At 37.7% G+C, this 72089-nt stretch overlaps 1 protein-coding gene, 1 long non-coding RNA gene and 1 pseudogene across 2 annotated transcripts; 1 reads left to right on the top strand and 2 right to left on the bottom strand.

Moving 5' to 3' along the window:
• Positions 1-7728: 7728 nt before the first annotated feature.
• On the bottom strand, positions 7729-8292 carry LOC143630512 (putative mitochondrial protein AtMg00860 pseudogene; annotated as a pseudogene).
• A 212-nt stretch (positions 8293-8504) lies between these two features.
• LOC143630510 (uncharacterized) lies at positions 8505-9035 on the bottom strand. Its single transcript, XM_077099505.1, has one exon. The coding sequence runs from the start codon at positions 9033-9035 to the stop codon at positions 8505-8507; it is 531 nt and encodes a 176-aa protein (XP_076955620.1).
• A 26863-nt stretch (positions 9036-35898) lies between these two features.
• Positions 35899-36952, top strand: LOC143630526 (uncharacterized). The gene is made up of 3 exons (XR_013153179.1): positions 35899-36005; positions 36292-36353; positions 36567-36952. It is a non-coding gene; the product is annotated as an uncharacterized LOC143630526 (long non-coding RNA).
• Positions 36953-72089: the final 35137 nt, after the last annotated feature.

The following is a 72089-nucleotide window of genomic DNA, read 5'->3' as shown; positions in this document are numbered from 1 at the left end:
GTGTTGACCAAACGGTAGTCGATCCCCATAGCGCGACATCAGTAAGTACTTGGCAGTTTCAGTTTTTATATTTTATAACCTAATAAGTCTAACAATTCCAATTTCTATTATATTACCAATGAAGCCTGTAGAGAACAATGTTGACCAAGCATCAACACAACTACACCACACTCCGGATAGTAATGGCTCGACAAAACCATTAGTAAGTATTTGGCAATTTCAGTTTTTCCTTTAATTGTTGATTGATTTATTGAATGGTTTTTAAGTAAAACGGAGAAGCCGTAAAAGAAAAGTTGATGTATCTACGGATGAAGCTTCCCCACCTGCTGAAATAAAGGTATGTACTGCGCGAAACATTGTTAATTTCCCACCAACATGGGTATGTACTTATATATTGACTTCAACTAAGCCATCTTAATTTCACATGCTGGTTTATAGGTGTATGAGTGTCGTTTGTGTGTGCATGACAAGCGTAACAAGGTGGAAAATGGTAAAGTTTATTGGTCATCGGTTCCACAACAGTTGCATGGAAAAGCAATCCCAGAGGGTTGCTATAAAGTTAGTATTGACGGAGCCATAAAGGAACAAGCAATTATTCCATGTGAGGCAGGTGAAATTACGACTGTTGGCAACGCAATTGGTACTTTTGTTGCTTGGCCAGAACACCTAATCTTGTGTGACCATGAGGTTTGTTCCCTTTTAACCTAACCAAACAAATCTATGTTCTTTTTCATTTAGTTTAAAAAACGAACACTTGTGTTCGTTTATGTTCGTTTGTTTATAATCTAAACTAACGTAATTGAACAAAGATAAACGAACTTCCCACCGAAAGGTTCATGAACAGTTAAACGAACGTTCGGTATGTATGTATGCATACTATTTTGTTCTATTCAGTTACAAAGTACGACATTAATTATACATATTTGTTTTTCATATTCTGTTGTTCCAGCTACCACCACTCCCATCCTCAAAAGAACCAGACAGAGCTGGCAAGAAGGCGAAGGCAAAGGCAAATTACACAACGATTGACCGGGTGACCAGACAGAAGACAAGGAGCAGTGCCAAGAAAACCAAACCGACACCTTAGCTAGTATATAGGTAGTCGTTATTTTAGTATTTTGTAAGATATTTTGCATATACATTTTCTTAAGTGAATATTATTGTTAATATAATTTGTTTCTAATTTTGTTTTGTCATGCTGTTTTATATTACTCCACAAAAAATAAAAATAATTATATATTGCCTAATTACACACAATTTGGCCACATAGAACACATTAAATAGGTGTTGCCAAAAGTAAGACAATAGACACACATGAAATTACAAAAATTAGAGTCTATAAATGACCATTAGCCACAACATAAAAATTTTGTGTGACAAACGGTAAAGACAATGGCCACACCACAAACTACAAAAGAGTGTTTGAGTGGCAACTTCACATTTTTAGCCACATTGACAACAACCTCCAGTGTCTATATGATATTATTAGCCACACAGGTGCTCACTATGTGTGACGAAAAGTTTGACAATATCCACACTTTAAATTACGAAAAGCATTTTGTGTGACAAACGGTAAGACAATGGCCACACCACAAACTACAAAAGAGTTTTTGACTAGCAAGTTCACATTTTTAGCCACATTGACAACAACCTCCAGTGTCCTGTCAGATATGATTAGCCACACAGTACCTCACTATGTGTGACGAAAAGTTAGATAATAGCCACACTTTAAATTAGGAAAAGCATTATGTGTGACAAACGGTAAGACAATGGCCACACTACAAACTACAAAAGAGTGTTTGACTAGTAAGTTCACATTTTTAGCCACATTGACAACAACTTCCAGTGTCTATATGATATTTTTATCCACACAGTACCTCACTATATGTGACGAAAAGTTTGACAATAGCCACACTTTAAATTAGGAAAAGCATTATGTGTGACAAACAGTAAGACAATGGCCACACCGCAAACTATAAAAGAGTTTTTGACTAGCAAGTTTACATTTTTAGCCTCATTTACAATAACCTCCGGTGTCTATAAGATATGATTAGCCACACAGTACCTCACTATGTGTGACGAAAAGTTTTACAATAGTCACACTTTATATTAGGAAAAACATTTTGTGTGACAAACGGTAAGACAATGGCCACACTAGAATCTACTAAGGAGTTTTTGAGTGGCAAGTAAACATATTTAGCCACTTTTAATGTAATATCTAGTGTCTATATCATATAATTAGCAACCCTATTATTAAATTTAAGTGGCCATTTCTTTGCTATATCCACACGGCATAGGTCACAATGCAAGCTTAACACAACCCTATTAGCCACATTAATATAAAATTCATGTGGCTGAAACATGGATTCATGTGGCTATATAGATGCAATGGTCACTCATAGTAAATTGTCATGTGGCCATTTTCTACCGTTTAGCCACACTCATTGGAGAGGCTTTTTGATGGCCAGCAACTAATGCATGTACCCTTTAGCCACACTTATAACCACATAAGGCCACTAAAAACTCTGTGTGGCCATATTATACCCACGGTGTCGCGACCTTTGGCCAAATATGACCTGAACCAAATGTGTGTGGCTAAAGGCCTACGACCACACTTTTTTCGTGTGGCAAAAGGTCAATATTCACGTAGTGTGTATTACATATATGCTTGCATCTATACTATGTGTATAAAAATTGATAATATTTATATCACAAAATGTTTAGGGGCTTCTTGACTTTGCCATAATAACAATATAAAAAATAACATGTTAACCCATTCAATTTTGTGAATATTTCACTTCACTTGAACATAATTTTGTATGACATGCTTCCTATACAACGTTCTAATCACCATTAAAGGAAGCTTAAGGGTGGCATATCATTAGTTTTCACCATCTTTTCTTAAATTTTAATAGTCGAGGGAAAATTTGTTAATTGTCAGATCCGATCCCGAACCTTTTGATTATTTCCAAAAATGTCATTGAAATAAATTTGACACCAAATCATATTTAAAATTCTAACTTTCATTCGTTTGACATTTTCAAGTCAAAACTTTGTACCCGTAACAAATTTGATGATAAATCTATTTGCATTCTCAAACTTTTAAAATACCCAAATTTTCCATTTTTGACCCATAATAAACTTTGACCCAAATGTAGTTAACTTGCACTATTTACCAACTTTTGACCGTAAAAATCAAATTTAAGTTCAACGAAACCCGAAACAATCCTTGATAAAAAAAACCATAAAATTAAATATGATAAACTTTGTTATATATGAAAGTGATTGGTATAAATATACTAAATTAACCAAAAATATAAATTGATAGATTTAAAGCATATATTTATAATTTATTATAAATTTATATGATAATTTACAATAATAATAATAAATATAATAATAGATAAATGGAAACATAAGCATAGATTTATAATTTAATGATTAAATTTTTTTTTTTGTAAAATGAAATTATATACAAGTTTATTTTTCTTTATAGTCTTCAACAATATACATAGTGCAATACGTTAATAATAACATTTGTAATTATATTCTTTTCAATTCTTAACAAACATTGTCTGTTGTTGATTTTTGGATTTTATAAAATATTTTGGAATATATAGTTAAATAATATGTTAATATTTATTTTTTTTAAATAAAATATAAACATAGTGCAAAAGGAAAGTAAATATTACATATATTAGGATCAATTAAATCTTAATTTTGGAGGGAAAAGAATTGTAAGGTTTAACCATAAACTGACATGTGTCACATTTATTTTCTTTTATTAGAATAGGTAGATTACCAAACATAAAAGGAGATACCGGTAATCTAGAACATATGCAGCAGCGCCGTTCCTCAACTCCTCAAGTCCTCCACGTTCCATCAACCAAATCCGTCCTTCCACACATGCGGCCGCGGCCGCGTTTATCATCATCTCAGGCTCGACACTACAGGTCTTACGTCTCTTTTACTTTGGCTCTTTCTATTCCCTCGATTCTTTCACATTTTCATTTGTTAGTTTGCTAAATACATATTGTTTGATTGTTTAATTACAGAGTTGTTTTGAAGATTTGTTAGATTCTTGATCAACTATCCAGAGCTGTCACAGTTTTAACGTAGAAATTGTTATTATTATTTTCTTTTTCAATATTTTCGATATCCGTTTCACTTCGAACGGATATCCGAAACTGATACGGATTCGGGTAGTGAAATAGACTATCCGACTGATATATGATACTTCGGATATCCGACTTTGAACAAACCTAGCTAGAACAAATGAGGTTAGTTTTATGAGCTTGACCTATATGCAGTCGATGGCCATACAAGGATGAAATCAAACTCAGATTGATCGGCTACTTTGGTGAATTTTGCAAAAGTAGATGTGTGGTCATTGCATCTTGATAAGGGAACCCTAGTGAACGATTTCCATTAGCGATGCCAAGTGAATGAGTATCATGGAAATGCATAAGCTGAGAAGAGACATTAGGGTAGCTTACGCCTACTTATTACCAGGAATTTGATCAAAGGTAAGTTACACCAGAATTAGGTCATTTTTAGTGTTATGTTGAGAGCATTGATAACAATCGAGTGGACGAATATGCGTAGAGTTTTCATTTCAAGGGGTGCGACTCTATTTATAAAAGGAATGAGAAAATTTCCATCGTATCACACCATATAGTGTCGATCGTGCGTCTAGTGAGATATTCTGAAACTTGTAGGATTACAAAGTCCATATAAATATTTGATGTAGTGATAACGTGGAATCACAAAACGTCTTGTGTCCAGCCAGGGAAGACAAGACATTTAAGAGTAGTGACAAGGTAGTTACAAAATAAATTTGTTTATTGTTGACCCCTTGAACGATGCAATATGTGATGAGCATCAGGATATTATTTTGATCCAGAGGCCCGAAATCTAAGGCAAATTAACCTGTCACTTGACTTTTGTTGTTATTAAGGTTATCGGATTTTGATTGGTTAAGATTACGGTGGTGAAAGTGTCACAACTTTTCCAATTTCATATGATTCATCAAATTTTCTTTCTTTTCAAACAATTCCTTTCTATTCATGACAAAGAGTATCAATCACAATGGCACTTTCAAATAAAGGTTTGATCGGATATAAATTCATATGAAACAAGTTAAAGTTTTGTTATTATCTTTTCACTCTCTTAAAAATAAGCCAGCCTACACCTTTTTAAAATTAAAACAATTAAGTTTAATAAATTGTAAATATTTAATGTTCCAATGATTTCTTCGTCCAATGCATTATATTACTTGACCTTTAAGGGTTAATGCATAAATCCGCACGTGTTGTTTTTTTGTTTGCAGTATTTCTTAAGAGATGTCTGAGTTACGAAATAGAAGCTAAAAAAGGTAAGAATCGCCAAATCAAACTCACAACAATTTATACTATTGACTAGATTTTGCTTTTATTATTGGATATGATGTCTAGATTGGCTCTCATCTCATAGGGTGCAACCCTGCTTTAATACAAATTTGGGCTCGCTTTTCCGTAATTATTTTATTATTTATCGGGTCTCTCATTAAAGGTCCTTGTTAATTAATGGCCTATACAGTTTTGACAGATATGGGTTTCGTTTTTTCTGTATTGTAGGATACAAATATGATACGTGAGATTGGTAGAAAGAGATATTAGAGAGAAAGAGAACAGAATTAGGTCACAAATCAATCGATATTGTTATTGATCGTTAATACCGTTTAAGTACTGACCTAACAACCAACTGACTAACTAACTCATATCACTATCACACAATGACACCTACAGTCCCTCTACTCTTTCAAGAATACAAACAAGACCCTCAAGACTACTTTGACTTATTGACTTATAACCAACCAACCATAACAATGCCTTCTCCTTCAAAATCAAGCACCAAAATCAAACTCTGGAAAGCGCGCTCGAAGTTCCTCAAGGTTCTCCCATGTCGCATCTGAGACTGGTAAATCTTTCCACTTGATCAATACTTCAATAGCAACTTTATTCCCTCTTTTACGTTTGTCAATCACTGTAACTGGCAAAAATGAAAACCTGGGTTGAGTTGCTGGTAAAGGTACAGAAATTGAGTGGTCACCACTTGCAAGCTTGAGTAAAGATACATGAAAAGTTGGATGAATCTGAGCATCAGCTGGCAAATCCAGTATGTAGGCTAAGCACTAATTCAAGTTGGTTAAAATGGATCTCACTTGCAGAATGGTGGTACAACACCAATTTCCATTCTGCTATTCAACATACTCCTTTTGAAGCATTGTATGGTTACAAGCCACCCATCTTTATACCCTATATTCCTAATGGTCCATAGTATTTTGGGCTTAGTTTGTGAGCTTTAGGTAATTTTAGGGAAACTTGAGAATATGGATGTAACTTTAAGAACACCCAATTTCCAACTTCAAATTTCCTCTCAGTCCTTTTCTTATCAGCAAATTGCTTCATATGGTTCTGTGCCAGTAATAAAGAATGCCTAAGTTTCTTGATATGCTCTTCCCGTTCAAAACATAACTGATCTACCGCCTCAACCTTGCAATCGTTAGGAATATAGGGTATAAAGATGGGTGGCTTGTAACCATACAAATGCTTCAAAAGGAGTATGTTGAATAGCAGAATGGAAATTGGTGTTGTACCACCATTCTGCAAGTGAGATCCATTTTAACCAACTTGAATTAGTGCTTAAAGTCATGCATCTGAGGTAAGACTCAACGCATCTATTTACCACTTCAGTCTGACCATCAGATTGGTGATGGTAGGCTGTAGACATAGCAAGTTGTACACCATGTAATTTAGTGAATTCCCTCCAAAAGTTACTTAGAAACAATGGATCTGTATCTGAAACTATAGTAGATGGCCAGCCATGAAACTTAAAGACATTGTCTAAAAACAATTGAGCCACAGTAGCAGCTGTGTAGGGATGTCCCAAGGGAATAAAATGCCCATATTTGGTAAGCCGATCAATGACTACCAAGATTGTATCTTTACCATTAACCCTAGGAAACCCTCCCACAAAATCCATGGAAATATCAGAGAACACATGCTTAGGAATAGGCAAAGGTTGGAGTACAGTCTCATGTTTAGTCCTTTGACAGATTCCACAGTTCCTTATAAACTGTCTCACCTGTTTAGATAGGCTTCTCCATGTAAACAATTGTTTAATTCTTTGAGAAGTAGCATGCACACCTGAGTGACCCCCCATGGGTGAATCATGACATAGTGCAATAATATCATTTTGAAGAGAATCATTATTTCCAACTACTATCCTTTTATCTTTCAACAACAAAGTGCCATCCCACTGATATTTGTGCACAGACTCACCAGAGTTTAATTTCTGTAATCTGTCCTGTAATTTCTTATCAGTCTGCCAAGTAGCTTTGACTTTGGTTAGCAAACTCTCATCTAAGGTGGATAAGGACATAGTGAAAATAGTTGGACCACTAACTCTTGATAAAGCATCAGCCACTTTGTTTTCAGTACCCTGTTTGTAAATGATCTCATAATCATACCCCATCATCTTAGAGAGCCATACATGTTGCAAGGGAGTAGTTAGCCTTTGATCCAATAAAAACTTCAAACTTTTTTGATCACTCTTAATAACAAAATGCCCCATAGACAAGTAATGATTCCAATACTTAACAGCAAAACTCCTTTTCATAAACTGAAAGTGCTTGTTGTCTTGGGTACAAGGCTTTACTAATAAATGCTAAAGGGTGGTTGTCCTGCATCAGGACAGCACCAATACCTTTTGCTGAAGCATCAGTTTCCAGTACAAAGGTTTTAGTAAGTCAGGAAGAGCTAATACAGGAGGAGCACAAACAATTTGTTTAAGGGTTTCAAAAGCTAAGGTAGCTTCATCATCCCAGGCAAAACCGTCTTTCTTCAGTAGGCTAGTGAGTGGTTTTTCTAAAATCCCGTAGGACTTAACAAACCTTCTGTAGTAACCAGATAAACCTAAAAATCCTCTCAACTGTTTCATATTGGTTGGCACAGGCCAATTCTTGATGGCCTCAATCTTCTTGGGGTCTGTAGCCACACCATTTGCTGATATAATATGCCCTAAGTATTCCACATTAGATCCTCCAAATGAACACTTAGATAATCTAGCATACAACTGATTAGCCCTCAATAACTGCAAAATTTCTCTTCGGTGATGAACATGAGCCTGAGTTTTACTAAAAACCAATATGTCATCAAAAAAGACTAATACTGATTTTCTGAGTAAAGGTTTGAAAGTGTGGTTCATAAGTGATTGAAAGGTGGCTGGTGCATTTGTTAGCCCAAACGGCATGACTAAGAACTCAAAATGGCCTTCGTGAGTTCTAAAAGCTGTTTTGTGCACATCATCAGGAAATATACGAATCTAGTGATAGCGTGACCTTAAGTCCAGTTTAGAGAAGATAGTAGCACCTCCCAACTCATCTAGAAGTTCCTCAATTAGAGGAATAGGATAACTATTTTTTATTGTAACATGATTAAGTTTCCTATAGTCTATGCACATCCTCAAGACCCATCTTTTTTCTTAACCAATACCACAGGGGCTGCAAAAGGACTAGAACTGCCTTGAATTACTCCTGTATCAAGTAATTCTCTAGTCATTTTTTCAATCACATCTTTTTGAGCAGCTTGATATCTATAAGGTTTTTGATTGATCACCATACTTTCATCTTTGAGTAATATTTGGTGGTCAAAAGCTCTAACAGGAGGTAAATGAGAAGGGGTTTGAAAAACATCTTCAAACTCTTTAATCAAGGCCTGAATATCCTCCTGAGCAACCATGTCATAAACTATAGTTTTGTGTTGGAACTGATCTCCCTTGCTGTCAGTTTGCAAACTCAACAACTGAGAACTTACCACTTGGCTTGTAGAATTAAGCAAATGATCCATCACTTCTAATGAACATAAGGATAAGTGATTAGACTTGACACCCTTTAGTTGATAGACTTTCTCTCCAACTTTGAACTGCATGGTTAAATTCTGGAAATTCCAAACAATATTTCCCAAAGGTAACAACCATTGGATTCCTAATACCATGTCATAAGTGGCTAATGGTAAAACCAAAACGTCGGCTTTAAATCATAGACCCTGCATTTGCCACTGGAAATCAGGGCAAATCTTGGCACACTGAAGTTGTGAGCCATTTGCCACTCCCACCTTCATTCCTTCAATAGACTTAGTTTGACACCTTAATTTGATTGCTAATTGTTCATCCACAAAATTGTGGGTTGAACCATAATCAATCAATATTTGCAGTGGCTTAGTACCCAAATTGCCCACCACTTGCATGGTAGAATAAGATGGTACACCGATGAGTGCATGAATTGAAATAAGTGGATCTTCTATAAGCGTGTCTTGTACAGGGGTATCAACAATAGGAATTATCTCCTCATCATCACCAAACAATTCTATCACAAATAATTGTTTGCTAGGACACTTGTGAGCAGGGGTGAATTTATCATTACACCAAAAACATTCACCTTTAGACCTTTTAATTTCCATTTCCTTATTGCTCAACCTTCTAGTAGTGGTAGTTTTGTTAGCAATAGGAGGTGCAGGTAACAAGGGAAGATGGGATGTGTTAACAGGTGGTTTGACAGAAGTGACAGGAATGGGATTCAAAATACTAGAATTAGATGAATAAGATCTGTTATAATGAGGTTTAGGCATAATAGAGAGAGCTACATTTTGTTTCTTTGCCAACATATAAGCATTTTTCATTGTTTTAAGGTCTAATACTCTCACAATGGCACTAATCTCCGGTTTTAACCCTTTTAAGAATATGCTAATTGCATATTCTTCAGCAATGGTTACTCGTAATAGATTTTCATCAAACCTATCACAATATTCTTCTAAAGAACCGGTTTGAACAGTTGAGGTTAGAATACCCATACCATCTTGAAACAGGGTAGTGGAGAACCTTTCTGCAATAGTGCTTGCAATTTCAGACCAAGACACTCCAGAAATAGGACGGGTCCTTATGAAGTTGTTGTGCCACTTCATTGCTTTCCCCTCTAAGTGGATTACAGCACAACGAACCTTGTAATGATTCGGAGTCTCATCCACCTCAAAAAAATGTTCACACCGTAATAACCAATCTTCAACATCACCAGACCCATCAAACTTAGGGAACTCAATCTTTCCTAATCTGTACAATCTTTCAGTACGAGAACTGTTATTCAAATCCAAAGAACCATCCAAATTTGCTGATGTACTACCACCCGAACTGATATTGTGCCCCAATTTATCCAAAATTTGGCGTATCTCAGTAATTGTTTGCTCAGTTTTGGCTTGTGACTGCTCAGACCTCTCCAGAATCATACTAATCTGAGCTAAAGTTGTTGTGTGTTCCTTCACGGTCTTCTCAAGATCAATGGTGCTACGTGTGTTTGTCATCTCTATTCAAATCGAATTGAGTCACGGATTTGGATTTATAAAACGAATTTGATACACACCGGTGATTATATCACACCGACGACTGAATGATTTAGTTCAAAATTGGGGAAAATTGAACGAATTCAATTTTAGGTCAAAATTGAACCAAAATCGGAAGAAATTGATCAACAATTGATCAATTTCGGCTAGAAATGAATTGAATCGAACCAGAATCAATCGAAAGAATGATCGATTCAACAACCAAAAAGAAGCGAACGAATAAGCGATCAAATTGGGAACGAGAACACCGAGGATCGGTGAGCTTTGATACCAATTGATACGTGAGATTGGTAGAAAGAGATATTAGAGAGAAAGAGAACAGAATTAGGTCACAAATCAATCGATATTGTTATTGATCGTTAATACCGTTTAAGTACTGACCTAACAACCAACTGACTAACTAACTCATATCACTATTACACAATGACACCTACAGTCCCTCTACTCTTTCAAGAATACAAACAAGACCCTCAAGACTACTTTGACTTATTGACTTATAACCAACCAACCATAACAAAATATCAGTATCCACATCTGGTACTACTACTTCAAATGTCGATGCATCTCAAATTCAGACACTTTTTCCTCTTTATGTGTTACGGGCAAGACCAGTTTCTACTACGAGTGGGGAGGTAATTACAGATTTACGCTTTTGTTATTCACTTTTCATGCTTTATTATATTTTATACTCTTTCTTATTTACTTTTTGATGCCAAATGGCTAGTATTCTTTGTTTATACTTTTCAGACACAGACTACAGTTGTTTATCGCTTTAAGCGAGCACGTAAGTTGACAGTTTTTGGTGGATCTGAGACAGCAAAATTTATTCTCTATGAGATGAATAAATTATCGAAAGAGATCAAATCTGGATCTATCGAGATGTTGGTGGTATGCTGTGGTATGACATCGGTTCTTGTTTTTGTTATATTTGGCGAATCGTTATGAAAAGTTTGTAGCGTTTTTGAGTTTTTATCTTCTATTGCAGCTGACTCCTCAAATTCTCAGAGTATTGATCTAACGGATGATCACATGCTTTCTAACTCATGTAAGGTATGCTCTAGATGCGGAATCTTGTTCATTAATACAGAAGACTAAATTATTGCGAGAACACCGCTAAATCATTTAATTTTTCTATCAATAGTTCATATTTTTATATGCTTATTTTTTCACTATTAAACGATTACCTACACATGATACACATAACCTACACATGTGTAGGTTCTATAAATAAATAACTTTGTTTGTGTATTTTGTTAGAATGTTAAAAAAGAGATGATTAAATATTACATCGTAAATATTATTTTTTTGTATTTTAAATTTGTAAACAAATGATTTTTTTTCTTCTTTCTGTTGATCTCGCAATGAAGTCTCTTTAATGGACCTCTCCCTAGATGTATATATGTATATTCATTTATATACATTAATATGGATGCGTGTATTATAATCTCTATTTTTTGTATACTGTGAACGTATTCTGATCTACATTTTACGTGCCAGTGAATTGTTCGGGTTACTGTTTGTTTGGGAAAATTCCAATGGATTCACTTCACTCTTCATGGGAGAATGCTCCACCATTAAGTTTAGGAGGGAAATCTGAAATGAAGTCGTTTGTTCATATGAAGGCCTGCTCTATGAAGGTATATATGCTTGCTCTGGCGTATTAAGTAAAATTGGTAAACCTTGATCGAATTGAAAATCTTATTTGTAAATCACATGTTCCATAAGATATCACATCAAAAAGTTACTGAATAAGTGTTGTTTTACAGCTAAAGTTAATGATTAGGAATATTTTGTTTTTTCGGTCTTTTACTTGGTATCTTTTTTCGTTTTCTATCTTCGATAAACTTATTTCTCACTCACACCATGGGGTTTAACGTTGCAGTTGAGTTCTGTAAATGAGGAAAAGCGTGTGTCTTTTCAGTTTCCCTATAGTTGTGGTATATATGCTCTTAACCTTTACTTCGCGACGCATACATTTTTTTTTATTTTAATTTGATTTTATGGTTTTTGAAGAGCATATTGCAGCAGGTACCAGTTGATATTTTCACTGAAGAATATCGAGTTAAAACCTGATCCTACCTCCATTCTGCAGTATGTGGGTCACTCATGCGATCACGATCGAATAGTTTATAATACGAATAATTATACTTGATTAGAATGTATGAGACAGACGTGTGATTGTGAATTTGTGATAGTGTGATGTGATCGTTAACCAAATGATTCAATTAATGTTATAATTATTACAACATAAATACACACATACATACACGTTGAAGTACAATCCACCAAGGTGTGCACCCATTGGTAGCCTATCACACTAGAGACACCCTAGAAAATACACGCATAATGATTCATAAGTATGAGTAAGCCTTATATAGACATCCTTTATACTTTATAGTTTCGTATTATATAAAGCATTCGGAACTTATGGTAGGGCCTCTTTTTTTTAATTAGTCTTTTGTATTTGCTTAAACTGTTCACAATGTAATTTAGTTAGCATGTCAGTTTTCTTATTATATGTTTGGGCCGATGGCATGTATTTAGAGCCCATTGGGCCGATATAATAAAAGCCTAGTATGACATGCCTTCACCAAGTATGCATATACTCAAACCAACCTTTTGAGAAATACTTAACCTTATCATCTTACCAACTCTCTCTTACTCTCTTCTTTCTTACCATTTCGGGTAATAACCAACACAAACAAGATCCAAGATCTCAGTTGGCTACAAGTGATTTCCGTTAGCTTGTAGTTGGAGATTTATTCAAGAACTTATAGTTGTTTGATCCGTTGACAGGTGCTACACTTATGATCATCATACGCATGACATCCCCATGCATTTTGGCTATATATTTAACACATGACTAAACCTAGTCTATTTGCTCGGAGACAGACACCATAAGTGCACTAACAAACTTCCCCTTTTCCTGTCGACGAATGCTAAATATCATGCAAATAATTGGTCACATTAATTACATTAACAAAACATGGCGATCAATGCTAAAGAAATCTATAAATTAGTTATTGCTTCTGTCTCCGGACATTGTGGAGGTGTTAGTAATATGTTATATGTCAACACCACTTGTGGTATATGTCCAAATGTAACAACCTATTTTATCTCTATTGATCACAACTCAAACTGGGTACTGTTGTTAAATACCTAATTTAATTTGCTGAAACTGATCTCTGATACCAACCTATCACATCCGGCCTGGGTCCTAGACATATGACCAACTGATACTGATTTTGTTAATTTATCAATGTATTGGTTGGACAATGGAAACTTGATTAAAATATAAATTTATACATAACGTGAATCACACACTCAATGTGGATTATAAAACATTGTTTACCTGTAAAAAAAACAGTTAAGTATTTTAAAAATATGTGTCACACCCAGCTCTTTGGCTTAGGCGTGGGACCAACATTAGTACCTATTTTGTAAATATATATAATAGTATAGGTGTAGCGGATGTCTTTAATTTAATAAAATGTATATTGGTTTTAATTAATCAAAACTATCGTCTTTAGGTCACTTCTGGTCCCAGCTAATGAATTGGCTGCTAACTGTCTCAACTTTTAAAGTATCTGTTCCGAACGAGTCGTGACTAAGTGTATCCTAACGCTGTTAGTTGCAGGTCACCGGAAAAAGTGTTTTTTTGCCAGAAAAGTCACGTTTTTTACGAAAAACACCACCTGAATACCGCCACTACCACCAAATGACTCACCGCCAACCAACCACCACCACTTGAGCACTATTAACCAATTCCGACGATGGTTCTAGGGTTCCAGCGACCTCAATAATTGGGGCTTTTACTAGAAAACGGTTCCTAAGGGTCCGATACGAAGTTACCAAGATGTTTGAGACGAAAATGTTGAGTTTTCGGGGAAAAATGTGAGTTTTCAGGCAAAAAACATTTTTTCGATGACTTGCAACTAACGGTGTTAAGATTCTGTTAGTCGCGGACCGTTGGAAACAAATACGTTAAAACTTGTGACAATCGGCAGCCAATTCATTAGTTGGGACCGACAGTGACCAAAAGGCAATAGTTGTGATTAATAAAACCAGTATACCTTAATAAAATAATATTATATTCAATATTCGAGAAATAAATATCCGTTGATGATACAAAAGTATTTAACTTTTAAAACATTATTTTACATCATTTTACAATATTAAAATATTTGTGTCGTCAGATTGACTAATGGCTAACACCACCATTTTCTAATCTCTATTCCTTATTACCTATAAAACAGTTAATAAATACGCCAGTAACAAATGCCGGTGAACATGTTGACGCTAAAATATTTTATGTAAACCTTTTGTTCATACTTGAAACAATCAGCGGCCATGTATACCTGCAGACTATTATATTCATATAGTCAAGCCAGCACAGCCCTATAGACCGGTTGTAACGCCGCGTCTTTTACCCTCTTTAAATTAAGCCTAAATATACTAACTTAGAAAGTATAGGGACCAAAATTGAAAATTCTGAAACCGCGACGGAGTAACAAATAACCCATCGCGTAGGGCGATAGGATTGGTGAGTCACCGGACACGTGTCCAACCACGTGTCAACACATGGCACGTTGTGACAGGCCACGTGTCACCACCGCATAAGGTGGCGTAAAGTTGCGGCGCCGCGGTACGCGACGGGTCACAAGAACCCCATCGCGTACCGCGATGGGGTCCAAAATCGCCTATAAAAGGGTGGTGATGGGTATGAGCTCCATTCATCCCAAACACACCTCCATTTACACACACTTAACCTCGAAAGGCGTGCCCCATTGTCAGAGCAAGCCGACGTGCCATTTTCTCGTATTTCGTGCAAGAAACGAGGTTATAATCAAGTAGCAATCACTTAAGCGAGTAGATCAAGATCCTGCCTTTTTCTTATTATCAATCTAAGTATTCGCGTTAAGGTAGGAGTTATGTTTAAGTTATTTGAATTATGGCTTAGACTATTAATCGAGGCTATGGCCTTTAACCTTGATCGTATTTTACAAACATTCATTCACAATCATGTTATCATAAACGTTACTTCATGATGAAGTAATGTTAAACGAAAGATATATTTTGACGGGCATGTAGTAACTGGAAGGGGGATATCGCTAGTAGTAAGTTTCTTGCCTAAGGAGAAGTAATTCGCATAAATCCCAATCAACCGAGGGACCCGTTTACTTACCTGGAGAAACTTACCAACATGATAGAACCTATTAGGCCAAAGCATGCTATATCAAACGTCACATAAAACAAGTGTTTTCATTCACAATCAAAGATAAACGATTTCAAGGTTAAGCATACAATCATAGCTTAACATCATTCAAAACATTCATACGAACCTATTTATGTATAGGTTAATATCATTCACAATCACTCAATCAATCAATCAAGGTTTTCAACACCGATGGTACAGGTGAATACGTTAACCTTTTTAATCAGTCAAAACATATTTATACTCAATGAGACGAACGGGTGTTTGTCTTAACGAGTCAATCAATGTCTACATGAGATCGAGTAATCTTTAAAACGTATAATACAAAGTAGAGAATAATATCAACTCAGACCGAATACGCATGTGTATGGATCCAAACATAAATGTTAAAGCTCAAATCAATCAATTAAATGCAATGAAGTCACGAGCTTACACGGTCATGACCAGTTCTCAGTTCAGAGCCGTTTGGCTCGGGGAATACCGTTGTGTGTGTTGGGCAGTGGTACATATACCGGAAGTAGAAATACTTCCGCTGAGGTTGTCAAGAAAACTATATTTGTATTATAATGTCATTCAAATGTTTTATCGAGTCATACGTGTTCATCAGCATATAGCTGACGTATTTTTCCAACCCATCGCAGGTAATTAAGCATTAGTAGCAGTAGCAAGGATTGGAGTCTTTTGAAGATAGAAGTGCGTATAAGATGGCTCCGTTTTTTATAACTAAAATCCTTGTAATATGAAACATATGTTTTGTAAACTGATACTCGGGTATTTAATTCCCGAGTAAAATTTTCAATGTAAATTAATATTATATTCAACCTAAAGTCTTCCGCTAAAATTAAACCATAAACTCTGATATATTTACAAAACAGCTACCAACTTAAGGTCACACACCTAGGCCCTAAAACCGGGGTGTGCCAGGTTGGTATCAGAGCCATCGGTTTTAGCGAATTAGATATTAAACATTAGTACATAGGCTTTAACCATTATTATGATTATTATTATTATTATTCATAGGGATAAGATAGGATTGGTAAACCTCCTATCCCTAATCTAACTAAGTGCAGATGTCTTATATTTACTACTTTGGCCGTAGACACCAAGTAGCCATTCGATCAATACCAACAATCAATCACGAACCATCCGATATGGAAAGTAGCAATAGTTATTATACTAGCTTTTTCAGTCACAATCAACCAATCAATCCAGTGTTACCGTATGGGATCCAACCTGTGTATCTCCCAGGCAGTCAACAATGTCCATTCAAATCTCTGATAATACCGAGGACAACATTCCCCAGTATTACTCCTCGGACATTCCAACATACCATCATTCCGAGGAACAGGAAGTGCAAAGCAAGATCAAGTAGGAAACTGAATTGGAGACATCAAGCTGGATGAATTGTCACTCTGATCAAAGGAGATGGCAATTTGGATCACCACCATTGAACTATCAATACGAGACCCCACCAGCATCTGCAGAACCCAGTCATAAACCAAAAATGAGGGTTAGCATGCCATACAAAAAGAGACTTAACTCATTACCAATCAAGAATCCTTATAAATCAGAGGAGGATCCTGAAGAAGAGGAGGATCCCGAGGAGGAAGAAGAGAATGAGAATCCTTACTTTCCTTCATACTTAGGATTGAGACCTTCAATCTCACAACAAGCTAAGGAGATTCGGGAGGAAGCAAATCTCATCGAGGAATTTTACACCAATAATATTCCCGATGAAGAAATGCATGCATACGTTGCTAACCCGCATCTCTATCCCCAAGAGAATGCTTATCTCTTTCCAGCCGCATCCGCACCAACAGCATATTCGAACCCGCCAAAAGTCGGTGATGGACGAGCTGAGAAATGAGAAAGTGGACAAAAAGAGAATGGGGAGAAATATTTCTAAGAAATGTGACAAGATGAAAAATCTTGTTAAAAAGTGGATTAAGGATTAGAAATCGTAGTTGTGTATTGTTGTAGTTGTTGTAATCATTTTTCTTGTAAAATAAATAATGTAATATAAAGTGTGTCCTTCCTAAATTTTGTTTTATTTATGTAACAGCATGTCTAAAGCAAACAATAATCCAGAAATTCAAGTAAACAATAAAGGAAAGACAATTGAAGAAATTTTACAAGAAAAAGCTACCGTGGAAAATATACAAGCCATACCACAAAATTATGTGCTTGGTATCCGTGATTTGATAAAAGAGGCTGTAAATACAATCTATGAAATTCTGAAAAATGATCCAAGTAGAACCGCCTCACAATCTAACAAAAGAGCAAGTCGAAGTGAAACGGTTAATTCAAAAAGAGAATCAAAGAAAGAATCCAAAAAGGAAATCGAGAAAAAGAAAGAAGCGGTGATGAAAGCTCGACTGCTGAAAAAGACCTCCGTGAAAAGACAAAGAAACTTAAAATACACGAAGGTTGTGATTTCAAGGTGTTTAAAGTCTATAACCCCAAAGAGTTTCACGGGGATAAAGGAGTGATACATACCCTCCGATGGCTGGAGGAAATGGAATCAATTTATTGATCAGCGAGTGTACGGAGAGTGAGAAAGTCCAATATACCTCCCAGATGTTCAAAGGAGAGGCATTGGAATGGTGGAATACCCTAATCAGAATCAAGGGTAGGGAAAGTTTATACAATCTAGATTGGGCAACGTTTAAGGCAATGGTATTGAAGAAGTTTTGTCCAATAAACGAAATGGATCAAATACAAACCAAGTTGTGGAATCACAAAGTTGTGGGAACCAATCTCAAGGAATATAATACCAAGTTTCTTGAGTATTGTAGGATTGTCCCTCACTTGGTCACTCCCGAAGTTAATAAAGTGACACGCTATATTTACGGGTTACCAATAGAAATCCGTGATTTAGTACGTTCACACATGCTGTCTTCGACGGAATCTGCCATGGAGTTGGTTGGGTATTTGATGGATGGGATGATAAGGAATCGAGATGAGAAAAAGAAGGATGATGGAAAGACTAGTGTGGGAGGAAATATAAAGAAGACGGAGAAGAAAAGAGAAGTAGGATTTGTGTATAGTCGCCCCATTTGCAAGCCATGCGGAAGGAGACATTTCGGCAGATGTCTTTGACCAACTAACAACTAACACTGTTGTATGTGGATTTTGCAAGAAACCAGGACACTCAATAGCAAATTGTAGGAAGAAGACCGGGGTATGTTTTGAGTGTGGCTAGAAGGGACACTATAGTACTGATTGTCCAAAGACGAAGCCAACGGTAGTAACGGTTGGTGCAAGTGGCAGCGGAGTGAAGACCGATGCCAAGAAAGAAATGCTCGTGTCTTTATGCTAGACACCCAGAAGGCAGCAGATATATCGGATGTGATCACCGGTACGTTTCCTATAAATAATGTTTATGCTAGAATATTATTTGACTCGGGTGCAAACCAAAGCTTTATAGATTATAAATTTTGTAGTCTAATAAATGAGCCCTTAGTTAAACTAGATAAACATTATGAAGTAGAAACCGCTGATGGCAGTATAAGTAGAATAACCGAAGCTTTAGATAATGCTAAAATTTATTTAGCCAATCACGTCATACCTGTACGATTGTTACCCATGACATTGGCAGGTTTTGATGTAGTATTAGGTATGGACTGGTTATCGTTTAATTAGGCTCGTATCCTATGTAACGATAAAGACATCGACATTCGAACACCTAATAACAAAACCATTCGTATAACTGGAGATAAGGAAAGAGGAAAAGTAAGAATCATTTCCAAGATTAAAGCAAGTCATTGCATAGGTAAAGGATGTCTCGCATTCATGGCCTATGTAACCAAGGAACATGAACCAAAGAAGATGGAGGAGGTGCCAATCGTGTCCGAATTTCAAGATGTCTTTCCTAATGAATTACCAGGAGCCCTTCCTGATAGAGAAGTAGAATTTAAGATCGACCTTATGCCGGGAACTTCACCAATTGCCAAATCACCTTATCGCCTAGCGCCTACAGAAATGAAGGAATTAAAGAAACAGTTGGATGAGCTTTTAGAGAAAGGATTCATACGACCAAGTACGTCACCGTGGGGAGCTCCAATTTTATTTGTAAAGAAGAAAGAAGGATCAATGAGGAAGTGTATAGATTACCGAGAGCTAAACAAGGTCACGATCAAGAACAGGTATCCACTACCAAAGATCGACATTTGTTTGATCAACTCCAAGGAGAAAGCTGTTTTTCCAAGATTGATCTTAGATCAGGTTACCATCAATTGAAAGTACAAGAAGACGATATACCTAAAACTGCTTTTAGAACCCGATACGGACAATATGAGTTTACCGTTATGCCTTTCGGACTCACTAATGCTCCAGCAGCTTTTATGGACATGATGAATCGGATTTGCAAGCCATACTTAGACAAGTTTGTTATTGTCTTCATCGATGACATTCTTTTTTATTCAAAATCCAAAGACGATCATCAAGTTCATCTTAAGGTTATACTTGAAACCCTAAGGAACGAGAAATTATACACCAAGTTCTCCAAGTGCGAATTTTGGTTATCCGAAGTACAATTTCCTGGTCATGTTATAAATGAGAATGGAATTCAAGTAGATCCAACAAAGATCGAAGCTATAACCAAGTGGGAGAAACCCAAGACACCGACTCAAGTCCGAAGTTTTCTAGGCTTAGCCGGTTACTATCGCAGATTCATTCAAGGCTTTTCCCGAATAGCTGTCCCATTAACGTCACTCACAAGAAAGTCAATTAAGTTTGAGTGGGGACAGAAGAAAGAGGAAGCATTCGAAACACTAAAACCAAAGTTAACCAATGCACCTATTTTGGCTTTGCCAGATTGACTAGAAAACTTTACCATTTACTGTGATGCTTCGCACATGGGAATGAGATGTGTTTTGATGCAAGGAAAGAAAGTGATTGCTTACGCTTCAAGACAATTGAAAGTTCATGAAAAGAATTACACCACGCATGACCTTGAATTAGGTGCTATAATTTTCGCCTTGAAGTTATGGCGACATTACTTGTATGGTGTAAGATTCACAGTATATACTGATCAAAAGAGTTTGAAGCATATATTTGACCAAAAAGAATTAAATATGAGGCAAAGGCGTTGGATGGAAACACATAATGATTACGACTGTGAGATCGTATATCATGAAGGAAAAGCCAACGTAGTGGCTGATGCCTTAAGTAGAAAAGAACATGTTCTCAGTTCAGAGCTGATTGGCTCGGGGAATACCGTTGTGTGTGTTGGGCAGTAGTACATATACCGGAAGTAGAAATAAATCCGCTGATGTTGTCAAGAAAACTATATTTGTATTATAATGTCATTCAAATGTTTTATCGAGTCATACGTGTTCACCAGCATATAGCTGACGTATTTTTCCAACCCATCGCATTTAATTAAGCATTAGTAGCACTAGCAAGGATTGGAGTCTTTTGAAGATAGAAGCGCGTATAAGATGGCTCCGTTTTTTATAACTAATATCCTTGTAATATGAAACATCTGATACTCGGGTATTTAATTCCGGAGTAAAATTTTCAATGTAAATTAATATTATATTCAACCTAAAGTCTTCCGCTAAAATTAAACCATAAACTCTTATATATTTACAAAACAGGTACCAACTTAAGGTCACACACCTAGGCCCTATAACCGGGGTGTGACAGGTTGGTATCAGAGCCATCGGTTTCAGCGAATTAGATATTAAACATTAGTACCTAGGCTTTAACCATTATTATGATTATTATTATTATTATTATTATTATTATTTTTATTCATAGGGATAAGATAGGATTGGTAAACCTCCTATCCCTAATCTAACTAAGTGCAGATGTCTTATATTAATTACTTTGGCCATAGACACCGAGTAGCCATTCGATCAATACCAACAATCAATCACGAACCATCCGATATGGAAAGTAGCAGTAGTTATTATACTAGCTTTTTCAGTCACAATAAACCAATCAATCCAGTGTTACCGTATGGGAGCCAACCTGTGTATCTCCCAGGCAGTAAACAATGTCCAATCAAATCTCTGATAATACCGAGGACAACATTCCCCAGTATTACTCCTCGGACATTCCAACATACCATCCTTCCGAGGAACAGGAAGTGCAAAGCAAGATCAAGCAGGAAACTGAATTGGAGTCATCAAGCTGGATGAATTGTCACTCTGATCAAAGGAGATGGCAATTTGGATCACCACCATTGAACTATCAATACGAGACCCCACCAGCATCTGCAGAACCCAGTCATAAACCAAAAATGAGGGTTAGCATGCCATACAAAAAAAGACTTAACTCATCACCAATCAAGAATCCTTATAAATCGGAGGAGGATCCTGAAGAAGAGGAGGATCCTGAGGATGAAGAAGAGAATGAGAATCCTTACTTTCCTTCATAGTTAGGATCGAGACCTTCAATCTCACAACAAGCTAAGGAGATTCGGGAGGAAGCAAATCTCATCGAGGAATTTTACACCAACAAGCTAAGGAGATCGGAATGAAGAAAGACTTACCAAGTCTGCTCATTTCATTCCAATCCAAGAAACATTCAGCATAGATAAGTTAGCACACTTATATGTCGAAAACATTATATCCTTACATGGTGTGTCGCTATCCATCATATCCGACAGAGATAGTCGTTTTACTTCAATTTTTTGGTCAAGCTTTCAAAAAGCTATGGGGACTCGATTAAACTTAAGTACTGCATACCATCCCCAAACCGATGGCCAAAGGGAACGTATAATTCAAACCTTGGAAGATATGCTTCGTGCATGTGTTATCGACTTAGGAGGAAGTTGGGACACTCATCTCGCGCTGATGGAATTCTAGTACAACAATAGTTATCATACGAGTATCCGAGCAGCACCATTTGAAGCATTGTATGGACGTAAGTGTAGAACACCTGTGTGTTGGTCAGACACAGGTGATGGTCAGTTGTCAGGACCTGAAATCGTTCATAGAACCACTGATCAATTTATACAAATCCGTGAACAATTGAAAACGGCAAGAGATAGACAAAAGAGTTATGCGGACATTCGCCGCAAGCTATAAGAATTCAAAGAAGGCGGCAAAGTGTTATTGAAAGTATCACCTTGGAAAGGAGTAGTAAGATTTGGAAAGAAAGGAAAACTGAGTCCACGATTCATTGGACCATTCAAGATACTCGAAAGAATCGAACCAGTTGCTTACCGACTAGAGTTACCCGATGAGATGAAGGGTATCCACGATGTGTTTCACGTATCCAATCTTCGCAAGTGTTTAGCCGATGAAACTCTTGCTATGCCATTAAAAGATGTTAGGATCAATGAGAAGCTTAAATTTGTGGAACAACCAAGATAGTATAATCAAGTTCCTCAAGCACAAGCGACTCAAACTCGTAAAAGTCAAATATGATTCAAGACGAGGACCCGAGTATACGTGGGAACTCGAGTCAGAAATGAAGAAAAAGTATCCCAATTTATTCCAATAAATCTCAAGGACGAGATTATTCAAAAGGTGGGGAGGATGTAACACCGCGTCTTTTACCCTCTTTAATTTTAGCCTAAATATACTAACTTAGAAAGTATAGGGACCAAAATTGTAAATTCTGAAAATCTTCTCCCATCGCGGTACGTGACGGGGTAACAAATAACCCATCGCGTAGCGCGATGGGATTGGTGAGTCACCAGACACGTGTCCAACCACGTGTCAACACGTGGCACGTTGTGACAGGCCATGTGTTACCACCGCATAAGGCGGCGTAATGTTGCGGGGCCGCGGTACGCGACGGGTCACAAGAACCCCATCGAGTACCGCGATGGGGTCCAAAATCGCCTATAAAAGGGTGGTAACGGGCATGAGCTCCATTCATCCCAAACACACCTCCATTTACACACACTTAACCTCGAAAGGCGTGCCCCATTGCCATAGCAAGCCGACGTGCCATTTTCTCGTATTTCGTGCAAGAAACGAGGTTATAATCAAGTAGCAATCACTTAAGCGAGTAGATCAAGATCCTGCCTTTTTCTTATTATCAATCTAAGTATCCGCGTTAAGGTAGGAGTTATGTTTAAGTTATTTGAATTATGGCTTAGACTATCAATCGAGGCTATGGCCTTTAACCTTGATCGTATTTTACAAACATTCATTCACAATCATGTTTTCATAAACTTTACTTCATGATGAAGTAATGTTAAACGAAAGATATATTTTGACGGGCATGTAGTAACTGGAAGGGCGATATCGCTAGTAGTAAGTTTCTTGCCTAAGGAAAAGTAATTCACATAAATCCCAATCAACCGAGGGATCCGTTTACTTACCTGGAGAAACTTACCAACATGATAGAACCTATTAGGCCAATGCATGCTATATCAAACGTCACATAAAACAAGTGTTTTCATTCACAATCAAAGATAAACGATTTCAAGGCTAAGCTTACAATCATAGCTTAGCATTATTCAAAACATTCATACGAACCTATTTATGTATAGGTTAATATCATTCACAATCACTCAATCAATCAATCAATCAAGGTATTCAACACCGACGGTACAGGTGAAGCGCGTATAAGATGGCTCCGTTTTTGATAATTAAAATCCTTGTAATATGAAACATATGTTTTGTAAACTGATACTCGGGTATTTAATTCCCGAGTAAAATTTTTAATGTAAATTAATATTATATTCAACCTAAAGTCTTCCGCTAAAATTAAACCATAAACTCTGATATATTTACAAAACAGGTACCAACTTAAGGTCACACACATAGGCCCTAAAACCGGGGTGTGACAGGTTGGTATCAGAGCCATCTGTTTCAGCGAATTAGATATTAAACATTAGTACCTAGGCTTTAACCATTATTATGATTATTATTATTATTATTATTATTATTATTCATAGGGATAAGATAGGATTGGTAAACCTCCTATCCCTAATCTAACTAAGTGCAGATGTCTTAAATTAACTACTTTGGCTGTAGACACCGAGTAGCCATTCGATCAATACCAACAATCAATCATGTACCATCCGATATGGAAAGTAGCAATAGTTATTATACTAGCTTTTTCAGTCACAATCAACCAATCAACCCAGTGTTACCAGTGTTACCTTATGGGAGGGAGCCAACCTGTGTATCTCCCAGGCAGTCAACAATGTCCAATCAAAATCTCTGATAATACCGAGGACAACATTCCCCAGTATTACCCCTCCGACATTCCAACATACCATCCTTCCGAGGAACAGGAAGTGCAAAGCAAGATCAAGCAGGAAATTGAATCGGAGTCATCAAGCTGGATGAATTGTCACTCTGATCAAAGGAGATGGCAATTTGGATCACCACCATTAAACTATCAATACGAGACCCCACCAGCATCTGCAGAACCCAGTCATAAACCAAAAATGAGGGTTAGCAGGCCATACAAAAAGAGACTTAACTCATCACCAATCAAGAATCCTTATAAATCGGAGGAGGATCCTGAAGAAGAGGAGGATCCCAAGGAGGAAGAAGAGAACGAGAATCCTTACTTCCCTTCATACTTAGGATCGAGACCTTCAATCTCACAACAAGCTAAGGAGATTCGGGAGGAAGCAAATCTCATCGAGAAATTTTACACTAATAATATTGATCAGTGCAATAGTGATTTAATTATGCTTGTACGTTACCTCGAACCAGAATAACTTTTGTAAATAACTAGATTGAATATATAACTTCTGACCTCTACTCTGTTTTGCATTACTTTAAACCTTTATAAATTATTTGTTTGTATAAAACATTTAGACATATAGTCTTTAGTTTATTTACCAATTTATGTGCTACATTTAACTTCAATTAACTATACCCCTTGCATGTAAAACTTTATGTTTTTAATCATAAATAAGCATTATCTTGACTATGACCTTTGTATATGAAAAGCCATGTTATACTTAAATATGATCGAGGCTAATACTATAACCCGACTAGGTTCTAAGCCATATAACAAAATAACTTTAGCGGATCCTTTACATTAAACGGTTACTTGGAGATGAACGCCTAAGGTTGGTTGGACAACACTTCTGCTCTACGTCATGTACCGGGGATCAAAGCCGTCAGAATTTCGGGCTTTGAACTCGGGGCATGATTTTCGAGGTTAAATGTGTGTAAAGTGAAGGTTTTTTTTTGGAATGAGTTTGCAAATGCCTGACTCTCCCTTTTAAAGGTAAAATTTTGGATCGGTCCCATATCATGATGGGCTAAATATGAGTTCGTCACGTAGTGCGATGCCTATGTTTCTTTTAGAGCTGTCAAGTGGCGACACGAGGTCTATGTTGTTGTGCCACATGTTGACACGTGGTTCGACACGTGTCTCTGTTAAGTCTTAACGTGGACATCGTGTATCGCAATGGTCCAATGACTGGCCATCGCGTAGCGCAACACCACCCATTTCTCGGGTTTAACCCAAGTACTTCATGCAGCGTGATGGACTTAATCTATCGCGTAGCGTGACGGATTCAAAATCAAAATTTTTACTTCTTCATCTTTCATGATTTGAAAATTTTGGCTGAAAGTTTCGGGATGTGAGCCATTTGATCCACGTCAAATGGCTATCTTCCACATCCTCTAATTGGTGTATTTCCTACAGATTACCTTCACACAATTTGGAAAATATGTCAACATATATGATAGTGAACTAACACTACAAAAATTATAAATTGCTTTCATACTCTCTATATTACAAAGTTCAACTTGAACAACTAAGTAGACTAAGTGGACGACGTGCATGACCGTTAACAACTAAACATATACACCAAATCATTCCTTAATGGTTCTTCCAACCGGATTTCACTGAACATGGACATGAATAAGCATAGTGCCTATATCTAACCACATATGTAATGATCGAGACAAACGTTTACCCTTACTTGAGTGCTAGCTAGCAATTACCTTGTTTTATAAAATTATAGGGATTTATCAATCACATGTACACTTTGACTCATTTAGATTATTTATAAGAGTAAGGGAATATTCGCCTTGCAAATGCTAGTTGGAAGCTGACTTGACTTTGATTACTTATAAGGTGTTCAAGAAATCTGAAAAAAGCTGAAATCCGAACCAAAACCAAAAATCCAAAATAAACTGATTGGATTTATCAGAACGATCCGTGTATCCGAATAACTAAATCAGGTTAGAATACGGAAGTTTAAAAAGTTAGGATTGTTTGGATTATTCGGATATCCATTTAATGGGAATAAATAATATGTTTTTAGTGGTACTTTCAAGTTTTGTATATATATATATGACTATTATTTGAAGTTTAAAATTTGAATTTGTGTTCAAAACTAATTTTTATTTTTCGGCTCGTATGTTTATTGTGATTCTAAAATAGTGCTAGGAATAAAAAAATTAGAAGTTTTTTAGGTTTATTTCAGAAGATTATTCAGATAATTTTGGAATCCGTATTTTATCCGAATCCGATCCAAATTGAATTCGGATAGATCCAGATCGAATAGGAATATTCCCAGTGCCAGTCGGATTCGGATAGGGTCGTAAAATTTTTAAAATCCAAATAATCCAAACTGTGTAACCCGAATAAATCGTTATCCAATGAACACCCTTAATTATTTCGATCCTATATTTCAAAAAAGGTTTAAATCTGTTATCTAGATCATCTTGGGATCTAGCTTTAGACACCTTCAGTCTAGAATTATAGTTTTAAACCTTGCATCTAGAACTAAGGTAATGATTCGAAGTAGCTCTTTTGGAAATTTCAACATATGGATGACTTTGACATGTCATTGATATTATGTTTTTACAACTATCATTATTAATGACTAAAGAACATACTTTACTGTTATGTAACAACTGAATCAAAAGATCTTGTCCTTCTATGATTAGCCTCTTTGACCTCGATCTTCTCATTCAAGGTGATTGAAGAACCTCCATCGTGAACGGCAACTCATTGGTTAACAAGGGATCAGTCGTTCTTATCACCATTAAAACGACTAGCTGTGATTGAGGTGCGTAGTTTTTCAAGTTTGGTTGTGGTTTTGTCGAACCTAGCAGTGAGATCCTCCATTACACCCCACCTTTTTTTCAATGCCCCACCTCCATCCACGGAGATGAGGTTGTTGAATACCTTTCACAATAACCTTGAGGATGCTAATGAAGTTTGATACTAACTAACGATATTGTAATTTGTCATGTACCACGTAACGTGGAAGCGAAACGTACAACATATAAAATTACTCTTTGTGAGTACATTGATATATTAGTGAATGAACGAAAATATGTATACGGTGTCTTTTTCTATGGGAATTCCATATTTGACAAATATTGCCAAATATTCAAATTTAACAATATGTGATTACAGAACTTATTAAAGGCATAAATATACGACTAACAAATTGCATGTTTTGTGACAATCCAACTATTTATTAAATGAAAGATCGCGGAAATCTCTAAAATCACTTTAAGATTCTTTGTCGTTTTCATGGCGTCTACCAAAATCTCACCTATCCTGAATGTTTTCGTTTATTGTGTTATCTGTGCTTATCATAAGTTCAACCTTGGTTGCAATAGTACTAGTAATGCAACTTTTTTCTTTCTTGATTAATTCGTTATCTGCAAAAGCCATTTTCTTGACCTAGATCCCACTTTTAGACCTACAAATCAATGTCTCACGCACGTACATGGAAACAACAATTAGAAAACGAAGTCCAAGTTGAACACCCTACATGAACAAATATGTACGAATTCTACATAGATCCTGCCTTCTTATTGCTTTGTCAATGCATGCAATTTTTTCATGTATTCACATTTACAATTATAAAATTTTGAAAACCGCTGAATTCATAAGTTTAGGGAAACATAAAAATGTTTGGATTTTGATCAGTATAAAATTGTCCACATATAGAATTAAATAAAATAAATAAAGTTCTAATACTCAGAAATGTTACAAATATTAATATACATATATATATGTAAACAAATTTTTTTTTCATATAAACAACTATATTTTTAATAGCAAAGGCCCGGACACGTTGACAAATAGATCACTCTTCTCTTTCTCCATGAGGAAACCCACTGACTCAACCAATACAAATGCTTGATGCGAGACTTGAACCCATGATCTCCTATAAGGAAAGTCATGGGACTACAACTGTTTTGTAATTTATAATTTGTTATGTTACTTCTCGTATTTAAATGTAAATATATATCTATTTTACATATAAAACATTTTAGATTAACAAAATGGTAATTTAAACATTTTAGTGGGAGACGCCGTTATATTAATGTTTTGGCTGGACTTAGTTAATCTCCGGTTGCAGATTCGATAACTTCGTCGGTGTAATCAACTAATCAGTTATAGTATTGAACGGACTATCTAAATGATGATACCAATGAGTTCTAGCCCCATTCCTTGTTATGTTTTCGGGGTTGTATGCATACTCAATTTGATTAGTTAATACACTTACCTTAAGTGATAAGCGTATGCCTTGTATGATTTATGTATGAATGAATGCTTGTAGGTGCGTGAACGATCTTCGAATATTTCATGTACCGCCAAGTGATAGTTGAAGATATGCTTGTTATATATGATGTGTAAATGATGTATGTATGTATGAAAGTTATAATTATTAATATAAAGAAAAGTATGGTATGGTTGTAAGGAAGAAAGGGAGACCGGACCCTAATAATATCCGAGGATGGAGGGTGTCCGGATCCTAATAATATCCTAGGATGGAGGGTGACCGGACCCTAATAATATCCGAGGATGGAGGGTGACCGGACCTTAATAATATCCGAGGATGGAGGAAACCGTACCCTAACAATATCCGAGGTATGTAGGGCGAAATGCTCTTTATAATGTAAGGTCAGTTACGCATGTATTGTGTATTTTAAAGAAAGAAGGTATGAAAGAATGGAAGTATGTGTATGGAAGAACGATGAACATGTTAAGTATGTAATATTTATCTTCGGATACGTATATAAGTAAGTATGTGAATGTATTGTATGTTGTCTGATTAACTAAATCTCACTGGCTGACTTTTAGTATGTACACATGTATATATGTTTATTGAGCTGCCATGAGGATGACACATGGCATGGATTGAACAGCTGGCATCTGATGATGGAAGAAATGATGTTTTATATACGATGTTTTATGTTATGGTTTTAAGGAAAGGATTACATGTTTTGTAACGAATGATCGACGTTAACGTTTCCGCGAATGTTTTAAATAACTATGATATTTAGAACTATGTTTATGAGTAAATCCAACGTTCAAAGTGAGGCACCGGGATCGGGCCTTACAGTCGTTTACTTAACACACCAAGAACACTTTCATATTTTTAACCATTCAAACATTATAAACCAACACTTGAACTCTTGATTCTCAAACCCATAAACCCTTAATCTTTCTTGAATACCTTATGTTCGAACCCGTAAACATACACAAACACCAAGTGAACCCTTAAACCCACTTTAACACTTGAACACTTGTCTTCAACACACAACAAGACCAAAAAACACACAACAAGACCAAAATCCAAGGTTGTGACCCAAGAACCACAACTAGTAGAGCCAAAACTCTTAGGTCCTTAAACACGAATCAAACAACAATAACAAGAGTTCTTGGATCAGTCTAGACCACCTAGCTAGAGGAAATCACTAGTTGGTTAACCGAGATCTCGGATCTTGATGTGTGTTAGTGCGGCCGTGAGAATGAGAGTGGAAAGGGAGTAAAGAAAAAGTTAGATGGATAATCTGTTTGTCAAAAGGTTATTTTTATGCATGGGCATACCTCACTATATATAGCCATGCCATACAATCTTTCTATTCATAATGGCACAATGGGCTAACGGACTCTGCCCAAACATACAAGCAAGTAAATTATTATATGCATGATAAACAACGGGAATAATACATAAGACTACATGAACAAAATGGGATCTACAATAGTAATTTTGGATTTTCTTCGGATATCCAAACTATTAAATTTAATATTCTTTTAATTATTTATATATACTAAATTACCAAATAAAAAGGAGATACCATTAATCTAGAACATATGCAGCAACGCCGTGCTCTTCCTCAACTCCTCAAGTCCTCCACGGTCCATCAACCACATCCCTCATTCCACACATGCGGTCGGTGGCCGCGTTTATCATCATCTCCGTCTCGACACTATAGCCATCCACCGTTGTCCCTCATGGTCTTACGTCTCTTAGACTCCCGCTCTTTATATTCCGTCGATTATTTCACTTTTTCATTTTTTAGTTTGCTAAATACATATTGTTTGAATGTTTAATTACAAAGTTGTTTTGAAGATTTGTTAGATTCATGATCAAATATCCAGACATGTCAGAGTTTTTAACGTAGAAATTATTATTATTATTTTCTTTTTCAATATATTCGGATATCCGTTTCACTTTGAACAGTTATCCGAAACTAATACGGATTCGGGTAGTGAAATCAACTATCCGACGGATATCTGAAACTTCGGATATCCGAATTTGAACAAACCCCTAGCTAGAACAAAAGAGGTGAGTTTTGTGAGCTTGACCTATACAAGGATGAAATCAAACTCAGATTGATCGGCTATATTTGTGAATATTGCAAAAGTAGATGCGTGGTCATTGAATCCACTACTACAAAATTGGGCTTTTGCGACAACAGTTACGGTCGCAAAACGGTAGCAATTGCCTTGTTGCGACCCTGTTGCGACCGAAAATGGGGTTGGAAAAACACACGTCGCAAATGCCTTATTGCGACCAAGTTCTGACCTCTTTTTAACCTTTGCGACCAAATGTTGCAACCAAAAAATCCGTCGCAAATGTTGAAACCGGAATAACACGGTCGCAAAATATTGCAACAATTTTAGAACGGTCGCAAATTTTGCAACCGTTTTAAAGTGGTCGCAAATGTTGCGACAGCTTGCTTGTTTACAACTTGCAACCATTTTGCGACTGCTTGCCTTTTTATAACTTGCAACCACTTTTGCGTCCGTTATTTTTTATTTTTGGTTTCGGTAGTTTTCTTTTTCAAACCTGCTAATATGCTCATATTTTTAAATCCAAGCATATATCATAATTTTAAAGTTAATATACGATTCCACAAAAGAAATTACAAACTTAAATGTCAAATACCCAAGTTATCAAAACATTCAAAACAAAGTGTATGTATCTTGTGCATGAATATATAATCTTATAACACACTTAATCAAGAGCCTGTACTAGCAACTTTCTGCACGTGATACCTGTAACAATAGGCTCTACAATAGGCTCTCTGAGGATAAAAAACAATAAAATTAATAACATGAAACATAAGTAATAATTAGTGAATACAACAATAAATACTAATATATTATTGCAAAATATAACTTGCATTTAACAACATGGCAGTCCATGAGGCGATCATTTGGTGGTCCAGGTTCACCCAAAGAGTTAACTAGAAGTACCTTAATGTAACGTGTAACTCGGTTTCTTGAGTACCAAACTGGGCGGCAAAAGGGCCATTGTAACCAAGGCTAGTTGGAAGCACGTGTTAACCAAAAATAAGATACAAATAATTTGATATTAATCCTAGACTCATGAACGAAGCCTATAAAGATAACTTGACATTCTGAACACGATGTTTACCTTACTGGTCAATTAAATGAAGAAATGTGCATCTACTTCACTTCACCAGATCACCATTTTCATGTACATACATAATATACATTAAAAATGGTACAAACTAAAAAGCAAAGGTTATACCATCCGAGAACCGGCCCTAGATCAATCTGCTCACAAAAATGAAACTAAGGCCCGTGAAAAAAAGTCATGCGGATTTGTAGATAAATAACTACCGACCAGGTAATTATAATTTTTGTAATGGCTAACTTTATAATTTGATCACTTTTTGCTTAGTTTGTATTTTTTTCAAATGTAGTGGCCTATATCACTAAATTACAAAGATAGTCCCTGTCAAATTGCATGTGCATTAAATTACCAAACAAGCCCATGTAAAAAAAGTAGAACTACCATGTTGAGACATCATTTAGTAAAACTACTAAAACAGGGCATCAATCTAACCTTGAAGTTAGAGTTTTCTGAAATGGGCTAATTTGGTAGCCTACCCGATGACCAGTGTTTTGCTTTTTATTTGGCATTTGATAGACTAACTTATCTCCAAATTTCAACCTAGTGAATTTAAGAAAAAGTATAACCACCAAAGTAGCCCATTTCAAAACTTTATAACCACCAAACTACTCCATTTTTTAATAAAGAGGCTTGCCACATAGCTTTTTTTTAATTCTTACCAGCTGTACCAGTTGCCCGTCCATTGAATTACCAAAGTAGCTCATTTAGAAAAAATATAATTGCCATGTTTTTGTTTATGCATTAACCCTATAGAGTAACTTGTCTCCAAATTTCAACCTAGTACATTTAAGAAAAAGTATAGCCACCAAAGCAGCCCATTTCAAAACGTTATAACTACCAAACTAGTTCATTTCTTAATAAAGAGGCTTGCCAAATATTTTTTTTTTCTTTCCATTGAATTACCAAAGTAGCTTATTTAGAAACATACCTTTGAATAGTTAGCGTTAATCTCGACATCCTTGTATGCATCCTAATGTTTTTTCCCCTAAAAATTCAATATATAACATTAAAACAACCAAAACATTCAAATAAAGAAATTAAACACAAAGTTTCAATGCTAAATAATGGCATTACTATGTAAGATTCAATATCATGTAGCAGGTCTTTAACCTAGTACATGTTAAAAAGATGATTCGTTTAAATATAAAAAAGATAACCTTAAATTAGAGAACTTGATTGAAACGTTAAAACAAAAATTAACACATAAAAATACGCCGTCAGTTATACTTATTAGTTTAATAAGCAGTTGTAAAGTTTGTAATGTATGGCCATCAAACATGTTACTCCACTCATTACAAGATGCCTAACTCAACTGTTGTAAAGTTTTAAGATACATGAAATACAACATAAGCAGTTCAACTAACTTAGTAACATATTGCCAACATGATTAAAATTTTAAGAACAAATATATTAAATCTAAAGTTCTTCAATTAAATGAAGATGAGCACATAAAAACATGGTTTGATGTAAGAAAACAGTAAGTGAATAAAAAATATAGATGGATATGAGCAAAATTTATAGGAACAACTCATGAAAGGCAGCTTTCGTACATTTAAATTTTTGGGTCTGCACTTTTAAAAACAAACAGGTCTACTCAAGTACATTAAAAAAGAACAACACATTTGTTCAACTTTAACTTTAACCTCAAATTACCAGATCGTTGTTTATCATTTGCTTGTGGGTCTCAATCGAAGATTGCTATGCGCCATCTGTGTTTTGTGTTAGAACAACAATAGTTTTCGTTGGTTTTTTGGTTCGTTTGATATGAGTAAACTTCCTGAAGGGCCGACGGGAACCCCTGCACCTGATTCACGTGTAACTAACACATAAGCACCTCCGGGTCTTAGTGTTTTTGCACGTATTACGACTCCAAGTGGCCGTACTCTCAAGCGTGTCACAACTCCGGGGTCAAGAATCACCAATGTAACACCTGCGGTTTTACCCTAGAGAATGTTACAACACCAACCGGTCCCATGGATGGCACCAATGAAGAAACATGGAATGGATCCGGGTCGGATCCATGTCCAGATTCCCGGTCTTCAATATGAACGAACCAACGCCTTGATCTTCTTCTCTTGTTACTCAGATCTGCCATAGAAAAGTGAAGGTGTGGAGGTGACTGCTAAGAGAATAAACTCTTGTTTACAGACACAAAAATATGTGGGAGCCAAGGGTCCAAGAAAAGGTCCTTTCAATGAATGATAAAGGCTCCTTATATAGGGACTCCATGGCTACCATCATGAACCCTAACCTTTATTGGGCCAAGCCTGGTTAGGGGTTACCTCCACAAACCCCAGCCCAATGGGCCTTATTAGTAGACAATAATAATGTAATAAACATAATATATTATGTAATAAATAAAAGGTCGTACCGGGTTTGACGTACCCTACACCTACATTGATTATTGCAGTGTTTATCGTTGAAAAAAATCAGTGAAGTAATTAAGGTCATAATTTGATGTATCTGCAGATGAATTGATTTTCAACTGCGGAAGTGTTTGTTGTGTTCCGATTCGTATAAACATTCGTTATATACACTTGATTGAAGTAATTAAGGTCATAATTTGTTTATGCTTACAAGCAAATTGAGTGCTTCGTTTACATAGAATTGTAAACTTTTGGCATCATCTTTTATATGAAATCGTGTTAGCTTCTTTCAATGTAATACATACTGTATCCGATTGCATAGATTATTAATGTTTGGTGTTTAAACATTTGGTAATTTGTTAGATCTAAATTTTTTGATGTTTGATGTTTATAAAACATTTCGAAATTTGTTTGATCTGAATTTCTTTTTTGTTGATATTTTGTGTTTAAACATTACGTAAGTTGTTAGATCTGAACTGTTTGATGTTTAAACATTTCGTAATTTTTTAGATCTGAAATTTTTGATATTTGATGGTTAAACATTTGGTAATTTGTTGGATCCAAACTTTTTGATGTTTGATGTTTAAACGTATGGTAATTTGGTAAACTTATAGATTTAAATATGCTGTACGGCGCACTGTGTTTCTGTTTGTTAAACGACTATTACATTTATCAATTGAGACTGCACCAGTTTTTTGAAAGTAAATTTTGGGGCAAGCAAGTAATGGTGTGATATATGAAGAGAAACTGATGATAGAATGTTTAAATATCGGCTATACAACAAATGTAGGCATTTATATTGTAGGCTCTACACATAAAAAATAGAGATTTACATAATAATCGCATTAAAACGGAGGAATTAAGGAGAATATTGCAAAACAAGGTGATTATGTTATAATCATTAGGTTATTAAATCAAGGTTTTCAGGGGCCTAACCCTACTTTTCTCCGGTAGGTGCAGATAACTATGAATTGCAACCTGGCATTGTCTAAACCAGCATGCCCGGCATATTCATAGCTGCTCATGAAACCAAGTACTTATCTTTCATTACAAGCTAGTTCATGTATTCTTTTTGTATAATTAGGGCTTCTTTAGATTGTCTATGAGATTCTTTTTGCGGTTCTATTTGTTTTCTTTCTTTTTAGGTATTCATTGAATAGACGTACTCGTCATGTTATAATACTATATATGTACAGTTTTGAATACCTCGTGCTTTGTTGTCAAATTCATGGAAAAAGACAAGTGTTCGCAATAGCAGTTACTCTATTAGTTCAGACCAGATGTATCGCAATGAAGGTCTTGCTGATTTGACTCCGGAGGAGCAAGCTGCAGCTGAAGAAAGCTTTTTGTCAGCTTATCGTAAACCTTTTGAATTATACAAAATTCTTCAACAACGCTTTGCTAGAAATGTAATATTTTTAATCTGTTCTCTCTTTTGGTTACATAATCGTTTATATTTTAATCTATAATTGATACATTACCTGGAAGTATATATTTTTGGGAGATTTTTATATATCCCCTCTAAACTTGCAAAATTACATGTTTCTCTAAAACACAAATTTTCAATGCATAAGGTAGCATGCCCTATATTTGTTGGATCTGATACAAATCATACATTTCTCCGTCACATGCATTATATTACATGACCTTTAAGTGTTAATGCATAAATCCGCACGTGTTGTTTTTTTTTTGCAGCCCGTATTTCTTAAGAGATGTCTGAGTTACGAAAGAGAAGCTAAGCTGGAAAAAGAAAAAAGGTAAGAATCGCCAAATCAAACTCACAACAATTTATACTATTGACTATGCTGTCTAGATTGGCTCTCATCTTTTAGGGTGCTACCTTGCTTTAATACAAATTTGGGCTTGCTTTTCCGTAATTATATTTTTATCGGGTCTCTCGTTAAACGTCCTTGTTAATTAATGGCCTATACAGTTTTGAAAGATATGGGTTTCGTTTTCCTGTATTGTAGGATACAAATATCAGTATCTACATCTGGCACTACTACTTCAAATGTCGATGGATCTCAAATTCAGACCCTTTTTCCTCTTTATGTGTTTTCGGCAAGACCAGTGTCTACTACGAGTGTGGAGGTGATTACAAATTTACGCTTTTGTTATTTACTTTTCATGCTTTATTAGTTTTTTTTACTATTTCTTATTTACTTTTTGATGCAAAATGGCTAGTTTTCTTTGTTTATATTTTTCAGAAACAGACTACAGTTGTTTATCGCTTTAAGCGAGCACGTAAGTTGAGAGTTTTTGGTGGGTCTGACACAGCAAAATTTATTCTCTATGAGATGAATAAATTATCGAAAGATATCATATTTGGATCAATCGAGATGTTGGTGGTTAGCTGTGGTATGACATCGGTTCTTGTTTTTGTTATATTTGGCGAATCGTTATGAAAAGTTTGTAGTGTTTTTGAGTTTTTATCTTCTACTGCAGCTGACTCCTCAAATTCTCAGAGTATTGATCTAACGGATGATCACAAGCTTTCTAACTCGTGTAAGATATGCTCTAGATGCGGAATCTTGTTCATTAATACAGAAGACTAAATTATTGCGAGAAGAAGACTAAATTATTGCGAGAACACCGCTAAATCATTTAATTTTTCTATCAATAGTTCATATTTTTAGATGCTCCTTACATACCAATTTGTTTGTATGTTTATTTTTTCACTATTAAACGATTACCTACAAAAGTGTTTAACTTTTAAAAAATTAATTTACATCATTTTACAATATTAAAATATTTGTGCCGTCAGATTGACTAATGCTAACACAAGCATTTTCTAATCTCTATTCCTCAATACCAATAAAACAGTTAATAAAAAACGGCATTAACAAATGCCGGTGAACATGTTGACGCTAAAATATTTCATGTAAACCTTTTGTTCATACTCGAAACAATCAATGGCCATGTATACCCGCAGACTAATTATATTCACATAGTCAAGCCCACACAGCCCTATAGACCGGTTCAATGAGATGGGGACAAGATACTATGCATGATGGGATATGCGTACTCTCTTTCCACATATGTATGGATCCAGACACACGTATAACCATCTTGAATGACAGCAAATACTAAAGTTTTAGGGATATATTGTCCCATGCAAACTTTTGTATAAATACCTTGTTTAAAGACTTTACTTGTAAAGAGATTAGACTTATTCAACTTTGTTTCTGTTGATTAGTGCAATAGTGATTTATGCTTGTACGTTACCTCGAACTAGAATAACTTTTGTAAATAACTAGATCGAGTATTTAACTTCTTACCTTTATTCTGTTTTGCATAGATTTAAACCTTTATAAATTATTTTTTTGGATAAAACATTTAGACATGTAGGTGTTGTTTGTTTTTTCAAAGGTAAAATGTCTGCAGTCTGCCACCTCTGCAGAAATCTGTAGCAGAAGAGGTGGATCAAATCTCTGTAGTTTGTAACGAGAAGACTGTTTGTTTTTTAACATCTGCAGACTGCTAAAATAAACAAAAATTTAAATAAACTTAAATTTAAATAAAAAAGGTCTTCAACATCCAAATTTAATAATAGTCAACAACACTAAAATAATATTCATAATACCACAAACACTTTTTAAATCATTTATTCCGTACTTGGCATTAACTGATCAACAATTTCATCTCATAACTGAGTCATATATTCCCGATCAGATGCAGTTCCAAGTGTTTCAACCTCGTCTTCATCAACATCAATTTTCCACGGCTATTTCCAAGCGACACATCGGGTTGATCGTATTATGTAAACAACTCATCGTCCAAACCCTGTTTCCTAATAAAATTATGTAGCGCGAAACATGCAATGGTAACGTTCCTTTGTGTTTCGAATGGAAAAGGTGCCATCCTCTTCAATATAGGGAATCTTGCTTTCAAGACACCAAAAGCACGCTCAATGACGTTCCGTAGTTTTGAATTTGCATGATTAAATTTTTCTTTATTGGTTAACACACGTCTCCGACGAAAATCTCCAAGCCAATACCTCACATTACGATATGGAGCCATAAATCCTCATATGTGTGCATACGTGGCGCCACAAAGATAGTATTTCTCTGTAAATATTTACAATTAATTACAATATCAAACTAACATATAAATAATTAACAAACAATAAACATACCTGATAGTGGAAATGAGAATGGCACATGTGGATCTGATAATGCCTCTGATAATATTCTTATTATCATGTGCTACCCCTTCCCATCCGGCCACAAGAAAAGTGAAAATCATGTTAAAATCACAAATTGCTAATACGTTTTGGTAACAATCACCCTTCCCCTTCCTCTATATAAATCTTTGTAGCCTAGTAGGAACAACAACATGTATCAAGGTCCCATCTATTGCACCAACCGCTCCTTTAAAAATCTTTTGTAGCCTCTTGTTATGACCCGGAATGTTTGGATTCGGATTGAAAGAAGCTAGTACTATCATATCTTTGGCGAAAAGCATCATTTTATCCAACACTTCATGAAAGAATTTATGAATTGTTTTCTTTGAGTGTTGAGATCTACGCTTGATAACCACGTAACGTTGATTATGGCCGATTATCATAAAAAGTTATAGCCATCTTTTCCTCAACCGAAACATGTTTACTATCCTTTAACGAATAATTTGTTCTAAAATGTGCACATAGTCGGACAGATGATTCACGGGACATGCGTAGCAATTTAATGCATTGTTTGGGATTTCCTTGCAATAACTCTAACGTGTATTTATGTCCCGTCATTGCCGAATCATTGTCTCGTTTTCGTTTCAAACCCATCTTCCCAAAAAAGTGGATATACAAGTACGTAACAACTACCAGAAGTATTTTCTCATCATTATTCATTATGAACCTGTTAATAAAAAATAAAAAACCATGTCACATAGCCATAAAAAAGCAACCATTATCGTAAAGCATAAACAACCATGTCACATAGCCATAAAAAAGCATACAATGTGTTCAGCATAACCAAAAAGCATAGAATGTTTTCAACATAACTAAAACAAATATGTTTTCAACAAAACAAAAAAAAAATATACACCAAAAGCAAATAATATTTTCAACAAAACAAAAAAACATACACCAAAAGCAAATAATGTTTTCAACAAAACCCATGTTCTTCAATACTTCATAAGTCCTAAATTTTTAGCCGTCATCTCGATCCGCCCTTTTAACACGTCGGGAAAATTTGGCAATGCCATCCACGCCTCTCTCATGTCCGAGGACATTCCAAAAATATGAAAAACAACCAAATATAGAGGGTCTCTCGGCTCTAACCCAACCAAATTTAACTTCTCAGAACATTCAATACGTGTTGTAACCGTTGGGCATTTTTTTTTTAGGTTTTTCTCTAGTCAAATGTCGCAAAGCATTTTACATGTCAAGTGCAAAATCCTCTATAGTGACAGATGATTTTGATTTTGAGGTTTTAGCCCTTTTGGGGGTAGGTTTGGGAGTAGGCTCGGTAGTAGGCCTGGTAGTAGGATTAGTACCGATATCATCTTCTGTGTGGGCAAAAATGTTGTCCATAATCATTAGTGGTTGGACCGATTGGAGCCGATGACAAGAGGATAATACAACCACTGATGTTTGGGTTGAGGTCCACTTGCGATTCCCCGTGGCAATATTATCATCAAACAGTTGTGCAAAAAGTTCCAGAAATGCTAATAGAGTTGTTTTTAAGGATGCAGCTTTCGAATGCCCCTAAAAAATTGTACATGTTAAAAAATAGACTAGGGGTGGACCTTAAGGTAGAGATAGATGTTAAAAAAATAAAAATATATAAACATACCTTCTTAAATTCTTCCCGTTCCTCATTCGTTAAGGTAAAGGTATTTGTTTGAGGGTTGTATATGTTGCCAGTTTTGTTTTTCAAATACACCCATCCTATGTATTTGGCTTTAAGATTATAATAAGCGTTTTTCACTTGTTTTTGAGACAAATCCAACCCAAACTTTTCCTTAAGAACACTTATTACCTATTACCTTAGCCCATGAGTCTTTGTGCAAACTCAACCCTTTTTACCCACGGTGTTTATCTCTTCAATGCAAGTTTCTAATAAACATTTTATTTGCTCATTCGACCATTGTTGTTTCTCTCCCATTTTTATGATCAACTAACAAGAAACAACAATTCTATTAAAACAACAATTCATCGAACCTAAAATTTCTACAAATTTATTCAACATCAAACTCATAACAATATTCTACAAACTAATAACAATCTAACAAAACTAACAAAAACCTTTAACAATTAACAAATAACTACAAACTTTATTCAACAACAACTAATAACAATATTCAACAAACCTAAACTTTCAACAAACTAATAACAATCTAACAAAACTAACAAAAACCTTTAACAATTAACAAAAAACTACAAACTTTATTCAACAAAAACCTAATAACAATATTCAACAAACCTAAACTTTCTACAAAGTAATCAAATCTAACAAAACTAATAAAAACCTTTAACAATTAACAAAAAACTACAAACTTTGTTCAGCAAACCTAAACTTTCTACAACATAATCAAAATCTAACAAAATTAACAAAAACCTTTCACAATTAACAAAACTAACAAAAAACTAACAAAATCTAACAATCTAAAACTTTAACAATCTAACAAAATCTAACAAAACTAACAACAAACTAACAAAATCTAACAATCTAAACTTTAACAATCTAACACACTTATGAAATTAAAACAAGAGGTAATTAGATTATAGCAATGGTGGTGGTGGAGGAGTATCAAACCTGGACAGAGAGAAGATAGGTCGGCTGTGGAGAAGTGCAGGCGCCAGCGGTGGAGGAGTTGAGCGGCAGCAGTAGATGAGTGAAGCGACGGTTGTGGATGAGTGGAGCAGCGGCGGTGGAGGAGTGGAGGCCGCCGACGGGGTTGCGACGGTGGAGGAGTGTGGTGGTTGCGCGGAAATGGTGTGGAGGTTTGGAGAGGAGAAAAGATGTTAGGGTTTGGACTTTGGAGTCTGATGAAGGAAATGAAGGAAAAAAGAAGAAGAGGGGGAGAAAAGGTGAGAAGTAACAAGAACAACACATCTAGGAGAAGAGGACGCGAAGAGGTTTTTTAATGAAATGTCTTTGGGAAAACAAACACACTGCAGACCACAATGTCTGGAAGAGCTTTCGAGGAAAATCAATCAGCCCCGTAGTCTTTTGTTTATTTACCAATTTTTGTTCTACGTTTAATGTTAATTAACTATACCCCTTGTATGTAAAACTTTATGTTTCTTAATCATAAATAAGCATTATCTTGACTATAATCTTTGTATATGAAAAGCTATGTTACACTTAAATTTGATCAAGGCTTATATTATACCCCGACTAGGTTCTAAGCCATATCACGAAATAACATTAGCGGAAAATTTACATTAAACGGTTACTTGGAGATGAACGCCTAAGGTTGGTTGGACAACACTTCTGCTCTACGTCATGTATCGGGGATCAAGCCGTCAGAATTTCGGGCTTTGAACTCGGGGCATGATTTTCGAGGTTAAATGTGTGTAAAGTGAAGGTTTTTTGGAATGAGTTTGCAAATGCCCGACTCTCCCTTTTATAGGTAAAATTTTGGATTGGTCCCATATCATAATGGGCTAAATATTAGGCCGTCACGTAGTGCGACGCCTGCGTTTCTTCTAAAGCTGTTAAGTGGCGGCACGAGGCCTATGTTGTTGTGCCACATGTTGACACATGGTTCGACATGTGTCTCCGTTAAGTCTTAACGTGGACATCGCGTATCGCAATGGTCCAATGACAGGCCGTCGCATAGCGCGACACCACCCATTTCTCGGTTTTCACCCAAGTACTTCGTGCAGCGTGATGGACTTGATCTATCGCGTAGCTTGACGGATTCAAAAATCAAATTTTTACTTTTCAATCCTTCATCTTTCATGATTTGACAAAATTGGCTGAATGTTTCGGGATGTGAGCCATTTGATCCACGTCAAATGGCTATTTTCCACGCCCGCTAATTCGTGTATTTCCTACAGATTACCTTCACACAATTTGGAAAATATGTCAACATAAATTATAGTGAACTAACACTAAAAAAATTCTAAACCGCTTTCATAGTTCTTTATATTACAAAGTTCAACTCGAAACGACTAAGTGGACGACGTGCATGACCATTAGCAACTAAACATATACACGTAATCATTCCTTAATGGTTCTTCCAACTGGATTTCATTGAACACGGAAATGAATAAGCATAGTACCCATATCTAACCACATATGTAATAATTTAGACAATTGTTTATCCTTGCTTGAGTGCTAGCAATTACCTTGTTTTATAAAATTATAGGGATTTATCAATCACGTGTACACTTTGACTCATTTAGATTATTTATAAGAGTAAGGGCATATTCACCTTGAAAATGCCGGTTGGAAGCTGACTTAACTTTGATTATTAATAGGGTGTTCAAGAAATCTGAAAAAATCTGAAATCCGAACCAAAACCAAAATAAACTGATTGGAATTATCATAACGATCTGTGTATCCGAATAAGTAATTCAGGTTAGAATATGGAAGTTTAAAAAGTTAGGATCGTTTGGATTATTCGGATATCCATGTAATCTGAATAAATAATATGTTTTTAGTGGTACTTTCAAGTTTTGTATATATATTAGATTATTATTTGAAGTTTAAAATTTGAATTTGTGTTCAAGAGTAATTTGTATTTTTCGGTTTGCGTGTTTATTGTGATTCTAAACTAGTATGCTAGGAATAAAAACTAGAACCTTTTAGGTTTATATCAGATTATTCAGATAATTTCGGATTATTCGAATTATATCTTAATCCGATCCAATTTGAACTCGGATAGATTCAGATCGAATAGGAATATTCACAGTTCTAGTCGGATTCAGATAGGGTCTTAAAATTTTTAAAACCCAAATAATCCGAACCGAATAAACCAAATAGTGTGTTATCTGATGAACACCCTAATTATTTCGGTCCTATATTTCTAAATAAGTTTAAATCTATTATCTATATCATCTTGGGATCTAGCTTTAGACACCTTCAGTCTAGAATTATAGTTTCAAACCTTGCATCTAGAACTAAGGTAATGATTCGAAGTAGCTCCTTTGGAAGTTTCAACATATGGATGAGATGACATGTCATTGATATTATGTTTTTACAACTATCATTATTAATGATTAAAGAACATACTTTACTGTTATGTAACAACTGAATCAAAAGATATTGTCCTTCTATGATTATCCTCTTTGACCTCGGTATTCTGATTCAAGGTGATTGAAGAACCTCCATCGTGAACGACAAATCATTGGTTAACAAGGGATTGGTCATTCTTATCACCATTAACATGACTACCTGTGATCGAGGTGTGTAGTTTATCAAGTTTGGTTGTGGTTTTGTCAAACCTAGAAGTGAGATCCTCCATTACACCCCACCTTTTTTCAATGCCCCACTTCCATCCACGCAGATGAGGTTGTTGAATACCTTTCACAATAACCTTGAGGATGCTAATGAAGTTTGATACTAACTAACGATATTGTAATTTGACATATACCATGTTACGTGGAAGCGAAACAACATATAAAATTACTCTTTGTGAGTACATTGATATATTAGTGAATGAACAAAAATATGTATACGGTGTATTTATCTATGGGAATTCTATATTTGACAAATATTGCCAAATATTCAAATTTGAAAGAATATGATTACTGAACTTAATAAAGGCATAAATATACGACTAACAAATTGCATGTTGAAGAGATACGGATCTAATCCTTTCGGAGTTAGATCAATGAGTCCACAGGATACGTATCAATTACTTACCAATTCGACGATACAAGTCCAAAATCCCAAGTTCAATTACTATAAACCTGCAGAACAACTACCGTGAGCTCGTTACGGGAAGAACAAGAGGGGGGTCTTCTCTTAACCATCCTCCGATGTGAGAATAAGTACAATTCCATTGAGATAAAGTACTTAAGTATTTTTAGTAGATAGTGGGGAGTGAATGAATACCTTGTGAAGATAACTCAGGGTATGTATAGCCAAAGGATGGGGTAATGTGATTGGTCCCGCTGTCCTTTTCTAGATGATGCTTTCGTAACCGTCTAGACACGTGTCCGCATATGATAGGGCGAGCTATGCTCGCCATGTGCATGGTTGTAGCAACTTGGACACGTGTCTTCACATGATAGGACGAACTATTTTGGCTATGTGCACGGTTGTAACAACCTCGCCATTTCTTCCATTGCTATGTCACCTTCTGGTCATCTTTACGGGTGGGAATGGTACCATGCAGATGACTTATGTGGTGTCAGGATCCTCCTGCAGATAGTCTCTTAGAGCTTGTTATCGTTCTTCCTCTATTTTGAGTTATGCGGGTGGTTTATATGCTCTACGGGTGACTTCTGAGGAAGTCCTCTTTCACCCGCGGGTGGTCTTTAGGGGTTCTTGGGTCTTTTTGATATCCTACCTCAAGTCCCCCGGTCCATTGTTTCTTTCGCATGAAGTTTTATGTGGGTGAAATTTTGGACTTAGGATAATTTTTTGTGGGATTTTTTAAATTCTTGGGTTTTGGTGGAGATATTTTTGTTTGATGAAGATAACAACGAAAAAGGACGACGTGACATTTTGCATGCGCTGGACAGGTGATGTGATGTTAATGCCGGCTGTCACTGTACCCAACTGTTCAGTTTTTTTGCTTTTTCGAATTTCCTGCATGATGTGGCGTATTCTCGTTGGACCTCCTCTTTCTCTCTCCTCTGGTCGCATCCCATTGATTAATTGCGATGGGTATAAAAAAAGCAGTTATCCCTCTTTTGAAGCTTTTATCGCCTTTGATTTCTTATTCTCTTCTCATTTTTCTCTCTAACTTTGGAGTAAACCTTTCATCTTTTCAAAATTGCTCGTTGTTTTCCTTTTTCACTTGATATAATGGCCGGTGATAAGAAATCATCATCTTCTCCGAACGTGGAGACCATTGAAGTCAATTGGAAACGTCCTGATTACGAGAAACTTATCATGGCGTATGGGATTCCGTCGGAATGGGAACCTGAGTTCCCTGCCGCCAGATCTACTGCCAACAAACCTCCATCTGGCAAGATAGCGGTGTACGCCGACTTCTTCTCCCATGGGAATCTTAGGTTTGCGATAACCAAGTTCCTAGTGAATATTTTATCCGGCCATGGGATACACTTATCACAAGTGCATCCCTTTGGACTCATGTGAATTTGTCATTTTGAATTCGTTTGTTGGGCTCATCAAATTGTGCCCACTGTAGAAAGATTATTCACTTTCTACAAGATGCATGGGGAGGGAGGTGGTACAGTTGTGCTACTATGTCGAAGAGGGTTATTGGCACTGAACCTTCTCGAAGCGCCAAAGAATTGAGGACCAAGTTTTTCTGGTTGAGGGAGGATGTGATCCCCATAACCATGGTCCGTCGTCTGCCCAACGAGAAATTATCGGACATGAACATTGCCCCTACCGAGGTTCAGGAATGGTTCCGCAAGTTGATGGTGAAGCCTTCGCCCATGCGGGCCATTCTTGAGTGTGGGCAGGTATGAGCCGCCTATGGCCATATCCAGAGCTAGAACTTTTTTTCCAGAACGTGGATGAGAGTAGGCTTTTACCTGCTTTTTCATACTTTATTTTTCTTACAACTTTATACTTATGCTTTTTCTGTTCTTTTTAGGTGAGGGGTCAATGATTGACGTCCTTTTTTACGACACAGGGAGTTCGGAGAAGCGCATTCGCGATGCGAAGGCTCTGCCCATACTGGACAAGACCCGTGACCACTTCTTCTTCCCTACCAAGGTGGGCGCCGAACCAGTGGCTTCAGAAGCCATTTTCCCAATAGGTTCGTATCGCCTGAACCCTCATCCATTAAATTCTTTAACCTCCGATAGAGTGATTGTAATTCTGTCCTCGAGTGACGAATCATCATCCCTCAAGGAATATTATTCCGACGATGCATCTGAGATTTTGTCTGTCACGCATACGTTGGTAGAGCCTGAGCAAAAGAGGAAGCGATGGTCTTCGAATAGGCAGGTGATGTGGGCGTTAGCCACGCGGATGCCGAAGAGGGACCAACGAAGAAGAAGCATCGGGCTCAAGGCCCTAAGAAAAAAGTCAGCCTTGCGGATCGCGTGAGGGAGCTTTCCAGTAAGTATACACAAAAGCTTCACTTTAATTTTATGTTTCTCTTTCATTTAACCTTTGCCTTTGTTTTTTAGAGCGAAGTGGAACTTCTAGTGAAGGCGTATCTTCACAGAAACCACCATCACCACCTCCGACTATTGTCATTCCCGATGACGCGTCTGGTTCTAAAGGAAAGGAACCTGTTGCAGACGTTGAGGGAGAGAACACGCAAAAATCACCTCGTCAGTCTCCACCTTCTCCTCCCAAATCTCCTCCACACTTCTCAATTTCTTCATCTCCACTTCAAGACCGTGGAGGAGAGGCTTCCCATTCCCAACATTCAACTTCAGATTATTATGGGATGGTGAACCCGAGAAAGATGACCACTTATTCATATCGCACTGGACTATAGTGCAGGGGTCTCGCTTCACAAAGCAAGACGCGGAGCATGCCTTCCAGCGTGGGTGCCCCCCGCCATGATTTTGCTCGGAGCTTTAAACTTGTCTTGGTTAACACAGTAGCCAACGAATAAGAGATTTTGCGAGAATGGCAATACATGGGAATAGTGGGGTGAAATGACCCGGGCCTCGAAGATGCCAAGAAAAGTGCAGAGGAGCAACACCAGAAAGCCAACACTGCTCAGTGGAAGCTGAAGGATGCTAAAAATGCCCTCCAGGCCAAGAAAGATAGGCATGCTTCCGCTATTTGCCAATGGGTGGAAGCCTGCAAAAACCAAAACACAATCCTCTAGGCTGCTCGGGATGATGCTCAAAGGAGAAAAGAAGACCTGGCCAAGGAACTTGAGGCAAACTCTACTTTGGAAGCCCAAGTGACACACCAAGGTGTCGTGATTCAAAGTCACGAGGAGGAGTCTCGACTGCGGAAAGAATAAGCCGAGGAGATGGAGAAAAGGGCTGTTGACCTGAAGGCTGCTCATGATGCCCTTTTAAAGTGCCATGAGGACGCGGAGACTCGTGCGGCCAAATATTATGAGGATAACTTGAAGATGGCCGACGGGTACCGTTAGTTGAAGGAGAAAGCCTAGCGGACCAAGGAATAATGGCAGTGGCTCATGGATGAGGGTCTTGCATTGGTAAGTTTTTCTCTTTTCATGCTTTATTCTCCCTTGCTTCCATCATCTTATTAATATGTGTATGAGTCTTCATCTTTGTAGGTTATCAAGCATATTAAAGAAGGACATGAGTTGACAGATAGTCTTGCTATCTTACTCAACACTTCATCTCAATCTAGTCGCTTGGTTGGCTTTAAAGAAGGATTGTAGTATGCGCAAGCCAGTTGCTCAATTGAGGAGCACCCGCTGCACGGTCTTTATGTTTTTAAGGAGTATGAAATGCGCATGAATGAATACGGCAATTTTTTTCCGCTTCAGGCCATGCTTCCTGAATTTGCAGCGGCGGGTGATGGCGTTCACCGCTTGAAGGAGTACTTACAAGAAACATCAGAAGAACGCCTTCCACTCCTCCAACTTCTCCAAAGCCGAACACTCCTTCCTCCAAGACTCAAGGTCCTGAGGATGCGGTTACTCATGCTCCGTAGAATAGATAATAATATTTTGTAATTTGTTTTGCTTGTAATCTTCTTTTGATATGATATAAGAATCCTTCATCTTTTTGCACTTTGTCTTACTTAGTAATATAAGTGTTAGACTTAAGATATTCTTGCTTATCAATAAAAGATTATGTGAAATTTTTAGCGAGGCACCGCTTGCCTCTGGCACGTAGACTAGGAACTATAGTCAAGGATATGCAAGTCTTGCGGGCCGAAAATAAAACTTCGAATAAAAACATCTTAATTCAGCGGTAAAACGATAACGGAAATCGGATCACGTTGATTAAGCGAATTCCCGTGATGATCTTCCAAAACCCCCCAAATCCCACCCAAAGGTCAGGGAAAGTGAAGAGAAGAATAATTATTATAAAATTCAAGTCTGATTGTTCACATTACATAAACTAAATATAAAAAGAGTTTCTAAAATGAACCGGGCCCAAAAATGGCCATGGCCAAACATAAACCCAAAAATAAAAATGCAAAAAACGGCTAAAACACATAAAAAGACCCATAACTTTATTTATGAGGCATTTTTTGGCTTTGGACAGGGGCATACCGTCGTCAGCGTTTGCTACAATGTGCTCCTCGTCTCAAGCTTCGAGTTGGCTGGTAATGGGCTTGAAACAGAGCTTCAAGGGACAAGTTATGCCCATTTTCGTGGGCCACCTTTGGAAGCACGATCATGGGCCTCCAAATAGAGCATGGCACGTTCTTCAATACTTGGGCCTCCATTACATCTTAACTTCTAGCTTTTATAATCGTGGCACCCAGGCCTAATCAAGTTATATAATTTTTACTAACTGTCAAGGCACGCGGGCAAGAAATTAAAATTACGACTTACATATAACACCTCTTTAATTGTACAACATTCCAAGTCCTTGGAATTTCTGTTCCATCTAACCTTTTCAACTTGTAAGCACCTTTCGACAATACTTCTTTTACCTTGTATGGTCCTTCCCAAGTGGGGGATAATTTTCCCATATGATTCTTGACCAGATGCCTCATTATTGCAGAAGACAATGTCTCCTGCATCGAAGCTGCATTTCTGAACCCTTGAGTCATAATATTTTTGCAACTGAATTTTGTAATTATGCTCACGGATCAAGGCTAATTCCCTCCTTTCTTCAAGGAGATCTAAGTTTATCCGCAGTTCTCTTTCATTGTCAATATCAGATAACACTCTTGCGAACTGACCCTATTTCAGTTGGAATTATGGTTTCGGTTCCATACGTAAAGTTGAATGGTGATTTGGAATTTCTTGATTTTTCTGAGTACGTAAAGCCCAAAGTACATGGGGTAATTCGTCTACCCATCCGGTACGCTTCGTTCCCAATCTTGCTTTAATTCTGTCTGTAATGGTTATGTTGGATCTTTTGACCTGACTATTGGCTTGTGGGTGGGCTACAGATGCAAATACTTGGGTGATCTGAAGTTCTTTCAACCACGCTTGAAGTCCTCCATCCGCAAATTTGGTTCCGTTATCACTAATCAATTCCAGCGGGAGGCCGAAACGGCATATCATAAATTCCCACAAGAATTTCTAGACACTGTCTGCAGTGGTGGAAGCTACCGGTTTAGCCTTACCTTCTTTGTGAAATAAGCAATTGCCAAAATTAAGAATATGATTCGTCCACTGGTAATGGGCCCATGATGTCTATCGCCCATTTCTAGAACGGCCATGCGGATGTTACTGGAACTAACTCATTTTTTGGTCTTAGGGTATTGGGAGCATAGCGCTGGCATGAATCACATTTTATAATTTCTTGCACTGCGTCCATAGGCATTCCTGGCTAATAATACCCCGCATTCATGAGTTTGGCCACCATCCTTGGACCCGCATGAAGACCACAAATACGTTCGTGAATTTACCGAATAAGATAATTTGCGTCTTCAGCATCCATGCATCGTAAGAGTGGACCGAGAAAGGATCTGTGGTACAAAGTACCGTCTTGCACTTGATAATTTTAGGCTTTGTGTCTGATCTTCCGGGCCACAACTTTTTCTTCCAGGGGTGTTCCGAATGTCAAGTATGCCACAATTGGTGTCATCCATGCATCGCAAGAGTGGACCGAGGAAGGATCTGTGGTACAAAATACCGTCTTGCACTTGATAATTTAAGGCTTTGTGTCTGATCTTCTGGGCTGCAACTTTTTCTTCTAGGGGTGTTCCGAATGTCAAGTTTGCCACAATTGGTGTCATCCAGCATTCCACACCTGTTTGTATGACCAACACCTGATATTTTGGGACAGAGGGATGATCGAGGACCTCGATGCAAATGTCTTTTGCAAAGTGTTCAAAATTCGTTGAAGCTAGTTTACTTAGTGCATCTGCCGATTTGTTTTCACTTCGTTTGATATTGATGACTTTGCAAGATAAAAATTGAAGAATCAAGTCTTTTTCATGTGACAAGTATGAGTCCATTACATAATTTTTTGCCTCGTACGTCCCATTGATCTGTCCAGCCATGCCCGGCCCAGCCCAAGGGGAGGGTAAGGAGGGCTCAGCCCCATGCCCACTCCTCTTTAGGGCCATGACATTAAAAAAAATTATATATGTATTCTTCATGACCTGTTTGAAAACAAATTTAATTTACAAGACTAGCCAGGCCCACTCCCCACAGTCCACTTCATTAAAAACAAATTAACTAGTTAGGCCCATGTTTGAAAATTGAATGTACCATACTACATATTTTCAATTGGGTATTAACTTATTACTTATATTTCACTTGTAATCTTTTTTTAAACCAGTGACTAGGTTATTAACCAATGATCAAGCCTTTTAAAACTTTTATTTAAATTTTGGTTGTTAATAATATTAGTTTTGTTGTTAATTTCTTGTTTGTTTAGTTTTATTCAGTAATGATAATGAGTAATTAGTTGATTGTTAATACATGATAGAATGATAATTTATATAGTTATGTTAATTTTTATATTTTTTAAAGATATTACACCTCCTAGGTCTAAACACTTATCCGGTAGTAAAAAAACGTAAAAATTGAAAAATAGAAGACGAATTAAGTCTTTTAGTTAGAAAATTTTGCTAAAAAAACGTTTGTTTTGTTTTATTGTTATCGCATTTGTCTAAATTATATAAAAGATCTTTGAGTTTGTATTTTAGGGCCTTTCGTATTTCATGTCCCAGGCCCAAATATTTTGGGTATTCTGGGAGACGGCTTTGTGTCCAGCAATCAACATCGAGTCTACTCGTGCTTCTAAATGTTTAACCCCTAGATTCTTAGCTATCCGCAGGCATGCTAAAAAAGCTTCATATTCTGCCTCATTATTGGTACTTTTGAAGTCCAATTTTATGGCATATGTGAATTCATTACTCTCGGGGTTAACCTACCTTAGTCCAGCACCTGACCCTTCACTACTTGAAGATCCATCCGTAAACAGTTACCAAATCTGGTCTCGCTCCAGAGGTATTGGAGTTTGCTGTTCAATTAGGCACTCTTTTTCTTTGTTCTGCTGAACTTCCGTGACAAAGTCCGCTAGCACTTGACCCTTGATCGCGGGTCTACGTCTATATTCAATTAAATGTTCTCCCAACTCTATAGCCCATTTTGCCAATCTCCTTGACAATTCTGGTTTACTCTAACACATTCTTCAACTTATATCCAGCCAACACGTTGATTGGATGTCCTTGGAAGTATCCGCGGTGGCGTCTGGCCGCATAAACTAATGCCAACACTAGCTTTTCAAGCATCGAGTATCTGGTTTATGGGTCGGTCAATGTTCTGTTGACGTAATAAATTTTGAACATTTTCTTGTCTATCAACAATATAGCCCCGATGGAAATATCAGATGAAGACAGATACAATGTCAATGGCTCCCCGCATGTGGTGCAGTTGAGGTGGGAAAATGCATTTAGTGGTTTTTAACTTCCACAAATTCTTGTTCTGTTTTTGCGGTCATTTGAACTGTGCTTTCTTTAAACAATTTCTCAAAGTTGACACAAAGGGAAACGATTTAGCTGCATGATTAGCCAAGAATCTGTTCAAGGCCACCAGCCTGCCATTCAGTTTTTGTACCTCCTTGAGGGAAGAAGGCGAAGGCATGCGGGCAACTGCTTTGTAACCCGTGTCAGTAACTATAACGCCCAAGAGTTTTACTTCCTCCATCCCAAAGTAGCACTTGGTAGGATTTAACTTCATATTGATCTTTCTCAAAGGATCAAATGTTTCATCGATATATCTTAACATTTGATCTTCTTCAATACTTTTTATTACTAAATCATCCATATACACCTCTAAGTTGCGTCCGATTGGATCTTTAAAAGCTTCATCCATCAAATGTTGATAAATAGCACCCGCATTTTTTAGTCCAAACGGCATCATCTTATAACAGAATGTGCTTTGATCAGTGGGGAATACGGTTTTGTCTTTCCAGCCGCCATGAGGATCTAGTGATAAACTTTATAAGCATCGAGGAAACACTTGAACTTGAATGGAGCCACCGCATTAACTATTAAGTCTATCTCAGGCAATGGGTAATATTCTTTCGGGCATGCTTTGTTTAATTCTTTGAAATCAATACACATTCTCTATGTTCCGTTACTCTTAAGAACAATGACTGGATTTGCAACCCATGTTGGATACTGAATTTCATGAAAAAATTACAGCCTTCAATAGATCTTGGAATTGTTCATTCTTGGCTTTAGTCTGCTCCGGACCCATCTTTCACTTTTTCTGGACAATCGGTGTAAAGGCAGGATTCACCCGCAGCTTATGTTTCGCGATCCTCCGCGGGACACCTATCATATATGCGGGCTGCCAAGCGAAAATATCCATGGTTTTGTTAACAATTGTTTCAAAAATGTCATTACTATCTTAGAGATAGCAAGTCTAATTGTAGTTGTTTGATCTTCAGATTTTTTGTTAAACACCAATTTTTCCGGCTCAGTTCTTTCTGTTTGCTTTGGTATCTTGCTTGGCTTTGAACTATCCATCGCGAAACAATGCTTGTTCACGCTGATGATTGCCACACCGGTACGGGTTGGGACTCCTACTGCGCCATGGGCTGTTGACGGATGCGCGTTGAAGTCCCCAATTGGTTCTCTCCCGAGGATTATGTCATGCTTCGACTTGGCTTGAAAAACAGGAATTCAACATCTTCAGTTCTGGATTGGACCCCATCACTTAGTGTAATCGGAGAATGAATCACCCCTCGCGGGTGCATGACTTCATAACAAGAAACTGGTGCATGAATAGGTTTTAACCTCGCTTTATCTTCTTCGTCTAATTGCTCAAAGCATTGTTCATACATAATATCGGAATGCTTTCGGTATCAAAGAAAACATACTGTGAACGGTAATGACCAACCAGAGTAGTAATTATCAGCTGGCTTTTACTACATGGACCTCCTTTCAGCCATGGGAAAATTATGGGTTCATTTTTCCAATCCTCATCATCCAATTGTTGCCTTTTATATCCACTAGCCCCTCCGCCTTGAATCATATGAACATACAAACTCGAACCTTCTTCTTAGGCGGGCCTTGGTTATCCTGTGCGGATGTCTTGTTAGACCCTTGTCTCACATTCTTGACCAAGTGTTCTAACTTTCCGGACTTAACTGCTGCTTTAATCTCGTTCCTCAATGTTACACACTCGTCTGTGTTATGACCAATATCATCATGGAACGTATAGTGTTTCTTGGGATTAAGAAAGGTTCACTTCATGATCGGTTGAGACCTTTTGAACTTCACGTTTTCAGTAGTCAAAATTTCTGAGGGGGTTTTTGTCAACGGGTCCAGCTGCTGTTATTCTGCGTTGAAACACTTGCTTTATTTTTGTTACCAATCAGCGATCTTGCATCAAATTGCTTTGAATTATCGTTGAAGTCTTGACCAAGTTGTTCCCTTGGCATGTCAATTCGGCCGCGGATTCTGGAATTCTACCTTTGGCTTCTGTTTTGGACTCAGACCCTAAGGTTTTTTCAGTTCTGGCAAACAATTTTGCCACGGATATTATGTCATCCCATGCTTTGGGCATTACATCCTTGCCAGTCAAACAAAAGTTTAAGGCGTTACTCCTTACATTCTTGCGGAAGTTTCCACGCAACATGTCTTCATTCATCCCCCCGATGTTTAGACTTTTGTCATTGAATTTGGAGATAAAATCTTCAACAGACTCGCTATCACGCCTGACAACATCCAGAATTTCAGAAGGATCACGGGTGTGTTTCTTCTGTTGACTGAAGTGTTGGGAGAATTTAGCCACCAGGTTATCCCAACTCTTAACTTGTCCATTAGGTAACTTTTCAAACCGTTCACGCGCTGCCCCAGTCAATGTCAATGCGAACATGTGACACCAATAAGGGAGAGTCCAACCGCTGACTCCTCCAACTGCTACAAAATTCAAAAGATGATCGCTAGGATCAGTTAAACCATTGTATTTTCCTAATGACGTAGGAATTTTCACATTAACTCGGAACGGAGCCGTTGCAATGCGCGCAATGAACTTTGACTTTTCAGCAAATGCTGCGGGATGATAAGTTTTTGTGAAATCTTCTTCCGCATCAATGTGGTATTCAGTATGGCAAACTATCGCACACGAGCGACTAGTTCCCTCTCTTCCATGAACTCTATTATCACCGCTGAAGTAATTAACTTCACTCGGACGATACATCAGGTCATAACTTTCATACTCAACCCTACAAGAAGACTCGCGCGTGACTATACGAGGTCTATCACGTCTCCTTCTCTAAAAATCATCTTCAAAGAAAATCTCAGTTTGAATATTGTAATGCATCTAACTCCGCCAAAGCGTTGACGAAAGAGATGAAGATTCCTGCAGACTATCGTCATAACCCAAGGTTTGAGCATGAATTTGTTCTTCACGAATCATGCGTTCGTACTCAGCCAGAGTGTTCTCTTGCTTCACGCATCTAACTCCGCCGAAGCGTTGAAGGAAGAGATGAAGATTACGGTGGACTATCGTCATAAACCAAGGTTCGAGCATGAATTCGTTCTTCACGATTCATGCGTTCGTACACATCCAAAGCATTCTCTTGCTGCAACCTCAACCATTCCTCAGGAGATTGAATTCCCTCGGATCTGAGATTGTGATGGAGAAACCTCGCCGGAGTAGAATAACCATGTAACACCCCGTAACCGCAGCGGAAACGTACACGGGATGCAACAGACACATCTGATATCAACAGCATTGCTTATAAAGAAAATACCACTACATTAATTTATAACATATTACATTGTTGCGAGTTTCATTACTGTCTAGGTGTTACACACATATTTTACCGATAAGACATTAATAAATTCATTACAAAACAAAGAGCAGCAAGCTTCCAACAGGTAGCACAGATAGTTAAGCACACATCAATCAATCCAACTTGGGCATACCTAGAAAACATGTAAAGAAAACGGGTCAACTACGAATAGTTGGTGAGTTTCACTAATTTAAATAAACACTGACAAATCATTTTAATAATCATTTATTAACAATATAATCATGCTGGGAGCTATGTTACCCCAGAACATTTCCATTAACTTCCTGGGAACTATGTTACCCCAGAACAATAATAACCCCTGGGAACTATGTTACCCCAGAACAATAAATACCCCTGGGAACTATGTTACCCCAGAACAATCACAACCTCTGGGAACTATGTTACCCCAGAACAACAATAACCCCTGGGAACTATGTTACCCCAGAATAATAATAACCTCTGGGAACTATGTTACCCCAGAACAATAATAACCCCTGGGAACTATGTTACCCCAGAATAATAATAACCCCTGGGAACTATGTTACCCCAGAACAATAAATACCCCTGGGAACTATGTTACCCCAGAACAATAATAACCCCTGGGAACTATGTTACCCCAGAATAATAATAACCCCTGGGAACTATGTTACCCCAGAACAACAATACATTATAAACATTTTATATATTCTATGCATCAGCCCATATATATATAAATGTACAAGTATTTCCATACGATCGGTATGTACTTAAATACTTTAAATAAGACATGTTTTCCGCCCCGGGAAAATATAATTAAAACAATTCATTAAAAGGGGCTCGTGAAAACTCACCTTGTCGTGAGTTGGTGAGTAATATAAGGAACAGCTACGTGCCTGGATCTGTAATATAATATCTAGTCGTTACTATATAATTCCCATAACTTAAATACATATCAATCGGTACATCTGGGAACATTGTTAACCCAGTACTGTACTCGATTCGGGGACAATGTTAACCCCGTGACACTTCTAAGGACTCAGATTGACATTGCTTAGAGCTTGACAGTCAATTTAGTTAAGGTGATGAAATTATAGCTCGGTTTGACACCCCGTTTGGCCGTGGGGCCCGTTTCCGGTATTTCGGTGCCGGAAACGGTACAATCGGGTAAAATTACCCAAATCATCCGGATTATTTTCGGATGATTTATTTTTACTTAATTTACTTAGATTTATGAAATAGTCTATTTTTAGAGTTTTCATGTACCAGTCAGCTCGCTTATGCGAACTTTGCCGGTTTACACGTTTTAAGCTTTAAAAACTTGTTTTTTTATGTTCTTTTTAGCACAAATAATTACCCGATTAGTCTCGGGTCTTGAAATTTTGCACAAAACTTAATTTGACAGAAAGGAATTTTGTAAAAATTTTCCAGATTTATTTTCTTATATTTATATTTATTTATCTATTTTTAAATCTTATTAAAATACTAAATATATCAAAAATACCAAAACACTTTAGAAAAATCCCAAGTTTTTCTGGGATGATCTTTATCATCCTCATAACTTTCTGGAATTTTCCCAGATTTATTTTCCTACATTTACATTTATTTATCTATTTTTAAATCTTGTTAAAACACTAAATATATCAAAAATACCAAAACACTTTAGAAAAATCCCAAATTTTTCTGGGATGATCTTTATCATCCTCATAACTTTCTGGAATTTTCCCAGATTTATTTTCCTACATTTACATTTATTTATCTATTTTTAAATCTTGTTAAAACACTAAATATATCAAAAATACCAAAACACTTTAGAAAAATCCCAAATTTTTCTGGGATGATCTTTATCATCCTCATAACTTTCTGGAATTTTTCCAGAATTTAAAACTTATTTTTCAAGCCATTTTCACCCAAAACCGAGCTAGAAAGCCCTAGAACTCGTATCACCGAAAAGCCTACTTAGACTTTTCCAACTGAGCTCAAATTTTGTGGGTGACTTTTATATGTTATAAAAAGCTTATCTTAAATTTTCCGGAATTTTTCATCATGTTTTGATATTTTTCACTATTTTTGGCCAAAACCGAGCATTAAATTCACCAAATATTCATCTTTTATCCAAAAATTACCAAAAATTCACAGATCTCATATTTTCATGTGTAGATCATCTCTGTGAAATTTCGTGACCCAACTCTAAGCACACGGAAATCTGTCCATTTTTCATAAACACCCGAAAACCGAACTATCTTGTGTTTTCTAGCTTTTAGATCGCAAGGATCTCGGTTTCTAGCCTTTGCTAGCCGCTAGATACAACACTTTCAAGCACAACAACACTATACCAACAATCAAGCCATCTCTTTCAAAATGTCGGTTTTTAAGTAAAAACAAAGATTCTAACCGTAAAATTTTATTCTAAACACTTTTAACTAATTACTTGGATCAAGATCCTTTGTATAACTTGTATACATCCTTTGATCACACAAGAACCGGTTCCATCTCGGGTTTTCACCCATATTTCATTTGGAACCTTTTTGTTCTTGCAAAACAACTAAAAATAAGGAAATCAACACCAAAGATCATGTATTATAACATGTTTATACCTTTGTTCTTGATTAGAGAGGATGGATTTTGGATGATACTTGAAAGTATGAAAGGTTTGAGAGAGTTTGGGAGTGTTTCTATGATCAAAAAAAAGAAAATGAAAGATAATAACAACAAAGGGGGGTGGCCGGCCCCTTTGGGGTGTGGGGGTGGGTCCCACATCTTCAATAATAGCCACAAAATTGGATTGTGTAATCCGGATAATGTTGTGGATAATCTGGTTCAGTTCGTTTCTCGTTTAAACTCGTATGTCGGCTTAAAACGAGCATAAAATGGTCGTTTTTCGGGTTGACATAAAGTTTATATAAAACTGATTTAAAAACCTTAAAAACTTAACCCATGACATTAAGACATCATATTATTAATAATTACGCATCTTTTTCGGCTTGATTGATCGTCTCTTGCTTGGTTTGGTGATAAAGGTTTCGTTTAGCGTACCGACGTACCATTAAATCGAAATCCTTTTTCTGTGCTATAATTTTCTTATCCCGAAGCATTAATACCTCGTAAATACCACTAAACATTATATACTTCGTCTATAATGTAATTCCCGATTCGTTCGGGTTTCAATAACCAATCAATGATTAATTGTAATTCTAATACGATTCACTATATAATTGAGTATGATTCATACTGTGAACCATATATATTCGTATCAATGTGCTATAACTCATATAATCAATATTAGATAACACGTAAATAGTATATTCCGGCTAGGGTATACCTGGAGTTGCCGGAATCGTTACATTCTCCCCCCGTTATAAAAATTTCGTCCTCGAAATTTTATGCGTCAACTACTTCCTTTTGAGGAAATAGGTGGGGGTATTTCTTCCGAAATTCATCCTTTCGTTCCCAAGTAAATTCTGGGCCTCGTTGCGAATTCCATCTAACTTTGACCAACGAGATCTTATTGTGTCTAAGTTGCTTGATCTTACCGTCTACTATTTCGATGGGCTCCTCTACGAAGTTGAGCCTATCACTTATTTGCACACCCTCTAAGGGTAACACCGATGTCTCATCCGACAGACATCTTTTCAAATTCGACACATGAAACACGTTATGAACTGCACTTAGTTCCTCAGGCAGTTCTAGTCGGTAAGCTACCGGACCGATCCTTGCAGTAATAATGAATGGTCCAATATATCTAGGGGCCAACTTCCCCGCCTTTCCAAACCTGACCACTCCTTTCCAGGGTGATACTTTCAAATATACTTTTTCACCCTTCTCAAATGACAACGGTTTTCGACGGGTATCGGCATAACTCTTCTGCCGGTCCCGCGCGGCTTTTAGGTTGTTCTTAATTTCAAGAATCTTGCTGGTCGTCTCCTGGACCAGATCCGATCTAATGACCTGCGGGTCACCCACTTCAGACCAGCAAAGTGGTGATCGGCACTTCCGCCCATACAATGCTTCATAGGGTGCTGCCTTTATACTGCTATGGTAACTGTTATTATAGGAAAATTCAACGAGTGGGAGATGTTGATCCCAATTTCCCTTAAAGTCCAGTACGCAGGCACGAAGCAAATCCTCCAAAGTTTGAATGGTCCTCTCAGACTGACCATCGGTCTGAGGGTGGTAAGCTGTGCTTAGGTCAATACGTGTTCCCAATGCTTCTTGGACAGCTTGCCAAAGTTTGGAGGTGAAATGGCTATCCCTATCGGAGATGATCGAGATGGGGATGCCATGACGAGACACTATTTCATTTATATAAATTTGCGCAAGTCTCTCAGTGTTAAAAGTATTCCTAATTGGAATAAAATGTGCCGATTTGGTTAATCGATCCACGATTACCCAAATCGCATCATGACCTCGGGGTGTCTTGGGGAGGTGTGTCACAAAATCCATTGTGATCTGCTCCCACTTCCATTCGGGAATTTCCGGCTGTTGTAGCATTCCCGAGGGTTTCTGGTGTTCCGCCTTAACTCTCGCACACGTCGTACACTTGCCGACGTATGTGGCTATATCCTTTTTCATACCTGGCCACCAGTAAAATTCTTTCACATCTTTGTACATTTTATCTGATCCCGGATGTATGGAATATTTCGATTTATGTGCTTCATCCATGATCAAATCACGAAGGTCATGGAGGGTCGGGATCCAAATCCGATTTTTGAAATAAAGAATTTCGTCCACACGCTGTTCGAAATTCTTCTCATTCCCGTAAAGTCCTTCTTTATCCAATTGGCCCTCTTTCAACGCCTCGCGTTGAGCGACTCGAATCAAATCTGAAAGGTTCGACTGGACTATCATCCCCAACGCTCGCACACGTAGTGGCTTGACTCGATCCTTTCTGCTCAAGGCATCGGCTACGACGTTAGCCTTGCCGGGGTGATATCGTATGTCACAGTCATAGTCACTCAGCAACTCGACCCATCTTCGTTGCCTCATATTCAGTTCTTTCTGATCGAATATGTGTTGCAAACTTTTATGATCAGTGAATATGGTGCACTTTGTACCGTAGAGATAGTGTCTCCAGATTTTAAGTGCAAAGATGACTGCTCCCAGTTCCAAGTCATGAGTAGTGTAGTTTTTCTCATGAACTTTCAACTGTCGAGACGCATAGGCTATGACCTTTTTATTTTGCATTAATACGCATCCTAACCCTTTACGGGATGCGTCACAATATACAACAAATCCATCGTCTCCGTCGGGGAGACTTAAGATTGGCGCTTGGCACAATCTTTGTTTTAGCGTTTGAAACGCCGTTTCCTGCTCTTCACCCCATTCATATTTCCGATCCTTTTGAGTCAGGAGGGTTAAAGGTTGGGCGATGCTGGAAAAGTTCTCTATAAATCGACGATAGTATCCAGCTAAGCCTAAGAATTGGCGGATTTCTTTCGGAGATTTAGGCGCTTGCCAATTCTTAATAGCTTCAACCTTACTCGGATCAACGTGTATTCCTTGGTGGTTTATAACATGACCGAGGAATTGCACCTCTTGTAACCAGAAGTTACACTTGGAGAATTTTGCATATAACTTCTCCTGATCCAGGAGCTCTAAAACTAACTTTAAGTGTTGCTCGTGCTCCTCTTTACTCTTCGAGTATATCAAAATATCGTCAATAAATACAATGACGAACTTGTCGAGATAGGGTTTACAGACTCGGTTCATGAGATCCATGAACACCGCTGGCGCATTTGTTAGCCCAAAAGGCATAACTAGAAATTCATAGTGGCCGTAGCGAGTCCGAAACGCGGTTTTTGGGATATCCTCCTCCTGAATTTTAACTTGGTGGTATCCCGATCTAAGATCAATCTTTGAGAAATAGCTCGCACCTTGTAGTTGGTCGAACAAATCATCGATTCGGGGAAGAGGATACCTATTTTTGATGGTTAACTTGTTCAATTCCCTGTAGTCAATGCACATTCGAAGGCTTCCGTCCTTCTTTTTCACAAATAGCACAGGTGCACCCCACGGGGAATAGCTGGGACGTATAAATCCCTTATCCAACAATTCCTGCAACTGGTTGGATAATTCTTGCATCTCGGACGGTGCAAGTCTGTAAGGGGCCTTAGCAACAGGGCCGGCTTGAGGTAATAAGTCGATTCTGAATTCGACTTGTCGGGTTGGCGGTAATCCAGGAAGTTCCTCTGGAAAGACTTGTGGAAATTCGCGCACCACGGGAATATCGTCCACCCGTTTTTCCTCAGAATCAGCGGCCGTCAGGCTCGCTAGATACGCCACACATCCCTGACGTATATATTTCAACACCTTGAGGTGGGATATAAATGGTATCATGGTGCCGGATTTTTCTCCCTGCACTAATACCTCCTCGTCATCCGACACCCGGATCTTGACGGTTTTCTTTTCACAGTTTATTTCTACCCTATTACGAGCCAACCAATCCATTCCCACTATCACGTCAAAACTACCCAATTCTACCGGTAACAAGTCAATCCGGAAGGATTGTTCGCTCAGAATAAAAGGGCAATTCCGAACAATCCGATTAACTATCATGGTTTTACCGTTAGCGACCTCTACGGTGTAGGGTTCTATGGTTTCACCAATAGGAAGGTTTGCTATCGAAAGGAACCTAACGGAGACAAAACTTCTATCGGCGCCTGTATCAAATAATACAGAAGCGTAATGATCAGAGACGAGGAAGGTACCTGTCACTACGCTGGGGTCCTGGCGCGCCTCGTTCGCTCCCATCACAAATGCTCGGCCTCGCGCCGGATTGGAAGTCGATGGCTGACCCGCGAGTTGTCTCCCGTTTCCTCCCTGATTCAGTTTCGGGCAGTTCCTTTTGAAGTGATCCGTGCTGCCGCATTCGTAGCAAGCACGGCTAGTGGTCACCATCTGGTTTCCTTGCGGGTTCTGCTGTCGGGCTGGTTGAGTTCTAAATGGTTGCGCCCGAATAGGTTGTGGTTGACGGTTCAGGTTGTTCAGATTTGTCTTACAATTTGGTGCGTAGTGTCCAACCCTGCCACACCGGTGGCACACCACCTCCTTGCACACGCCACTATGGTGGTAACCACATTTCCCGCATTTAGGAAACGTTCCCCTCTGCGGTTCTTGCCTTCCGCCCGAACTAGTCATGGCATAGCTCTGGGCAGCGGGCCTAGCTCGTTTGTTTTGCTGCTTCTCTCGGATCCTATTGTCATACGTACCTCGCTTTCCCCCAGCCGACTCTCCCGTCGCCTTTATCGATCCGCTCCTTAAGAAATCATATGTGACAATACCAGCCTGTGTCACTGCACCCTCATACGTCTGGTGCCCTCCCGCGTTAACTATGCTCCTCACTACTGGAGTAAGTCCCCAAATATAACGTTCCACCCTTTTTGACTCTGGGGTGACCAACCACGGCACTAATCGTGACAGTTCATTAAACCGGTTGGTATATCCCAAGTGGTCCGCCCCATGCATCTCTAGGTTCCACAACTCATGTTCCAGTTTCTGCAATTCATTCTTTGGGCAGAAATGTTTCAAAACAAGATCCTTAAGCTCTGCCCAGGTCATGCGGTTTGTCTCCGCCTGACCTCGAGTCTGTACTATGGTGTTCCACCATGTCAAGGCATGGTCTGTGAACGTACAGGTGGCGTACTTAACGACACAATCCTCAGGACAGTTGCTGATATTTACCACTGATTCTATTTTCTCTAACCATTTCACTAACCCATTCGGTCCTTCCGACCCGTTAAATTCTAAAGGCTTGCATAACATAAAATCCTTGATTGAACAACCCCTGGATGGTCCAGTGCGGTTGGTCTCTACAGCAGGGATTGGGCCATTACTGTCGGTAGCGACCACCGTAGGCGGTGCGTCAGTACTCGGCATAGTGTTGTCATTCCTTGGAGGATTAGCGTTATGTTCCCCATCATTATTTATGGGCGTTTGATTGCTCGGAGGGGTTGGATTGGTCGAGTTATTAATACTGGCGGCGATGCGCGATACTATATCCGGTATCGCCGCCTCCAACTGTTGAGCAATCAAACGGCTCACATCTACTTCCGATACTTTCGTTGATCGTTTCGGTGCCATTCTACACAATCATCAAAGAAATACATATAATCAATACCATCTCAAAATATAAAACACAATACATATTTCATTCATTAGTAAACATTGATACATATTACACAACACCAATTTACATACTTTCAGTCAACATTACATAACTAGGTTTTAATACAAAGGGCCTATGTTGGTATCATCCTCGACATAACCCGCAATGGGTCAGTGCTTGAATGATACCCAAAAGTATCGATAATGATGTGCCCTACAAGAGACCCCCTATGGGCCAGTGGTTGTATCATACTAAACAAGATTCACTCCATGTTAGCATCACCACTAACTGCTCACATGGAGTATCAAAAAGCGGTTCAAGATTCTACTATCAACACATCTACACATGGTGGTAAACCAACCCCACCATCACCGCCACCAGCGCCACCAACACCGCCACCATAACCCGCATTCGGGTTTCCATCCGCTCGATCAACCAGTGGGAGTATGAGCACTCCCTCTTTAACTGGTTGATAGCATACTGGTGGTCCAGTATGTTGTCCCCTAGGTACGCCCGCCGCTGAACCCCCACGACCAGGGCAGCAGAGTGCTCGTTCACCTGCTCGGTGAGAACACGTAGCCACCCCGTCAAGTCCCGTTCCTGCCTTGGGAGACCCCACACAGGTAGGGTTGCAGGCTCGGGCTGAGGGCGGGAAGACTCGCCCACATGGTAAGTGGATCGGGGTGGGGTAACAGTGGGCGGAATATATGGGGCACTGATCCGCGCCGTGAGGCGAGGACCGCGCCTAAGGGGAATCGGGCCAGTCGGTGGTGCGGGCGGGGTAGGAGACCTGGTAACCCTAACAGGGGAGGGTATACTAGCACTCCTAGCTGGGGTGGTCTGCCTAGAGGCACTAAGACTAGCCTCTGAAGGCTCGGAGCTGGGTACTTCACTTGGGCTTCCAGAGGCCCCGGAACTGACCTCTTCCGGGTCCTCTTCCGTCGACACACTAGGGTTTCTTTCCATTATTACCTGCACACAAGTTAACAAACATATAGTCTTTTCCATAGTGTAATTCATAATTAAATAAATCATGCACTACTTATACAATTTAGCCACATAATAATATTATTATACATTTACACATATGTTGCCAGTTTTACCTATTTAAGTCCCCCGTGACTTCCCCTGAATTCACTCGTGCAGACAAGTCTGTTATTATGTTCCGGACCATAATAACCCACTTGTCCATCCAAGTTCATCCCGATCTCGTCACAATATATTATTAGTTGATATTCAGATCCTATAATACTTGAGCTACTGGTTATATTTTAGGTATCTTTTTCAGACATCCTAATTCTTTATAACCAATGGCTCTGATACCAAGTTCTGTAACACCCCGTAACCGCAGCGGAAACGTACACGGGATGCAACAGACACATCTGATATCAACAGCATTGCTTATAAAGAAAATACCACTACATTAATTTATAACATATTACATTGTTGCGAGTTTCATTACTGTCTAGGTGTTACACACATATTTTACCGATAAGACATTAATAAATTCATTACAAAACAAAGAGCAGCAAGCTTCCAACAGGTAGCACAGATAGTTAAGCACACATCAATCAATCCAACTTGGGCATACCTAGAAAACATGTAAAGAAAACGGGTCAACTACGAATAGTTGGTGAGTTTCACTAATTTAAATAAACACTGACAAATCATTTTAATAATCATTTATTAACAATATAATCATGCTGGGAGCTATGTTACCCCAGAACATTTCCATTAACTTCCTGGGAACTATGTTACCCCAGAACAATAATAACCCCTGGGAACTATGTTACCCCAGAACAATAAATACCCCTGGGAACTATGTTACCCCAGAACAATCACAACCTCTGGGAACTATGTTACCCCAGAACAACAATAACCCCTGGGAACTATGTTACCCCAGAATAATAATAACCTCTGGGAACTATGTTACCCCAGAACAATAATAACCCCTGGGAACTATGTTACCCCAGAATAATAATAACCCCTGGGAACTATGTTACCCCAGAACAATAAATACCCCTGGGAACTATGTTACCCCAGAACAATAATAACCCCTGGGAACTATGTTACCCCAGAATAATAATAACCCCTGGGAACTATGTTACCCCAGAACAACAATACATTATAAACATTTTATATATTCTATGCATCAGCCCATATATATATAAATGTACAAGTATTTCCATACGATCGGTATGTACTTAAATACTTTAAATAAGACATGTTTTCCGCCCCGGGAAAATATAATTAAAACAATTCATTAAAAGGGGCTCGTGAAAACTCACCTTGTCGTGAGTTGGTGAGTAATATAAGGAACAGCTACGTGCCTGGATCTGTAATATAATATCTAGTCGTTACTATATAATTCCCATAACTTAAATACATATCAATCGGTACATCTGGGAACATTGTTAACCCAGTACTGTACTCGATTCGGGGACAATGTTAACCCCGTGACACTTCTAAGGACTCAGATTGACATTGCTTAGAGCTTGACAGTCAATTTAGTTAAGGTGATGAAATTATAGCTCGGTTTGACACCCCGTTTGGCCGTGGGGCCCGTTTCCGGTATTTCGGTGCCGGAAACGGTACAATCGGGTAAAATTACCCAAATCATCCGGATTATTTTCGGATGATTTATTTTTACTTAATTTACTTAGATTTATGAAATAGTCTATTTTTAGAGTTTTCATGTACCAGTCAGCTCGCTTATGCGAACTTTGCCGGTTTACACGTTTTAAGCTTTAAAAACTTGTTTTTTTATGTTCTTTTTAGCACAAATAATTACCCGATTAGTCTCGGGTCTTGAAATTTTGCACAAAACTTAATTTGACAGAAAGGAATTTTGTAAAAATTTTCCAGATTTATTTTCTTATATTTATATTTATTTATCTATTTTTAAATCTTATTAAAATACTAAATATATCAAAAATACCAAAACACTTTAGAAAAATCCCAAGTTTTTCTGGGATGATCTTTATCATCCTCATAACTTTCTGGAATTTTCCCAGATTTATTTTCCTACATTTACATTTATTTATCTATTTTTAAATCTTGTTAAAACACTAAATGTATCAAAAATACCAAAACACTTTAGAAAAATCCCAAATTTTTCTGGGATGATCTTTATCATCCTCATAACTTTCTGGAATTTTCCCAGATTTATTTTCCTACATTTACATTTATTTATCTATTTTTAAATCTTGTTAAAACACTAAATATATCAAAAATACCAAAACACTTTAGAAAAATCCCAAATTTTTCTGGGATGATCTTTATCATCCTCATAACTTTCTGGAATTTTTCCAGAATTTAAAACTTATTTTTCAAGCCATTTTCACCCAAAACCGAGCTAGAAAGCCCTAGAACTCGTATTACCGAAAAGCCTACTTAGACTTTTCCAACTGAGCTCAAATTTTGTGGGTGACTTTTATATGTTATAAAAAGCTTATCTTAAATTTTCCGGAATTTTTCATCATGTTTTGATATTTTTCACTATTTTTGGCCAAAACCGAGCATTAAATTCACCAAATATTCATCTTTTATCCAAAAATTACCAAAAATTCACAGATCTCATATTTTCATGTGTAGATCATCTCTGTGAAATTTCGTGACCCAACTCTAAGCACACGGAAATCTGTCCATTTTTCATAAACACCCGAAAACCGAACTATCTTGTGTTTTCTAGCTTTTAGATCGCAAGGATCTCGGTTTCTAGCCTTTGCTAGCCGCTAGATACAACACTTTCAAGCACAACAACACTATACCAAGCAAACTATACCAACAATCAAGCCATCTCTTTCAAAATGTCGGTTTTTAAGTAAAAACAAAGATTCTAACCGTAAAATTTTATTCTAAACACTTTTAACTAATTACTTGGATCAAGATCCTTTGTATAACTTGTATACATCCTTTGATCACACAAGAACCGGTTCCATCTCGGGTTTTCACCCATATTTCATTTGGAACCTTTTTGTTCTTGCAAAACAACTAAAAATAAGGAAATCAACACCAAAGATCATGTATTATAACATGTTTATACCTTTGTTCTTGATTAGAGAGGATGGATTTTGGATGATACTTGAAAGTATGAAAGGTTTGAGAGAGTTTGGGAGTGTTTCTATGATCAAAAAAAAGAAAATGAAAGATAATAACAACAAAGGGGGGTGGCCGGCCCCTTTGGGGTGTGGGGGTGGGTCCCACATCTTCAATAATAGCCACAAAATTGGATTGTGTAATCCGGATAATGTTGTGGATAATCTGGTTCAGTTCGTTTCTCGTTTAAACTCGTATGTCGGCTTAAAACGAGCATAAAATGGTCGTTTTTCGGGTTGACATAAAGTTTATATAAAACTGATTTAAAAACCTTAAAAACTTAACCCATGACATTAAGACATCATATTATTAATAATTACGCATCTTTTTCGGCTTGATTGATCGTCTCTTGCTTGGTTTGGTGATAAAGGTTTCGTTTAGCGTACCGACGTACCATTAAATCGAAATCCTTTTTCTGTGCTATAATTTTCTTATCCCGAAGCATTAATACCTCGTAAATACCACTAAACATTATATACTTCGTCTATAATGTAATTCCCGATTCGTTCGGGTTTCAATAACCAATCAATGATTAATTGTAATTCTAATACGATTCACTATATAATTGAGTATGATTCATACTGTGAACCATATATATTCGTATCAATGTGCTATAACTCATATAATCAATATTAGATAACACGTAAATAGTATATTCCGGCTAGGGTATACCTGGAGTTGCCGGAATCGTTACAAACCAGATATGTCTTCAAGATCTGGTTATGTGCGAGTTCGACGTATCTACATTGTGACATGTCCCAAGTTACCTGGAGTAGGACCTCCAGGTGCTCCAACAGTGGTGGAACGTCTGACTGTGGCCGTCGGCCCTTGGAGAGTTTGACTCATATCGTACGGAAGAACAAAACTTCCACAATTCTAACACAGGCACGAATGGCACCAATGAAGAAACACGGATCTAATCCTTTCGGAGTTAGATCAATGAGTCCACAGGATACGGATCAATTACTTACCAATTCGACGATTCAAGTCCAAACTCCCACGTCCAATGACAGAAAACCTGCAGAACAACCATCGTGAGCTCGCTACGGGAAGGACAAGAGGGGGGTTCTTCCCGTAAGGCGTGAGAATAAGTATAATTCTGATTGAGATAAAGTACTTAAGTATTTTTAGTAGATATTGGGGAGTGAATAAATAACTTGTGAAGATAACTCAGGGTGTTTATAGCCGAAGGATGGGGGAATATGATTTGCCTAGCTGTCCCTTTCCTGAAGATGCTTTCGTAACCGCCTGGACACGTGTCCGCATATGATAGGGAAAGCTATATCGGCCATTTGCGTGGTTGTAGCAACCTAGACACGTGTCTCCACATGATATGACGAACTATTTTGTCCACGTGCACGGTTGTAAAAACCTCACTAGCTGTCTTTCTTCCAATGTGCTGTTACACCTCGTGTTCTCCAAGAAAGGTTGTTGGTAAATCTTCGAGAAAGGACTTGGTTAATTATAGTTGTCCTCTGACGTCACCTTCTGGTCATATTTGCGGGTGGGAATGGTACCCTACGGATGACTTCTGAGGGTGTCAGGATCCTCTCGCACATAGTCTCTTAGAGCTTGTTATCGTTCTTCCTCTATTTTGAGTTATGCAGGTGGTTTATATGTTATGCGGGTGACTTCTGAGGAAGTCCTCTTTCACCCACGGGTGGTCTTTAGGAGTTCTTGGGTGTTTTTGATACCTTACCTCTATACATGTTTTGTGACAACCCAGGATTTATTAAATGAATGATCACGGAAATCTTTAAAATCACTTTAAGATTCTTTGTCGTTTTCAACGTGTCTACCCAAATCCCACCTATCGTGAATGTTTTCGTTAATTGTGTTATCTGTGCTTAACATAAATTCAGCCCTGTCTGTTATAGTCCTAATAATTTAACTTTTTTCTTTCTTGATTAATTTGTTATTTGCAAAAGCCATTTTCTTGACCCAGATCCCACTTTTAGACCTACAAATCAATGTATCACGTACGTACATGGAAACAACAATTAGAAAACAAAGTTCAAGTTGAACACACTACATGAACAAATATGAACGAATTCTGATTGTTTTGTCAATGTATGCAGTTTTTTCATGCATTCACATTTACAATTATAAAAATTTGAAAACTGCTGAATTCATAAGTTTAGGGAAACATAAAACAGTTCGGATTTTAATAGTATAAAAATGTCCACATTTAGAATCAATCAATCAATCATACCCAGTGAAGTCCCACCAACAGCAAACAACTATACGTAGGGTCTGAGATGGGTGGGATGTAGGCACACCGTACCACTATCCAAAGGGATAAAGTGGTGACTTCCAGAGAGACCTTCAGCTCTAAAATAGATATGTGTGATGCAATATAAAGGAAATCAAAGTTCAGCAGTTAAAAAAAACTATATATATGTAAAAAAATACCATTATGGTGTGTGACCAAAATAATGTAAATAGAAGCCCTAAAGTATTCCTATCTCCCTAAAAATCTTTAACTTTTATTCTACTTCTCCAAGAATTCCAATCCTCAACCATGTCCTCGGAGAGGTTTAGGTCTATCAAATCATGCCTAATCCTATGATCCCAAGTCAATTTAGATCGTCCTCTACCCCGCCTCCCCTCTATAGTAATGTTTTCTACGGATCTAACAGGATTCGTCGTCTGTCTTCTCTTCACATGCCCAGACCATCTCAATTTCCACTCTCTTATCTTGTCTGATATGTTCACTACCACTAATCTCTCCCGAAACACAGCGTTTCTTATTCGGTTTAACCTTGTGAGCCCACACATACAGCGTAGCATTCTCATTTCTACTACCTCCACCTTCCGCACTTGTGCCTTCTTGATCGCCTAGAAATCTGTTACATATACCATTGCAGGTCTAACTGTGACCTATAAAATTTTCCCTTTAGTTTAGTTGGGAAACTCTTGTCGCACAATATACATGTGGCTGCTTTCCATCTACACCATCCTACATTAACTCGATGGGTCACGTCACTATCTAATTCCCCATCGCTCTGAACAAATGATCCTAGATACTTGAACTTCATTACCTGCGAAACCACATGCCCTTCAATGGTGATCTGTGCGTCCACATTGTCATTTACCCCACCAAAATCATAGTGGAGGTACTCCGTCTTAGAGCGACTAATCCTTAGCCCTTTTGTCTCTAAGATTGTTCGAATTTGACAACTCATCCAAGAATACTGCAAAAAGAAACGGACTCAGCACTGATCCTGGTGAAGACCTACCTCTACGGGGAACAAATCAGTATTCCCCATGGGTGCAAGGACACTTGTTGCACTCTTGGTATACATATCCATAATTATCTCTATATATTTCCTCGGTACTCCTCTACCCTCTAAGCACTCCCAAAGCACTTGTCGTGGCACACTGTCGTAGGCCTTTTCAAGATTAATAAAGACTATATACAGGTCACGCTTCTTCTCCCTATACTTTTTCATCAATCTTATTATAAGATGTATTGCCTCTGTGGTGGAACGCCCCGGCATGAAGCCAAATTGGTTCACCGTAACCTGAGTTTCCCATCTAAGTCTAACCTCAATCACTCTTTCCCATAGCTTCATAGTATGGCTTAGTAGTTTGATTCCTCGGTATTTACCACAACATTGGGCATCTCCTTGGTTCTTATAGATAAGAACTACATCGCTTCTCCTCCACTGGTCTGAAATCTTACCAGATTTAAGGATAATATTGAACAAAGTAGTTAACCACATGACTCATTCCTCTCCTAAACACTTCCACACCTCGATGGGTATGTTGTCTGTCCAACCACCTTAACCTTTCCCATCCTCCTAAGTGCAGTCTGCACCTCTTCTCATGTGATCCGCCGGTAGTAGTAGTCATTCGGTTGTTGTCGTTGAAACGTTGTGTTGTCATATTCTTCTTGGTAAGCTCTCCCATTGTTAAAAATATTGTGGAAGTAGGTGTTCCATCTTAGCTTGATGTCCCGTTCCTTGACTAGTACATACCCATATGTATCCTTTATGAACTTCACAGGTCCTAGATCTTGCCTTCTACGCTCCCTGGCTTTGGCAATCTTAAACATACCATGTCCCCCTCTTTTCTTTCTAAACATTCATACATCCGTTAATAGGCCACGTTCTTTGCTTCCGCCACTGCCTTCTTCTCCTCTCTCATGGCTGTTTTGTAGGTCTCTCTAAATTTCACTCGCTCCTCCTCATTCCACCACCAAGACTCGTTATGCCCGGCTGCCTTTCCTGTTGTGACCCCGAGAGTCTCCTTTTCTACTTGAATGATTTTTTCGCCATAGCTTCCCATATATGAGCTGAGTTCCCATTTAGTGGAGCCCGTGTATGCAGTATGAGTTTATCCTTAAACAGTAGGAGATTTCCGTCCTTCAAATTTCCCCATCGAATTCTAGGT

This window comes from Bidens hawaiensis, unplaced genomic scaffold (assembly GCF_021521415.1).
Source record: "Bidens hawaiensis isolate Kalapana, Puna unplaced genomic scaffold, B.hawaiensis_p1.1 tig00005681_1, whole genome shotgun sequence".
Taxonomy (NCBI): Eukaryota; Viridiplantae; Streptophyta; class Magnoliopsida; order Asterales; family Asteraceae; genus Bidens; species Bidens hawaiensis.
The sequence above is the reverse complement of the archived record's forward strand: the minus strand, read 5'-3'. Positions and strand labels throughout refer to the sequence as shown.

Excerpts from the sequence above, each read along its gene's own strand:
- LOC143630510 (XM_077099505.1), bottom strand. The coding sequence starts at position 9,035 with ATGGTATTAGGAATCCAATGGTTGTTACCTTTGGGAAATATTGTTTGG.